Source organism: Camellia sinensis, chromosome 3 (assembly GCF_055761805.1).
Source record: "Camellia sinensis isolate YWXY chromosome 3, ASM5576180v1, whole genome shotgun sequence".
Taxonomy (NCBI): Eukaryota; Viridiplantae; Streptophyta; class Magnoliopsida; order Ericales; family Theaceae; genus Camellia; species Camellia sinensis.
Window position 1 is genome coordinate 125463345 of NC_138963.1, and position 72089 is coordinate 125535433.

Consider the following 72089-nt stretch of genomic DNA (forward strand, 5'->3'; position numbering starts at 1 on the left):
ATTGCTAAAAAGCTTTGGTCATATTTATCAATAAACCTAACATATCTCGTAAAGATATCTATTAGCTCAAGCTCATTCACACATAGCATTATTGGTGCATCATATTGCACCTCATTACACAAATATGTGACCCTCTCATTGCTAGCTTTGGTCATATCCATTAACGAAATCTATCTTATCTCGTAAAGATATCTACTAGTTCATGCTCCTTCACATATAGCACGATAAATGCATCATACTACATTTTCACCTCTAAACAAGGACTACATAGCCTTACATGATAGGTTAACTAGTTTACATCCAGAATATGTATGAAAATCTTAAAATTCTCGTATGTAATTTACCATCTGTAGACGCGCCCTTGGGCTTCATGCTACAGTTCGGACTCAAATGTCACGGTTCTTAATCTGATCTCATAATGTGCGATGTGAGATTGATAAATCACCAAAGAGTCCAAATCTGGCAAATCGTTTTGGAAAATTGATTTTTAAGAAAGAAGTGCCAAACATGGACTGCTTTGCCAGATACAGAGTCGTCACCTAAATATTTTATTTTGGGGGGAATTTAGGAAATCCGGACTCGTGCCTAAGGCCATGTGTCCGTCATCACCAAAGTTGCCTCGGCTCGGGAACTTGGGTACGATTGGGGAAGGTCATCTATGAGCGCCCCCGCTTGCCCGATTAAAGATCGGCCTGTACTAAGCATGATATCTTGTTTTTGAAAACACATGCGTTCTTATTCCGGTTATTAGCTAGAATTTACTATGTGATGCGCACAAAACACAAGTATAGACTAGATCGCCTAATTTGGAAGAAAGCATTGTATATCTATTTGTTTGGAAAATGATTTGAAGTTTGCTACTCGCAAGTAGGCTAAAATGCGGATTTGATGAATTGTTCCCAAACAACATAACTGACTTGAGAAATGAAGGTCCCAAACAACATATCTGACCCAACCAAGGGTGTGGGAGGTTCATCGACCACAAAGGGAGTCCATCGGCCACAAAATGAGCTCATCGGCCAAACATTTAGCCGATTGGCTAACAATTTGGCCGATCGACCAAAAATGGCAGTTTCGGGGGCAGTTCTGTCTTTTAGCCACGGGTCTTTAAATATAAGGTTCCAAACCTTATATCCTCACTTCTCCAAGCTCGAAAATCCTCCCTTTTTCTCTCTAGGTGATTTTTTTCGCTTCGATTCGTGTTTTCTCTTGTTTTTGAGCCTTTTTCGTCATTCGATTCGCAAAACCCTTTCCGTTTTGCATACTTTGAACCGATCGAAATTTATTTTCGGTGTCCCTTTCTTGGTTTCCACCACTTGGGGTTTGTTTTCCCTGAGTTATACCTCGACCTTCGTGCCTTTTCCGCACTCTGACCTCTTCTCTTATTTTTCACCCCTCGGGGTGGACTTTTGGGTTAACTTTTCGCATTCTCACCTATTTTTCACACTTTCGGCCATTTTCGCACTCTTCTTGAGATGGAAGATGACATTCTACGGGTGGGGCTCCCCCAGAGATGGACGTGGACCCTGAGGTCGAGCTCCTACCTCTTCGCATTCGACCATTCGATCCGGCGACCTACAGGCCGGTGATACACGTGTTGCCTCCCGACGGCATTCGCCACTTCAGGAGCTATGCAAGGGGCACACCACTAGAGCTTTTGCTGCGCGAGCCACAGTCACATTTATCCTACGGCACTTCTGAGGTATACTCTTCCCCTCTGTCTCATTTTCCGCAATATAGAATAATAACTGCGATAGTCAATCCTGTTCTTTAACTGCTTAACCCAGATACACTAATACATCATATGCTGTAGTTCACTGCGAGCACACCCGCACCCGATATCTGTGTAATCTTGGACACATGCTCACACACTGCATTCTCAACTAAATAACCCAAACACACTGATACATCATATGCTGTAGTTTATCTGTGAGCACACCCACACCCGTTATCTGTATAATCTTGAACACATGCACACACGCTGCATTTTCATCAATTCTGAATGCTTTTCAACACTATATTTCTAACATTGCTTCGCAACTGTTTGTTTTGAAAAAAAGGAGATTCCCATGCCTTCTGGGGGTATGGGAACATCATCGCCCGCGGTTGGTACATGGAGCTGCCCGATGCCGTCCGTGACATCGTTGATCATGCTGGCTTCGGCGTTTTCTGCAGGGGACTCTCGCGCCTCACTGCGAGTAGGCCTCTTCTGGGCGCACTGGTGGAGAGGTGGTGGGACACCACTGACTCCTTCCACCTTTCTGTTACCGGGGAGATGACGGTGACTCCCTTTGACTTCTCCATGCTTATAGGCATCGGAGTAGGGGGTGATTTGATCCCTTTTGACACCGATATGGACCAGTGGGACGCCGCACAGATTTACTTGCTTGGTGCTCAGCCTCCTCTCTCCCATGCGGGATTTGTGAGGTACTCTTGGTTTGAGGACCACTTCAGGATTCAGGCGCCCACAACTTGGGAGGGATGGAGCAGTATGCTCGCGGCTTCATCATGTTCCTGCTGGGGACCACACTCTTCGCTGACCGGGCGAACACTATCGCCCTCTACTTGCTGAGCGTACTGGTGGACGTGACTCGGATCCAGCGCTATGATTGGGGTGGTGCAGGCTTGGCCATTCTCTATGGATATATGAGCTCATCTTCCCGCCGCAGCAGACAGTTGCTTGGGGGCTATTGGCAAGCCTCGGAGGTATACTTTCCCTTTCTGTCTTTTCAATTCTACTTTTCATTATCTGTACACTGCACACACTGCAAACATGCAATCTTCTTTACATTGATTGTACACTGCACACACTGCACAACACACTACACACATTCTCTGATTTCTCCTTTATCTGCATTCTGCTTTATCTGATAAGCATACTGATATTTTCCCTGTTACACTCTACAATTGTGGGTGTATGCCTACTTTCCTAGGCTTGCCCTAGTGCCAGATGAGGAGATGCCCCCCATGGTTCCCTTTTCTCACCGATTCGACGTGAGGTGCGAGCGGAGGCCACGGGAGTCCTTCTTGTTCTTCCGTCGATACTTTGACACCATCACCACCGCAGAGGTATTTCGAACCTTTCAGTTCATTTAAGCTTCACTTTACGTTATAATTTCAATAACATATTAACAAACTGTATGTTTTGTCATTTGCAGATCACCTGGCAGCCCTAGGCGGTGTTGCCCGATAGAGTGAGAGATGGGTACGGGGGTGCTCGGGAGACTGCCCGTTTCAGGATTCTGCTGGAGGGCCCGGTCTATCGGGCATGGTATTTTGGGGAGTGTTTCTTGCGGCCGACCTTGGGCTTGCCAGAGCAGACAGTTCCAACATCTCCTCCTACTCACACGAGACACACCAAGAGGTATACCTTAGAGGAGATGATAGACTACACGCTTGGTTGGGACTTTGAGCCCTTTAGAGATGAGGGCGACTACACCGAGTTCATCTAGGCCTATCTGATGCGGCCTTTGATCGGTGCTCGCTGAGCTGAGAGAGAGAGGCCTGAGGTGCCAGCGGCAGGAACAGGAACAGGAGCATCGAGGGAGACTCAGGCCCGTGAAAGGAGTGGGTCCCGGAGAGGACAGGGAGCTGGATGGCCAGAGCTGCCTACGACGATGACATGCCGAGGACAGGGTGGGGAGACGTACCAGATACCCATCGCTCCTCCTCCAGCTGATCATGAGCTTATCGGAGTCTACGGCTCGACCCCGGTATGTACTACTATACTTTGCATTCTGTATAGTTATTTCATTTCATTTGATATTCCGCAGAATACTAATGACTTCAACATTTTTGCAGGCTTCTGTCGAGTACACTTGCTAGTCTCTGGAGCTGACTGCCTCCATGATAGGGATGCTGCAGCGGAGCATCAACCTGTTGACCATCTACGGCATCCCGGTAAGTTCCTTCAACCGCAGTTTCGAACTTTGCATAATCTGTTTCATACTGATATGATATACCATATTGTCGATACGGCACTTGATACACAACACTCACAGCACTAATACACTTGAAGTCACATACTGCTCACAGCATTCATACACTGTACTCACACACTGCTTACAGCATTCATACACTATACTCACACACTGTATTTGGTATTTATACCCTGCTTTGCATAGCATAACTGATGCATTTGCCATTTGTTCCTTTCAGGCCCCATTCCAGATTCCGGTCGTGGGAGGTGCTCCAGCTGGACCATCAGTACCTGCCCGAGGAGGAGGGGGAGTCAGGCGGAGGATGATTATCCATAGCTGAGGCAGACACAGGCGCACCTGTGCTAAGAGCAGTTCACGAGAGCCTTCCCCCGATGATTCTGATAAGGAGGTGGCGTCGTCCCAGGGTGAGGCCGGAGACAGCTTAGACTCTAATTACGGACCCGGTAGTGGTGATCCTGGACCCTCGTCCAGGAAGAGGACCAGGACGGATTCCCGTGCCTGAGACAACTGATATTGATCCAGACTATGCTGCTTTTCTTCTTTTTGCTTTGTTCAGACATTTTGTTGCTTTTCCTTTTTTGTTTTATTTTTGTTTTTACTGGTAGTTTGAGCACATTGTACTGTCTCAGACAGGTTTTACTTTCTCAAAACTATGTACTTTTTACAAAAGAGACATATGATGAAATGAAACAGCTATTTTGTTCAAAAAGTATTACATTTGTACATTCTACGCATCGTATCGCATTGCATTACATCACAATGTAAATGAGATTGAACTTTTGTTTTGAAAACCAAATACTCGAATTGCAATTAATCAGGTAGTGAACCAACTAACGACAAAACAACTCGATAAACAAAACAAAGACCTTGACAAGCTAACCAAGTGTAAATACAACTCGATAAGCAAAACAAAGACTTAAAGAATGCAAATTACAACTCAATAAACAAATGTACGACAACTCGATAAGCAAATAGGCGCGACTTCGCAAAATCAACACCGAAAGGAATTGGAAGTGGAACCAATCACAAGTTCCCAACATGTTCAACACATAGACTGCTCATAGAACAAGGGGAGAGGCCATTGGCCATAGGGAGAGGCCATCGGCCAAAAGAAATGGCCATCGGCCAAAAGGGATGGTCGCTCGGCACTATATTTGGTCGATCGGCCAAATATGGCAAGAACCTCCAGAATGTTGACACCTGTCTTCCACTCAACACCTTATCTTCTACAAAAACCTCAGCTTCGTAGTTTTTCTAATTTCAACACTGATTTGCACCAAATGGAAGAGTTCCTTGTCCAAAATCTCACAAATTGGATTGCCAATTTGGAGGGCTTTGGCATAAATGCACTATTCACGCTGGGTCACACCCCGTTACGTTTTTCGTTCCTCTACGCCACGGCAAGGTTTTGGAATCCGGTGACACACGTCTTTAGCTTTGGTGGTCAAGAGATGTGTCCCACTTATGAGGATTTCCAAGCTTTAATGGAATCCGAGCGTAATGAAGAAATCTTGCCTCAACTCCGGTTCGGCCACATCCAAGCTTTAGGAAGGATGTGCGGCCATACTTTGCACGACGCTCGGTCATTGATTCATGATGGAGAGCTGGACATTTCAAGCTTGGTTTGTCGGTTTTCTGATGCTGGTGACCGCGGCGACCATCATTGGCAGGGTTATCGACGACATGCGCTTTGCTTGTGCATGTTGTCTCATTTCTTGCTCGCCCCAGGCTCCAGTGGGTTTAGTACTTGTTTGATTGAAGTCGCCGAGGGCTTAGGAGAGGGCAAGAGTTGCATCACCATGACATTGGCTGAGACATTGATAGGTTTAGACGCTTTTCATCGTCGGGAGATGGCTAGGTTTGCGGGGAGTCCACTACTATTGCAGGTAATGTTTCCCACCCCATCTCACATATATATATATTGCTCACATCACTTGGCCCTTAGGCTCGATTTTTCTCTAAAAACCATTTTCTTACTTTTCTCTCAACGTGCACCTCTCTATTCTTTAATCTCTTATTTTTCATCCCTCCTCAAGTATGGTTGATAGACAAGTTGAGAGTGGTGGACTCGTGTCCGGCATATTCAGCTCGCAGTTATTTATTCCGACGACGTCTAGTCGATGCTTCGGATGAGGGATGGTGGTACAATTGGATGTGCAGTTTGTCCGCGGACCACATTGCTTGGCATTGCCCTTGGCTCAATCTGCCGGCAATGAGTTATAGCATGACCCGACAGCCCGGGATTTAGTTGATTAGCATGACACACTGTGTCTTCTATTTTCCGTTCTGGTTCCGGCGCCAGTTCAGCCATGATCAGACTTGCTTGGAAGAAGGGATTGAGTACCCTGCCACATTTTCGGTTCGAGGCGCGCAGCTAGCTCGGTATGCCACGACATAGAGGACGAGAGAGCTTCTGGCCCCCACTTCTACTTTCAGCTACACCCTCTCTGATGAGCGCATAGATTGGCTCAATGAAGAGGCACAGATTGGGCCCAGCTTGGCATCAGAGGCTTCGACCAGCTCTGAGAGGGGACGCAGGAACAATTGACTATGCCCCGGATTTATTTGCTTTTAGAACTTTCAAGATTTCTCTATGAATGTAATGAAAAGCAACTTCAATTTTGTATTCAAGAGCAAGAGAACTCTGTATTGAAATCAGTGAAATTGAAGGTTATGGGTACTTAAAATTTTCCGTTTTGGTTCAAAAATGGTCTAAGTTGTAAAAAGATTAATTTGAACAAAATCAACTTTTATTAAAACTTTTCAAAACCATTTTCGGTATGGATCAGAACTGGACACACCTGAGATCTGTCACTGAGATGCACAACCCCGGATTCCAGCAACTGGAAAGTTGCCCCTAGTTTAAGTAGCACTGCACCGGAGATCACAACCGCGCTCTTGAATGCTGAATAGACAAAGATGACCAAGGCGATCAAATGGACAAAGTTGATTGGAGAAGTGTTTATGGCTGGACTTCAGGATGAAGTTGCCTACGTATCCCAAAGATGAGAATCAAGCCTTACGTAGTTCGGCTCAGGTTCACTCGTGTATTAACCCTCACATTTTACCCTTTAACTTTTGCCAAGGCCGCCCTTTGTGGGTTTTCAACCTTGCGAGCTCAGTTTTTATAATTTCAAATTTTTTGTGCTCTAACTTTTGTCTAGGTCACCCTTTCGGGTTTTCGGCCTAGCGAGCCTCTCAGGGAAAATATTTCTTCAACTTGTTCATGTTGATCGATTGGGAGAACTCTAGGCCATCTAGATCCATCAGAACGGCAGCTCCACCCGACCAGATAGACTTGATGATGTAAGGGCTAGTCCAATTGGGTCTGAACTTGCCCCTAGGGTCATGGATGGGAGCTCGGTTGTCTTTGAGCACCAAATCTCCTTCTTTCAAATTCCCGACTTAACCTTCTTGTTAAAAGCCCTGGCAATTCGTCGTTGATAACCCTAAACATGGTACAGTGCTTTCAGTCTTCTTTCATCAAAGAGCATAAGTTCTTCGAACCTGCTTTGCTGCCAATCTGCCCCAGCTATCTGACACTCAGCCAATACTCGCAATGAAGGAACCTCAACTTCGATAGGAAAACGACCTCCATCCCATAGACTAATGAATACGGAGTCGTCCCAGTAGAAGTTCTACTTGAAGTCTGGTAGCCCCACAGAGCAAATGGAAATTTATCTGGCTAGTCCCGATAGGTTTCCACAATTTTCTGCAAAATGTGTTTGATGTTCTTGTTGGCGGCCTCAACTGCTCCATTGGTCTGCGGCCGATATGTGAATGACTTATGAAAAGCCACGTTGTATTTGTCCAACAAGTCGATCACTTCTTTCTTGAAGTGGGAACCATTATCTGAAATGATCTCATTCGGGACCCCATAGAGACAGATGATGTTGTTCTAGATGAATTTGGCAACATGCGACGCCTTCAACACTGCATAAGATTGGGCCTCAACCCACTTTGTGAAATAGTCTATCGCGACCAGAATGAACTCATGCCCATTGGATCCCTTCGGAGTAACAGCCCCGATCACAACGATCCCCCAAACTAAAAATGGCCATGGCGAAGTCATGTTGTACAGCTTCGACGGCGGAATGTTCATGTGGTTTGCATGGATCTGGCATTTGTGGCATCGCCGGACAAAGCCAATACAATCCTCCTCCATGGTGGACCAATAGTAACCCTGTCTAAGGATCTTCCGGGATAGCATCACCTCGTTCATATGCGCTCTGCACTCTCCTCCATGGATGGCCTCCATTAGGCGCTTCGACTCTTCAGCATCAACACACAGCTTATGCATTTCCAGATGACCTCTCTTGTACAGTTTACCCCTACAGATGATGAACTGAGCAGCCATTCTTCGAATTGCCCTTTTATCCTTGGCATTTGCCCCTAGTGGATACGCCTCTTTTTCCAAGAAGTTCCAAACATCATAATACCAGGGGTTCTCATCTTGAACCTCATCTATGGTAGCAATCAGCTCGTAGGCCGACACAAATTTCTGGTCAATGATGATCGGACGCATCCGGACTCCAAAAGGGATGTCTATCATAGAAGATAGAGTTGCTAGTGAATCTGCGAACCTGTTGTTCTCTCTTAACAGATGAGCGAAGTTCAGCTTCTCAAACCGAGGAATCAGCATGTCCAAGGTCTGGTGGTATATTCTCATCTTTTCTTCTTTGACTTTCCAATCTCCTTTAGTTTGAGATACAACAAGGTTCAAGTCCTCGATGACGTCTAACCGTTTTGCCCCTAGTTCTAGGGCAGTTTCTAAACTGGCAATACATGCCTCATATTCTGCTTCATTGTTCGAGACTCTAAACCGGATTTGAATGCCAAAGGTGTACGGGAATTGTCAGGCGCTATCAGCAACACCCCTATCTCGTACCCGTATTGGTTTGACGCTCCGTTAAAGTACATCGTCCAGGTTTCGTCTTCGACATGCAAAATGGCCTCGTTTGGGAATAGGTACTCAACTGCTTCATCCCCTTCCACAGGGTAATCGGCTAGGAACTCCGCTACCGCTCTTCACTTTACTGACTTGCGAGTCACATACTTCAGATCAAATTCGGAAAGCAGAAGCAACCAACGAGCTAGCCTACCCGTAAGTGCCGGTTTCTCGAAGAGATATTTGATGGGATCTAATCTCGAAACTAGTATTACAGAGTGAGCTAACAGGTAGTGCCGCAGCTTCCTAGTAGCCCATACCAAGGCCAAACAAGCCTTCTCCAGAGGAGTGTAACGGGTTTCGTACTCCAGCATTTTCTTGCTCAGATAGTAGATAGCCCTCCCCACTTTGTCCTCAGACTCTTGCGCGAGTATGCAACCCATCGTAGTTTCAGTCACTAAAAGATACAACATCAACGGTTTCCTCGGCTCAGGTGGTGACAACACGGGTGGGTTCTGTAAGTATTGCTTGATCTGTTCAAAAGCAGCTTGGCATCGGCCGTCCCATTGGAATTTCTTTCCTTTCTTCAGGAGGCCAAAGAGTGGTTCACAAGTCAAGGTTAATTTAGAAATAAACCGTCTTATGAATTGCACTTTAACCAGAAAGCCTCGCACCTTCTTTTCAGTCCTTGGTGGTGGCATTTCTAAGATGGCCTTGATTTTGGAAGGGTCGACTTCGATACCTCTCTGTGTAATCAAGAACCTCAGCATTTTCTCTGCTGTAACACCAAACATACATTTCTGAGGATTCAGCCGCAACCAAAATTCCCTGATCCTTTGGAAAAACTTTTGCAGGACTTAACAATCATGTCGTCCACGTACACACCTCAACCTCTTTGTGAATCATGTCATGCAATATCGTGGTCGCGGCCCTTTGATATGTAGCTCCAGCATTCTTCAGCCCAAACAGCATCACCCTATATCAATAGGTCCTCCACGGGGTGGTAAAAGCAGTCTTCTCCCGGTCTTTGGGTGCCTTACAATCTGGTTGTAGCCTGAAAAGCCATCCATAAATGAGAGCAATGCATGACCTGCTGTAAAATCCACTAATTCGTCGATATGCGATAGAGGAAAGTCGTCCTTCAGACTGGCTTTGTTCAAATCCCTAAAATCCACACATACCTGAATTCTACCGTCTTTTTTCGGCACTGGAACTATGTTAGCCAACCAAGTTGGGTATTCAGATACCAGCAGGAACCCTGCGTCAATTTGCTTGGTAACCTCTTCTTTGATTTTGAGAGCCCAATCTGGGCAGATCCTTCTGAGCTTTTGCTTAACAGGTCGGGCCTCTGGGTCAAGAAGGATCCGATGCTGTACAATCTCAGGATCGATTCCAGGCATGTCTTCATAGGACCACGTGAAAACATCTTTGAAATCTTTTAATAAAGCGACTAAGCGCTCGCGCTCCTCCGAAGACAACGTGGACCCGATCTGGACCAGCTGCGGGTCCTTCTCAGTACCAACATTAATTTGGGTGATTTCATCAACCAGCAGTTTTACAAACCTCTCCTGCTTTTGTTCTAGCAAATATTTCAAAATCGGAGGAATTTCTTCCTCGTCGTTTTCATCGAAATTTTGAAAGTTTGAATTAATGCAATAAGTCAAAGGCACAGAAAAATAATTGAAGGCCACAGCCGCACAATTCTTATTAAACACATCATCTAGTCCATCTGATTCTTCTGTTACAACAGACTCAAAAGAGAAAGAAAAAGACGACCTGGACAAGACTGTGGCATCTGGGTTGTCACCCCCAGGAATACCGGACTCAGACTGAGCTGGAATCTAATTCCGACTCTACAGACTCGGTGGAATCAGATTCTAGCTCACTACCTGACCCGGTGCTGCTCGATAAGAATCCCTCCTCGTACTGCCAGACGAGGGAGGGTGTGATGGATGTATCCAGAATGCTCACAGATGGGCTCGCAGCCATTTCATTCCCAATCATAGACACTGAGAGATCATCCCCTCAGCACTCATGTACGATCGGAGGATCTCATAGTAGACAAGCTAGTGCTACCCCCATTTTAATCTCGGTGCTCTCGGAATCCACTTCCTTACACTGCTCAACCTCAGCTGATGGGTCTGTCTGCCTCCTCGGCGATATCATCCCCAGACAACTGCAAGTCGAAGAAGATCTCAAATCCCGGCAAGCGCCTCTTCTCTGCATTCAACCATGGCTCTGGGAAGCCACAGAATGGGAAGTCTTCCCCCTTCTCAACGAAGCGTCCGTTCAGGGTGCCCTGAATAGGCCGATGCATTAAATCAAAATGCCTTCTAGTCTGCTTGGCTTTGGCTCTTCCAGCCATTTCTTTGCCTTTTCTCACTCAGTCCTCTTTGGCGAGCAAATAACCTAGACCAAAAGTATACGGGTTATGCGGCACTTCGACCGATACTGCAATGCCATTCCGGCCACGTTTTCCAAGTCCCATCCCAGGGACATGCTGGAGCTTGTTCATGAGGTACACTGACTGTGCGTTGACATACAACCCCTTATCAACAGCTAAGATATTCTAATCAACTTGGGCCTCGGCTAGGGTGAATCCTGATAGGAACACATCCTCCGTACCATGCTCGATTTCCAAAACCGGTGTAGACACCTCTGGCAGCGGATGGATTGATGAATTCTCAAAAACTATAGCCACTCCCTTCTCGTGGGGGTATTTCAACATCTGATGCAGGGTGGAAGAAACCGCCTTTACCTGGTGCAGCCACGGCCGCCCCAAGAGTAGATTAAAGGTTGCGGGAACGTCCAAGACATGAAAGTCAATCTTGTGTTGTCCTGGACCAACCTGAGTGTGAATCTTCACGGTCCCCATCACTTCTCTGCTAGTATTGTCATAGGCCCTTATCACCTGGGCAGTTGGTTCAAAGTCCACGGGCTTCAACCCGATTGCATATGCTGTCCTTGACGGGCATACATTAATAGCGGATCCTGTATCGACAAGAACCACTGGCATCCATTTGTCTCTACATTCCATAGAGATGTAGAGAGGTTTGTTGTGATTTGCGCCCTCAGGCGGCAGTTCCTTGTCAGAAAAGGTCAACGTCGGGAAAGCTCCTCCCGAAAAAACTAATCCTACCAGCTGCTTAGGCGTGGTATCTATTGAAAGTTTAGCCTTGTCCATTGCAGAGAGGACGGCTTGTCTATGTACTCTTGAAGCCGTAAGCAGTCCCCAGATGGAGATGTCTGCTTGTATCTTCTTCAACTATTTCAGTACAGCCTCCTTTTCGAGCAGCTTATCCGTTTGCTTCTCTGCCTCCTTGTCCTTTTCGGACGCCTCTGGTTGATCTAAGTGTGGGGGCTTGAAATACCGTCCACTCCTAGTCATGTGGTCAACTTCACCAATATACCAGGTATCTCTGGTTGGCTTTGTCCCCAGTCTTCATCAGCGTGGGCAAGACATAGATCATCATCTTCCCACCACATGCCATCGGCAGCCGACAAACACCTGTCCGGCTTCGTTACAACTAATCTTGTGCCCACAGCACCTTCCGTTTCTGTGCCCGTAGCACGTTCTGTCGCCACAGGGGTTTTGGCTTTTCTGGTCCTCTCAGAATCTTCGATCCTTTCTCGCTCAAACTGCTTCAGTGCAACCTGCTGCTCAGTTTCTTCCATACCCCAACTGCCTGTACTCTGAGCAAAATTCTTAACACCGATGCTCTCAAGTGGTGTATTCTGATTCTCGACCCTTCCGGCCACAGTTGATGTCCCCGTCCCTGATGGATCCTGTTCTAGCTGAGGTTATTCAACAACATCCGGTTGGTCGTCAAGCCACTCAGTAGATTCCGCTGACTCATCAAACCAATTGACTGCCACGTCCCCTGAGTCCTGCTTGTCGAAAAACTGAAGGTTAGCAATGTCCTCTTCCAGTTTTGCCAGGTCATCCAGTCCCTGATTAAGTCCATCTTCCCGTACTACACAAATCTCTGCCCCCACTGGTAATTCCGCATTCAGCTCAACCTGGCCTGCTGATGTAATGTAACCACTCGGGTCATTCATGACGTTCTCAGACCCCTCAGGCTCTGTATCATCAATCTGATCTGCCCTCATGATCGACCCACTTCCATCTTCGATGGACACCACCACTGTATCAGGCTGGGTTTGGGAGATATCCAACGTGCACAAGTCAATGCTGTCAGGAATGAACACCTCTGGCTTGGGTAGGTGATAAGAGGTGATATTTACGCTAGGGTCGTATGACACAACCCGAGTTTGAATAAGATTGATGCGTTTGGCAGATAGAGCTTGGTTGGGTGGTGGGAGAGGGTTGGTTGTGCCATTCGGTTTCTCTGGAGGCACGATCACCCTGTTGTCAATGAGATCCTGAATCTCATGACGCAATCGAAAGCACTGGTCGGTGTCATGACCATGCTATTGGTGAAAGGCGCAGTACTTGGCCGGGTTATGAGAAACGGGAAGTTTATCTTGTAGTGGCCGCGGCTCTAGGGGCTTCAAGTGCCTTTTTTTGATCAAAACCCCCAGAGCTTTGGATAGAGGCATGTATAATGGAGTGAAGGTTCTTTGGCCTCGAGGTGAACACTTGGTTGTTTGTGAGCTACTTCCAGACGCACCGGTGAATGGCGTAGCTGCAAGGGTTCTCGGAGTGGTGGTGGTGGTGACCATTCCCACATTTGAAGATCTAGTAGTTGCAGCACTGCTTGTGCCTGCATTTGTACTACGGTTGAATGCCCTCTTGGGCTGCTCTCTAACCCTGTTTCATAGCATCCTCGATTTGTACCCCTATCTCATGTAGATCTGTAAAGGTGGGGAGGGGAAGAATGATCATCTTCTGCATAAGCTTGGGCTGGAGGTTGCGTACAACCATCCGAATCTGATCTTTGTTAACGGGCCTGATGGTCATCATCGAGGCTTTGGCCCTCCACTAGGTCACAAAGTTGGAGAAACTCTCCTTCGACTCCTACCTAGTTGTCTCAAGATCACGGGTTGTGACCTGGATCTGTGTATTATAGGAGTATTGAGCTATGAAGGCCTCAGCCATCTCCTCCCAACTCCTCTTAACAGAGTCTTCCAGTTTTCCATACCAAATAGCCGCTACACCCGATAGGGTCCGACCAAACAAGGAAAGCTTCTGCAATCTGGAGAGGCCCATCAGCCTCAGTATATCCGAAAACAGCTGCAAATGCACCATAGGATCTCCAGACCCATCGAAACGATCTATGTGCGGCATTTTAAATCGGTCTGGCAGTGTCACGGTCAAGTCGATATACCCGTCCTTAATATCCGGAATGGACTTCACACTTTGAGATTTCTTGAATAGCTTTTCAAGCTTGCTCACTTTTAACACTGTGGGGTCCACCTCGAACTCAAAGGGAGAATCCGATAGGTTAGTCTGTACTTTGGATTGCTGGGGTAGAATCGGGGGCGGAGTCGGCCCTATTGGAATGCCCATATCATCCTGGATGGGTGCCGTCTCCCCGAGTATGGGAACTCTTGGTGGGGGAGGAACTTGGTGCGAAGCAGACACTCCAGTTTGCTGCTGTAGCCTGGTGATTAACTCTGCATGTTGGGCCATGACCTCGGCTTGGCTTGCGGCAAATGCTGCTTGACGGGCAGTGTTCTGCTGCATGGTTTTCATACTTTCCTGAAGCTGACGCATCATCTCCTCTAAACCTGCCATGTTATCCTGATCTAACTGAACTGTGGGTAAATCTGTCCCTGCAGTAGAAACTGAGACCTCAGCCTGACTGTTCACTGGTGGGGTAGACCACTGATCTGGCGACTGCTGTACCGATACACTGCGCGTTTTTGACCCTTGTCTGGTAACCGGGGGTAAAGAAAGGAACACTACTTGTCCGTCTATCAGATCCCTGGATCGATTAAGTCTACGGCCTTTGACCCAGAGTGCTCGGGGGATATTTAACTAGTTGGATGCAATAGTGCTATACCTTGCAAAAAGATAAATAAAGCATAATAAGGAAAATAAAATGACCAGAAAAACGGGCAGCATAATAGTTTAAATAAAGAAAACACATAGTTGGCAAACACAAGCTAAACAAACTGTTCTCAACCACTGATCAATGTTCCCAAAATCACTGCCCCAAATCTGAATCTGCTACCCGTAGATATAACTCATTCTCAAAATACTGATGCCCGCAGGCCTGATACTCAGACTTGCAAACTGATATGTGAATTCCCTGTAGAGGCACACTCTAAAAGCACAAAATCAAGTAAATGAGAACCAAAACACTCCTATGTTGGTGTAGGGTTTCCCTGTCCTATTTTGTTAGGAGCTAGGGTTTCACTACGCACGCAGCGGTTTCAAACAACCTACAATCGAGTAAGCAACCTGTCCTAGCTTGGAATAGTCACTATGGATTCCGAATATGCACTAGGTCGAATGGTCAAAAAGGGTGCCTCGGTGAAAACCGAGGTTTATGTTCCCGTCGTGGCAGAGCCCGCAACCGGTCAGCCTTATGGCACGCTTCTCAAAGCATGCCTTTCGCAAACCGTCAAGAATAGCATATGGCAAACACGGTGTCCTAGGCGCACCAATGCAAATGCAATGCAAAGAGACACATAAGTGTAAACAAAACAAAATATCATGAGTTCGAGTCAAGTTCTCTAACTCCCCAGTAGAGTCGCCAGAAACTGTAGACGTGCCCTTGGGCTTCATGCTACAGTTCGGACTCAAATGTCACGGTTCTTAATCTGATCTCACAATGTGCGATGTGAGATTGATAAATCACCAAAGAGTCCAAATCTGGCAAATCATTTTGGAAAACTGATTTTTAAGAAAGAAGTGCCAAACATGGACTGCTTTGCCAAATACAGAGTCGCCACCTAAATATTTTATTTTGGGGGGAATTTAGGAAACCCTGACTCGTGCCTAAGGCCACGTGTCCATCATCACCAAAGTTGCCTCGGCTCGGGAACTTGGGTACGATTAGGGAAGGTCATCTATGAGCACCCCCACTCGCCCGATCAAAGATCGGCCTATACTAAGCATGATATCTTGTTTTTGAAAACACACGCATTCTTATTCTGGTTATTAGCTAGAATTTACTATGTGATGTGCACAACACAGAAGTATAGACTAGATCACCAAATTTGGAACAAAGCGTTACATATCCGTTTGTTTGGAAAATGATTTGAAGTTTGCTACTCGCAAGTAGGCTAAAATACGGATTTGATGAATTGTTCCAATTCAAGTAATCCAACTTTCACCCACAGGCATTCAGACAGTTATATCATATAAGCAATTAGCCTCATGGCAAGCATGCTTTCATGGCAATCGATAACACACATGCAGTATGCTAAAGCGTAAACACTCACAGTGTACTCCGAGCCAAAATGGAGAACTAGTTAGAAATCAATGCATGGCCCTAGTTCATGTTAAGATGGCTAATGCAACACATGCAAAATGCAACTAGAAATAGGCTCGGCTATTCTAAGATGGCATATGAGATGCGACAACTCGATACATGTATTCAAGTAGGAATTCAAATACAATGCAGTTAGTATGATGCGCCGAGCCTGGTGCATGCAATACAGATGAATGATGCAAAGATGCATAGCATAAGGATGCTAATTGAAATATGCCCTAAAACTAACCATTCTAAGCGGTTAAGTAAAAGGGAGAAAGAAATGGGGGTTGGAAGACATGCATCACACACACGCACGCTTATTACAAAATTGCGCCCTCTCGACAGAGGGACCAAAAGAATAACAAATTAACTAATTAACAAGCTAATTAATTATTACACAACACTTAACTAATTTAAACAAATTAATCAAGCTATGAAAATAGTAAAACAGCCTCGGGAAGAGGAATGAATGCATGCTCGGTCGGCTTTGCTCGGAAATCCGTTGCCATGCTTCATGTTACCTCTGTTTTCACTGCTCTGTACCTCTGGAAACTGTGCCAACTTTTGTGACACTTCTGAACTACCTTGTGGACATTCTGGGAGGCCATCGGCTAGAAGATAGGGCCATCGGCCATGGGAAATTGGTCATCGACCCAATATAAGGCTCTCGGCCAAATGTTTGTTGCTGATCGGCACTGAGTGTGGTCGATCGACCATCTCTTCCTGTGAAAAGCTCCTGTTGCTGTAGCAGAGGACAAGCAGAGCATGGCAATACATTTACAAGACAATGTCTGCATAACTACACCCCTTATCATGTTTAAGACTCAAAGGTGTGTAGTTTTCGACCCTCGGACCACCAATCACGCATTCCAATGCATGATGGCCAAAGGAGCCAAGTGTGCAATTTAATATCAAATGAAATGCACAAAAACACATAAGGGGCCCCAACCTCTATCATGCTTGAGGAATGCACACATGATGCAATGCAACCTAAGCATGCAAGCAAGCATGCAAACAACTCAAGCATGATACAAATCTAATGCAACATGAGCATGCAAGCATACAATATGCAATAGGCATACAACCTAAATATGCAAACATGCCAACAACATACAAAATGAAACAAGCATGCAACAACATGGTAAGATGGACTTAAACCAAAATGGGCTATTCTCAAATATGCCCAAATCAGTGGCCAATAGTCAAGAATTGGAAGCATGAAAATGCAAAGCAAATATGCACATGTAAATGGCCCAACACCTAGGCATAGAAGGGACACTTTCAAGAACACTTAAAAGAGGACAAACATGGACATATGACAAACATGGTAAGCTCTGAAATCATGCAGGAAAGGTGCCAAACTAACCAAACAAAACAAGCAAATCATGCAAGAAGGCTCAAGGCTTAAGGCTAGCCAAGGGGTTCAAACCAAGGCTATGTGAAACATGATGCAAATGGCCAAAGTGAACCAAAACAGTCCTAAAGCATGCCAAAGTAAGCTTAAAACATGCAAGGAATGAGGCCAAAACATGGTAGAACAAAGGGCTGAAAGCATGAGGCATGCAAGGCTACAAAAGAGGTGTTACACTACACCTATCAAAACCAATCATGGCATGACTTAAACCAATAAAAATAGAGTTATGGCATATCAAAATAAGCCCCAAAACCCACTTAAATGGCATCCCAAAGACCTAAGCATGGAGGCATACACAATGGTCCATTCATGAGGCATAAAACATCAACTCTTTAAAGCATTAAAGGAGTGATAAGTGCAAGTATATGAGCATACTATATGGAATGAAATAACATAACAAGTGATGCCAAATCATTGAAATGGTCCAATTAAAGCATGCTAGTGACTTGGATACTCAAAGTTAACAAGCTAGATTGCATGGTATCTATACAAAACAATGCAAACATAACCAAGATAACATAAATCAGACCTTAAACATGGTAAAACATGAACAAAGTCTTCCCAGAGCTAAGCTAAAAGCATGCAAAAAAGATATGTTACAACATGATGCATATTAAGGCAAATGAGGGGATTGCAAGACAAGTATATGGAGCATGTAAGAGGCCATTAAACCAACTTGAAACAGAGGTATATCATGGAAAAATAACACCAAATACTTGTTGAAATGGAGCTAAAACAAGCTAAGCCAACATGCTACCAACATAAGCCATTTATGCAAGCATACAAGACAACAAGGAGAGGGGATGACCCTCTCCTATTTAGGACTCCAAAACAACCTTTCCACCACTAAAAATCTTCTGGATTTCAGTGGTAGCAAGGTCATGCAAAGCTAAGAACAAGGGCCAAAAGGGATGGCCTAAAATAAGGCCAAACAAGGCCTTGGAGGGGGGGAAACAACCCCAAACCCAAAAGAGACCTTAACCAAAGATCTAGAGCATAAAAAATCAGAACTTATTGTAGTTTAGAGTTAAGCTTAAAACAATAAGCAAGAAGGTCTAAAAGCTTAAGCAAGAAAGGGGTATTAAAAGGAAGTTTGCTTACCCTTGAAGAACACTTTCAAGAACAAAGCTCCAGCAGGTTTTCCAAGCTCAAACCAACCCAAGAACTCTGAAATCAACCTCAAGGGACCTCAGCTCCAAGAGGATGGTGTTCTAGTGTGTGTTTGTGTACAATAGTAAGACAATACTACACTTTAGAGCACAAAACAAGATCAAACAAGAGAATATAGATACAAAACTATATGTATCACTCAAGACTCCATTTTTCTGAACCCTTGAGGAGGGAGGAGATGGTTCTCTCTTATAGAGAACCAAATTCAAAGCTTCTAAGAGAAGCTAAGCCAACGGGCAAATCCCTCCATACACGTGTATGGAGGGGGTGAATTGTGCATGCCAGCTGTCACAGCTTGCATAAAATATCTGCATAAAGCAGATGAATAGGGTTTGGCCAGAAAATATGGCTGATCGACCAACATAAGGGCCGATCGACAAAAAAGAATGCCGATCGGCCAACACTTTTGGCCGATGGCAAGAAAATAGGGCCGATGGCTTCATGCCTTGGCCGATAGGTTGAGGGAATGGCCAACAAGCCACCCTCTTCCCTCAGAAGCAAAAACACAAGTGCTTGGTCCACAACCAAGCACAAAACAGTCAAGTTGAGAGATCTTGAGGCAAGGCGCGCGGCTGAGACCTTTGGGAACTCAAAACGAACACGAACATAGATGATCATCGAGTGTTCAAACGATGACATCCAAGTCTTGAGGACAGTCAAGAATGGGGTATCTACACCATCAAATTCAATCAACACCTTCCCGTATGTTTGGTATTGCACATATGGCATGTCATCTCATATGCATGATATGACTTGCTCCTATACACGGCAAAATTTAAATAAACATTCCATACATCATTTAATTCAATGAACTGCATAAAATTCTTGGGTAAATAATTTGCTTTATTTCAGATTCATACATTCTGATCAATGATCCAAACTTAGTTTCCTCAGCCGAAACACATGTAGCGTATCTACACTATGTGCCGTTACTTTTCTCTTTTAAGTTTACCAAGGACCTGTCGTGATGTTCATAGACAACGTGTCTACAACGTGTATCGAAATTTTTTTGTAAAGATTACAAGATATTGTTGCTCCGCCTCCACCTTTACAATCAATCTTCCAAAAGAAATACATTAAAAAAAAAAAAAAATCAACCTTCAAAAATCAATGATCAGACCTCGCAGCTGTCTCCCTTTTGGCCATCAATAACTAAAGATTTTCCATAAATGTAGCAGATCCTCTTGCCCTAGGGCATATCATCTTCATAGGGAGGAAATTGAATGGGACAAAATAAAGCAAGAACAAGAAAGAAGAGACCAAGAAAGCAATAGTGAAGAGTACTTGCCGGAGTAAAAAATAGAAAAATCAAGCCTACAATGAAAAGGAAAAGAACCGAATGACTCCCGTAGGGCATGCCGAGCCAATTGGTCATGTAGATGTAAAGGAGGCAGAAGAAGAAGAAGTAGATGAGATAGGAAACGATGCTCAGCTCTACAATACTCTTAATCAATCCACCGGAAGCCATTCTCAAACAAATTTTTGGCTAATGTTGCTTTGATTTCCAGTTCTTCACCCCAACCCATTTTGTATACTATTTCTATAGGTGAAGTAAAAAAAAAAAGTACTCCCTCTGTCCCAAAATAATGGTCATTTTTGGGGAATCTAACTTTTTTTGATAGTACAATTATTGCACTTTAAAAAAGTTAATTTTTGAAAATTACCCTTTTGATAGTACATTTTTTGGGAATATCAATGTCATAATTGTACTTTTTACATTGTTTATTAATTTAAAACAATGGCAAAATAGGAAATTTATATTATTTTTGTACTTGATTTTTGAAGAGGGACTAATATTTTAGGACTATGAAAAATGAAATAAGGGACTAATATTTTGGGACAAAGGGAGTAATAAAAATTAATAATAAAAAAATAAAAATTAAGAAAATATATGCATACACACATTTTGGGGATACCTTTTCCCCAACCTTAACCTCTAAGATAGAAACATCAACGACAGCAGCGACAAATCACTTATGGGAAGACTTTGAAGACTTGTTTTAGATTTTGCGAGGTTTTCAAAAGAAGTTTGTTCCCATTGGTTATCGAATGATGTAAACCAAGGAGATGGTTGTCCCTTCAACCTCCTGATTTCGTCCTTCAGCTGGCTAATTTCCCGCCTGGACTCTTGATACAATCGTTGAAAAAGGAAAAGTTGCTCATTCAATCACTGTACTTCATCTGTCCTACTCTACAAATGACATGACAAGTCTGATACAATAGTCATAGTCTGCATACACAAATTTAACGTATCGTTATTGGTATATCTAATTTGGTTGCCAATAAATGGTCAACTGGAATTTTTGTACCAACGATAACAAGCTGGGTATTTTACGGATTGATTAAAGAACCATCATTTTTGTACACCTTCGAGAGCTTCATTGAGATCAGGAAAGAGAGTGAGAGAATGAAAGAATGCCGTAACAAAAAGAGAAATTTGAATTGCGACAAACTGATCTTCGTAGTTTTTACTTTATTATTCCTTTTGATAAGAAAAAAAAAGGTAAATAAGGGTCTAGGCCTGACAATACAACGATCGAGGCTAGTTATTAATTAGTCTCTATCGATGTGGAAAAAAAAAAATATAAACCAAAAAAGAAAAACCCAATACTTATGAGGCAAAATGTGTTTCAATTTTAGTCTTTGTATAATTTTGATCAAACACAATTATATAAAGAGGGGCAGCTGTTGATACTCCAGTTTACATCAACTCCAATAAATTTGCAGGAATGAAGCTTGTCGTTGAATTTGGAAAGCCCAAAAACCCTCGGATCCAAATTCATGTTAAAATTGAACATTTGCAAAATGAGATTTTAACAAATCAAGGAGGACCATGAAGCTATTGTGTACTGTGTCACACCAAGTTTTTAGATTCCATATAACAAGGAAATTGATCAGAATGCACCACGTGGCTCCATCACAAAAGAATACTCATTGACTTTGATTGACCTGATTATTTCTCTTTTCATCAAGCAAATCTCAACCACTCATTTGAGTTGTCATGTTCTCGCATGGCACCGGATTATTGTTAGGTTCCCAAACCAAGCAATTTATTCCATGTGGCTAAGAATTCATCCAATTTAAATCCAGCCAATGAAGAATCGCCATATGGCACTCATCAAAGAATCAAATCAAGATCATCGTCATCAAGTCTATCTCAGCCGGTCAAATCAAGCAACTCATATGCCTCAACTACAAATAAAATTTCAAAGAATTATTGCAAGCCATGCCTCTGCAAAGTGCATTCCTCGCACACTTCCGGCGGACAATTCGCATTTCAATGTAGACTAAGCTGCGGATTTGATAACTTTTTATTTTTTATTTTTTATTTTCATTTATTTATTTGTAAATTTCAGCCTATAAACACGAGCTCCTTCAACCTGAAAGAGGAAGGAAAATATAGAAAAGAGAGAAAGAAAAAGGAGAAGAAAAAAAAAAAGAGAGAGATTGAAGCCTCGCTTGGAAACATATTTTTATAATAATTTTTGACTTTTTTATTAAAATATAATGTAAAAAAAATAGTATGTTTAGATTGATTTTTTAATTTTTTATAAAAAAATATACAAAAAGTATAAAAAAAAATTTTAATTTTTTAATATAAATTATTAATTTTTTTAATTTTTTTATGATTTTTTAATTTTTACATTAAAAAAATTACTTCACAAACGAAACCTGAGAAAATAGAAATTTGGAGAGAGACGATTGGTGAGAAAAGTCAGTATGGAATTTCAACGCACATTTACAAACTTTTTGTACTTGTTCAGAGAAAAAAATCTATTTTTATTGAAAGTCAAATCGGCCAGTGGTATATTTCTTGACTCTTTACTAATGTGGTATTTTCTTAATTCTAGTTGCGGTTTCTATATGGTTTCATGACGTGCCTAGACTATTTTGCTAGTTACAAATCGAATAAAAAAAAAAAAAAATTGCAAAATAATAAATCAAATATGTTGGTTGACCAATTGTTTTTTTTTTTTTAATAACATAATAAAATAATATTTTCTGATTAGTTTCTTAGAAGTGCAGTAAAATTTATTTTTAGAAACGTGTTGGAACCCTAGTTTTTCTCACTTTCACTGCCCCCCACATGTACGTAGAGATTGGTTATTGGGAGAAGAAAAAAAAAAAAAAATTTTCTGGCCAATCAGACCTCACTGGAGTCCTGGAATCATCCCCAGTGGGGGGTTGAAACATTATGCTTATTTTTATTTCATTTTATTTTATTATTTATTTTGTTAAACTGGTCTTGGGTAGTGCAATTTGTGTCTATAATCTAACAATTTTTTTTACAATTACATTTCAATCCTAAACTTTTTGGAAAATACATTTTGACCCCAAGTTTTTTAAAATTACATTTTGACCCCAAATTTTTCCAAAATTACATTTCGATCCCAGAACTTTTTTGAAATTATATTTTGAAGCCAAAGCTTTTTCAAAATTACACTCCACTCCATTTAAAAAAAAAATCTTCCTTGTTGACCTTTTCGTACAATTTTATCTTTTTTATTTGTAGATAATGACTATTTTTTTTTGTGTGTATAAAAATAATATATATATATATATATATTTATTTTTTATAATTTTTTTCTAAAAAAAGAAAACTAAGGATGACTAAATAAGATATAAGGTTGTGCAATAGGAAATTTGGTACCAAGTTTGGGTGATATAAGGTGCCTAACACCTTTATTACGCGTAACAATGAATTCCCGAACTCAATCTCAAGTTGTGTAGATCAAGATAGAATCAACTTAATGGGCCCTTTTAGGAACCACTTTTTATGTTATCAAAATATTTGGTAAATATTTTTACAAATGGATTTTCTTATAAATATTCATTTATGGGTGACCTAACACACCCAAATCTCATGTTTGGTGGGGACATCCAAATTCTTTTTTAATTTCAAGCCCAATTTCAAAATAAAAAGATCATTTTCTTTTGATCGCGTGAAGCTTGAAAATGAGATTTGACCCGATTTTCTTAAATCCCTTTAAACGGTCAAATCAAATATCTTCATTAACTGGATATAAAAATTAAAAAAATGACTAAATTATTTAAAATGTTCACAAATCATAATAATAATAAGACTTACAAATCATAATAATATTTGGCTTTAGCAATCACCCCATATGTAACATCTGTGTTCTTTAAACCTTCGAAAATTGTATTTAATTTCCATTTCTTTTGCCATTTGGATCTTTAGGTTGTTGTATCTTTGTTTTGGTGGAGTAAAAATTCAATCTGAACTTGTTAGGATTGTTCATTCGTGCTTGGCTTTGTCAAAAGTTCATTGAGAACCTAAAAATATAGCTCTTGGTGTCAACTCTAAGCTCATAGGGTCGACGTCTACTTCCTTTTCTTTTTCTCTCTTGTTGTTCTGCTTGTCAATGTTGACACCACATGGCCTGAGTGTCGAGTGTGACATTACTGCTTTTTGGTGTCGACATATGGGCTAGCTGGTGTTGACACCTTGTCTATTTCTTCTTTCTTGTTTCACTTCTGCAGCAAGATGTTAGCACTCCACTTGGAGGTGCCCGACCCTTGACAACAACATACATATTTTTTAGTTGCGTTTTTTCGATTTTTTCTTTTTGGGTTTTTGACTTATTCTTTGGTTGACTTTAGGGAAAATAATTTATTATTGACCTAGTACTGTAAATAGAACCTTCCACATACTCTTTTTTTCACCTTTTCTTTTTTCTCTCTCTCCCCCTCACACATACACACACACACACACACACACACACACACACACACTTTTCTTCTCTACTTCGTGGATCACCATCTCTCTCTCTCTAAACTCTTTTTCATACAAAATATTCAGATCTATTCAAGAGTCATCTTCTCACCTTGCTCATTTGAGATAAAGTGTAGAGCTTGTTGAGGGCTTCATTCTAATTGGAAAAAATCACCGTTTTTCTATTGTCGACTTTTGGGATTTTCTTCATTCTCCCTCTTTGCTTTGAGGTAGGGATTTCTCAATGATTTGTATGCTATTTAGCTTTGTTATGTATTATTTTGATAGCTTGAGTTTTGAGAAAGCTAAAGTTTGATTAATCTATGTATTATTGCATTAAAAAGGGGATCTCCCATTAGCCTTGCTTATTATTTAATTAAAGATCATGGAGTTATTTTGTGACTTGATTTTTGAAAGAAAATTGGGTTTTAAGAATGAACCCCCGAATTTTTCATAAAACCTACGGGGTGTAAAAGCTATGGAAAAGAGGATTTGTTTGAGAATATTTATGAAACCCTTGGAAATGTTGAGTATTAATTATTCTTTTTCAAATGTAGAGATTGTTGGAAAAATTTTGTTGATTTTGAAAATTTGATTTGAAATGTTGAGATTCATGAGACTCTTAAGAAGTGTTGAATATTGATTATTGGGAATTGTTGAGATTTTGGAAAAATCATACAGATTTTGGATTTTTGATATCATGTTTGATTATATCATTGTCATTATGCTTTAATTTTGAATTAGAGATAACTATTTGGCTATCGGTGGAGGATAGCATTGCCGTGTTATAGAAATTCCATGTCACTTAAGCAACTTAACTGTTTACAAATCACGCATCTCATTGATCATATCATGGATTGGTGAACTCCTTAATTTGTATTTTTGGAAATGAGTTCATTTTGAGAAAAATGGATAAATACTATGGTGAATCCGGTTATGTGGTATGGTTATGGATAATTAATTTGGCTTTAGGTCCATGGTGAAAGCCCGAAAACTCACGCGGTAGGTACCAAGTTCCTTTTGATTAAGAGTTGGTAAAGTGGCTATTGGGTAGTGCCCTAAGAGCCTACATCTAGACACTAGTGCTGGGGATTTACAGAGTTATATTTACTGCCCTATTTTCTAATTTAAAAGAAAGTGTTGGAGTGTGGTTTGAAAGTCTTGTATGGCATTATTTCAAAAGGATAAAACTCATGTTTTTAGGCATGATATTTCATATGCATGTGCCATTGTTAAACATCATACATGTCATTAAGATTATTTCTACTGGGCTTTATGCTCACCTTACACGGAAAACAAATTTCAAGTATGGACGGCAAGCCTTCGCCAAGATGAGGACTTTGAAGGATTTTGGAGCTTAAGGCTTATTTTATTTATTTCTTTTTTGTAGCCTAGGGCTTTGATGTATTTGGCTTATGTCCCACATTTGTTGTAACCAGGAAAGGCCTTGGAACTTATAACTTTAAAGGCATTAACTTGTATTAGTTTAGATATTGTTTGTTTTTGCTAACATGCTTTAGATTCATGTTTTAGAATCCATGAATGCATTACATGTGATGTTGTTTTGTAAACTGTACGAGGCATCTGTAAAAGGGAATATGGTTTGTTAATGCTTTTGAATACAAAATGTTTGGATTGAATCATAAGCTTCTGCATGTTTAAAGAGTATTGGTTGGTTAGAATATCTATATTTTTGGAGCATTACACCATTAAAGAAAATTGAAAAAAATAAAAATAAATAAAGAATCAATAATGGAAAATTTTCTTAAATGTCATGAGGGACATAAGAGAAATGTTAAAAATAAAAATTAGAAAAAAAAAGGTTATGGAAGTGTTTTTGTCACGAACCCATCTCGTCCCTATAGGATAGTGAGGTGACTGGCCAGCAATCTTTGATTACTGAAGGCCTAACACGTCAAAACACAGAATGGACTAAAATATAATTGGGATTTAAAGTGGAAATGTTTCATTATTAATCCACTAAGTTCATTAGAACATTGCATAGTCAAATGAAACGAACATACAAACCCACTTCTATTGCCTTTCTGAATATTTACAACATGTATAGAGTCTATAGAATGCAAGAAGTACAAACATTAGTATATGTATCTTGTAAACTATTATAAGTCAAAACAGATTCTCTCTCAAAAGTACAAAATGTCTCAAACATGAGACTAGCCAAAGCCTGCCAAAAACAGGCTCCTCAAAAGTGAGTCCTTACTACTGCTTCTCGTACTGATATACATATAAGAGTGAAGGGTGAGCCAAAGCCCAGTAACTAATATCAAAGTAAAACGGTAAATGAATGAATCCCAAACTCATTTGCAAAGTGAAACATCTTATTACAGTTAAAAGCATTCAAGTATTTCATAAGAATATCTCATAATCAAAATATGATAGCATGGTACATCCATTAAAACATCTTAATAGAATAATTGACCCAGGTATCGATCGGACAATCCACACTTCAGTGGTGATAGAGCTCAAATATGGCCATGGTGCATTTAGACTATCCCTCAATGGCTAGGACTATCTAAGGATGCCATTGATAGATTAAAACAAAATACAAGATATTCATTCATTGCAAATCAAAATAGGAATTTCATAAATCATATTATACCATGGAGCTTCCAAAACTAGTTTTCAAACATAACTTTACAATAATATTACTCACAAATGGCTCGTGCTCAGAGTTACTCATTACAGTCTCAACCTACACAATAAGAATACATGTATCGATGAACCGAAAGTAAAACCATTATACTATCTTAACTTTGGTTTTTTCTTCTCTAATTATACATGATTTAAGTCAGTTTATAACTAAGTTTAATTTATTTATTTTTTTAGCTTCAAAACACACATAAGGGTGTCTGGTAGGTCAAAACAAATGAAAAGAACTCAAAATAGACAAATGCCTTATTTGGTCACAAGTGTGTTGGAATCTAGCCATACGTGCAGAGGAAAAGCTATAACAACCCCAACTTGTGATTAGCCTATAATCTATGATTAAGAATGCCTAATAAGTAATTAAGACAAAATTCTACGTTAATTGCATGGGTTATGTGGTATTTATATTATATCTATCTGTTATAGAAATATCTATTTAGAATTCTGTTTGTTTCTGCGAATTGAAGGCCTTATCGGCCACAAAATTCGAAATTGACTGAGAATACATGCTAATTAGCATTTTTAGAATTTTACGGTAGGTTGAATTAAAATTTGATTCGGAACGAAATAATTAGATTATATTCAATTAGACTTAAGCTTAATTATCTATCTTTATTTATATTTGATTAAACTAGCCTATGTTAAGGATAATTGGACTCCAGTAGGTCATTTTAGACTTCTTTATTCTCTCATCTTTGAGCCTACAACCATTGGAGGGAGAGAGAGAAGTAAGAAATCAAGCTCAACTATAGAGATTGCTAGGGAATTTGAAGGAATTGGCTTGAACTTAGTTAGAATTTGAGAAATTGGGAAGAATTACTCAAGAATTCGAGGAATTGAGATTTGTAGGTAAGAAATCCAACCCTTGATTATGTAGTTGACTCACTCAATTTGTGGATTCAAAAGATAATGAAAGATTAATGCATGAAATGAACTAATGAAGTAAGAAAAAACAAGATTAGAGCATGCATGTGCATTTCATAGTATTTTTAAGTTGATTTCAAGTAATTCTTCCATGCATGTCATGTTTTCAACTTAGTTTTGAGACTTCATCATGTTTCCTATAAATTTACCTTGTTTGAGCATGATTTCAAGGGTTTAAGTTAAAAGAAATTACATGCATGTTTGTATTATGAGTTTTGAGTTTGAATTTACCATAATTCACTTGCTTTTGGGGCATGATTTTGCGAAATGATTCATAATTCAAGATAAATTATGAGTTTACACACGTTTTCTTAAGCTTTTGGCCCAAAAGAACATGTTTTGTAGCTTTGAATTTGGATTTTGAACTTAAAACTGCAATCTAGAAATTTCAGAATTTGTACCCTCTGTTCAAGCAGTGGAGTCTACTATTGGGCAGAGAATGTGAGCTCCTAGTACTTTTGCAGAGTTTGGGGATTAGCTTGAGTGGCAGAACCTGCGCTCGATCGTCCACTTTTATTTCTGACCCTTTGCTCGAGCGACCAAAGTTGAGCTCGAGTGTAACTTGAGAGCTCCCACAAGTTTTATGAACTTTTAAAGACCGCTCGAGCGTAGGAAGTTGCGATCGAGTGGTGACCCTATTTACCTAGTCTTGCAGCCGATTGACGATAGAGCGTCCATCGAGCAGAAAAATCATGCAACCAGTACTTTTACAGACTTTGCAAACCGCTCGAGAGACCAATGTTGCGCTCGAGCGGGCTGTCATATTTTTTAAAGTTTGACTAAGTGTTTCAAGTTACATTTGACATCCTCATTGCATCTTAGGCATTCCTAAGCCCTAATGAAGACATGATAATGAGGATAAAGATTAGAAAACACACCCAAGCAAGAGAAAATAAATTAAATGGATTTCGAGAGTATGTTTCAATGTGTATCCGTTCTGTGTTTGTGTAGGTCACGCGCCTTAGGCTATCTAGTTATCTGCTCTGTTTGTCTGCTATTGGAGCCAACTATGAGTAATACCTTGTAAAGTTATGTTCAATTATAAGTGATTTTTGACTGATATAAGATAATCTGTTTTCTGAATTATTATCTTCTATATGAATGAATAGTTGTCCAATATTTCTAAAATGTGTTCGTGGCATCATTAGCTTCAGATGACATATGTTATTTGTTCTGTATATGTCCCAATTATGGGCCAACTGAATGTCTCATGAGCCAACTGTTATGGATCCTTCTGTATATGTCCCAATTATAGGCCAACTGTATGTCTTATGAGCCAATTGTACTGTCTCCGTGCATGTGGGTCAACTGTATACCTTTATGGTTGTCCCTTTATGGGTCAACTATTTCTGTTAGTGCTAATAGATGTACCACGTAAAATTGACTGTAAATTTTGATTATGAATATGATTCTTATTCCATTCCTGTTATGAATACTGATTTCTGAACAAGAATGTGAATCCAATTCTGATATAAGCTGAATTCTGTTTTCTATATCTGTTTTGAACCACATTCATTAAATCCTTTACTCTGTTATTATTCACTAGGCTCCAGCATACTGTATTATTGATGTATGTAGGTGACCAGGCGCATGACCAAGCTCAAAGTTGATTGCTTGGAGTTTCGTTTTGTCGGCCAACCTTTGTACCTCCCGTGGAGGTTCCGAAAAAAGTCAAGTGGTCTAGTATTGTGAACTAACTACAACAAAAGTAACCTATGGTGACGAAAACTAGTGAAGAAAATAAAATTCGTCACTAAATGAAAATAATTCGTGAGGAATTTTTAAATTTTGTCACATATGATAAAAAAATAAAAATGATAGGTGACAAAATATATTTTTGTCAATAAATACTTCATTTTAAGTGAGGAAAACTTAAGTTTCGTCACCAAAAATTTTCCCGCTATTTTTTTTCGGTGGCGCCAAAATTTGGGACTTTTGGTGACAAAAAAATTTGTCACTAATTATAAAATTATTTGTGATGAATATATTTTCGTCACCAAAACGTTTTAATATTTCTGATATCTTTTGGTGAGGAAATAATATTGTCACCAATTTTGGTGGAAAATTTTTGATATATTGAGCGACAATAAAAAAAAAAAAGGTATTAATTTTTTTTATCATTTTTTTTCTGTTTATCATCTCTCTCTCTCAAAATAGGGTATTAATTTGTCTTACCTCTTGCTCCTCTACCACGCCGATCGCCCATCGTCGCCTCTATTAGTCTTGTCGATCGTCATTGCCAGTAGCAGCCTTGCCGGTAACCGCCACATCTTCTTCGCTTGATGATTTGGTACATGATTTCTCTTTGCTCTTTTTTTGGTGTCTCTTTCTCTTATTCTCTGTTTTGGTATGGTGACAAAAATTAGTGAAGAAAACAAATTTCGTCACTAAATAAGAATAATCAATGAGGAATTATAAATTTTGTCACGTATAATAAAAAAAATAAAATAATAGGTGACGAAATTTATTTCTGTCAATAAATATTTACTTTTAGGTGAGAAAAAAAAAAGTTTCGTCACCTAAATTTTTTCCACTAACTTTTTTTTATGATGTCAAAATTGTCAAAATTTTGAAAGTTTTGGTGAGAATTTTGTATAAATTTATTATGCCTGACTAGTTATAAACTCAAATTTTGTATAAACTCAAATTTTGTATAAGTTTATTATGCCTGATTAGTTATAAACTCAAATTTTGTATAAACTCAAATTTTGGGGCTTTTCACCAATAATCTCCAACTCCTTGGGTATCGAGAACTCCAAACGCCAGATCGACGACGGTCTCCCTGCCCTTTACTCCTCTTCCATGGCCGCCACCGTCTTCACCCTCACATCCACCGCACACCACCACCACCACCACCACCGTCTTCACCATCTTCGTGCCATTCTCGGACGACGACGATATGAGATATGAAGGCTTCAAATCTGTTGGATTTATGGTAGATCTGAGATGTGAGGGCTCTTCCTCCGCTGCTACAACCACCGAGATGAACGATGGGGGCCAAATCTGTGTTCGATTTTTGTTGGTTCATAATCTATGTTCAAAGTTATATATATATATATATATAAAGCTTCAGTGATTTCTATATGTGTGTGTGTGTGTGTAATTAGGTATCTGATTGTTCGATTTCCAAACCCTAATGGCGGAAATTGAAATTCGAAGTCTGTATATGTGTGTAATTGGGTATCTGATTGTTGATTGATTTGGTTGTATCAGCCACATTGTGCACCAAACCTGTTCGACGAAAGTCCTCTCTGAAAATTCTTTACTATCTATCTAGTTTGGGAGCTTTTTAAAGATGTATGTTGTGAAAGGAGCTGGGCGTCAAGAGACTCTACATTTCGACAAGATCATTGCTCGTTTCAAGAAGCTTAACGTTGTCACCACCAGTTGCTGCATTCTCTGCATGTGATGCATTTGATCTAGTAGTCGTCTAAATGATAGTAGGAAGTAAGTTATTTCAGATATTCCTTCTACCCATACAAAATTTGAGTTTATTATGCCTGATTAGTTATTTCCTTTTACAATGTTAGTTTTAGATTATTTTGTATAAGTTTGACTTGTTAAAATACATATTGTTTGTATTACATGCTTTTGTAATTTTAATGGCCTCCTTGGTTGCTATATTTGTTATGTGGTAGTCCACTGACTGTATACATGTCGTTATTGGTCCCCCTGTGTTCTAAAATTTTGATTTGACATTTGAGATATTTGAACCATATGTGCTTGGCTTTGAACAGTTATGGATTTACTTATAAAAATTGACACTTTTTGGGTTCAAATGGTAGATAGTTACTGTGTTCTTGTTCTCTTCTATAACATTTCAGTATGCATCTTCTTTTTGTTCTTTATTGATTTTTTCTTGTGGTTTATGAGTATTGTTCAACAACATTACTACTTCAGGAGCTTGCAGGGATTATTAAATTGTCGGCATATTCTAGCTTCAGTCTGTTTGAGTGTCGGAAGGTTGTTGCTGGTTCTAAATCACCTGAAATTGGAAATGGTATTTGTTTTACCTGAGTTCCTAAAATATATATATATATATATATATATTTGCTTTTGTTTTCATAATAATATGCATTTTGATGTCATATAGAGGAGTATATTGGGTTGGATGATAACAAATACATTGGGGATCTGCTAGCTGAATTTAAGGCAGCAAAGGACCGAAGTAAAGGAGAAATCTTGCACTACAAATTGACATTTAAAAAAAAGTTATTTCGGGAGTCGGATGAAGCTATAGGAGAACCAATGTTTTTAGGTGGGAAGGTGTTGGTGAAGATGGTTTGATGGTTTCACTGGAAATTATTTCAACATAAAAAACATCCATATTCACCAATTTTGCTGACAGAGCTATCAAATTTCTTTTTATAAATAATTTTTCTAGGCAGAAACAAACTTGCTCCAAAAAAAACCCAACCCTTCAAAACCTTTGCCTGAAATGCTAATCTTTATTTGTTTTTAAAGATGAAATGCTCATCAATAAAGATTTTTAAAGATAAAATGTCATCTATAAGCAAGTTTTTATCTTAGGCATTAATTAGTTTTTACTTTTAATTAGTACATGGGCGAAATTATAATTCTATTAGATGGAGTACACAGCACTAGTCATTATCGTTTATTTATTTATTCATTTTCAACAGCAAAGAGTAAACACAAGTATTGTAGATGGCTGTGATACTCTGTTTCTGGGTGTGGCTGCTGATAGCCGTTGTTTGTTTTTATTTGTGGTGTTTGGCTTGGGTTTGATCTTGTTGTAATATGCACCTCTATATTTTATTTCTTAATCTATTTGATCTTTTGATTCTTGAATGGTGCAAATTTCTATTATACTTTTTATGTCATAAATTCCTCAAAACTCTAGTCAAAATACACTCTTGACATAACTAGAGTATCTTGTGAAATTCATATTTTATTTGTTCCTCAATATTTACTCCCTAGACACATCCCATTTTATTGGTACTTCACTTCAGAACTTTCCCGCTCGTTGCTTGCTTCATATCCTCTCTTTTTGGTGAGTCTAGAAATTGATTTAAAAAGCTGTTTCTTGCCTTGCTAGGCATCTCATTCTTGTGTATGTGCTAGTTGTTCAGTCACAGTGTGATGAGATATGCTTGCTTCTTAGATTGGATGTCTACATTTTTCAGATTCTTCTCTATTGTCGTGGTTAACAACTCTGGAGTGCAGTGTAGTGGGTATTATATCTTACTAGAAAAGTGGCCCCGAGAAATGTTTTTTCTTTCGAGCTCAGTAAAGTATTGATGGTCATTTCGCCTGCTAATCATATTACATGTTTTATAAGCATAAGAACTTATTTAAAAATCTTTAATGTTAAATGCTTCTCTGAGTTGGTTTTTGTTTGCATAAATAGCTAGCGAGGCTTTTCTTTTTCTTAAACTATTCATGTTTTAGTGTAATAATAATTTGCAGATCTTTTGATGTAGTGACATCTGGTTAAAACTCTATACAGCATACATGTTGCTTAGAATTTGGATCTCTTTGAAATTGTCCAACTTGAGTTAAAGTACATTTCCTCCTTTCTAACTTGATGTAACATATTTGTTGCAGATTGGGGTTTTTCTTGATAGGAGGGTTTTTTTTCTACATTCTTTCAATTTTCTCATTTGTTTTACTTTACTCCAATCTTCCACATAAGGTACTGCTTATGAAACTTGAAATTCAATTTACTTAAGGTCAACTTTTTGCACAAATTCTACCATAGTTGTCAGTGCTGCAGGAGCTCCGCTTTGTTATTAGTTTTGTTCCAATGTTTATCAGCGGCAATCGCAGCTAGCAGAATGTACATCTCTTTTCTTTTATTTAATTAATACCTCAATTAATTTATACGAATACAGAGTTATTTTTATCTTCTTGTAGTTGTTTTAAATGATATACTGAAGAGTAGTTTTATATTTGACCAACAGAGGACGATTGAAAGAACAACTGCAAAATGTGCCAGATTCCTCTCTGCTTTCTAAAAGCATGTTAGACTTTCAATTTACTATTTGGGAGCATAGCACAAAGTGTTGCTTTCTTAAAACTAGGCTCTTAAAACTATTTTCTGTGGTTATAATTACTTATTTTTTATACTTAGATATGATAATGGGCTTTTAATGAAGCAAAGAGACATATTTCACTGGTAACTATGTTACCTTCCTAGGTGTTGTATGATGCTCTTAATTATGCAATGTGTGAGGCTTTATCAGTTGGATGCTACAATAATATGGTAACCCAGGTTAATATATTTTTCAAGCTAAAGATACTACTATTGCCCCAACAAAATTGCAAGCTTACTAGTCATCCTCTTCTTAAGCTATGTAGTTAGTGTCTTCAACCCTAAGCAACTGTTTCGGGTCAGTGTTCTCCTGGATCAATTGACATTATGTTTTATGTAGAACATTCATTTACCATGAATGATGGAAGTATAATTGCTGCAAATTTCACTTTTGAAAATAAATAAAGGACAAGATATGAGAGTGTGCGGCCAATTTCCCTTGTTGGTTTAACACATTTTCTTGGTCTGTGGTCTTGTTGTTGCCTTACAGTTTGAACTATATTATGTTGCTGTCATCTCATATCATTTCTGTTACATAAATTTGACCTTATGATTTCCAGGTATAGTTGTAGAATTTAAGAACTTGTGTTCTTTCGTTTTAGGTGGTTAGCTGCATGGAACAACATCTTTGACATATGGTGTTGACATTGAAGGAATACGTTGGATGGGCATTTTGCAGGTCTTTTTCATGCTTTCAGCTTTTTCTTTTTATTGTTTGTCTTGAAAATTCTTTTTACACATGCACTTTTTTTTTTAGTGCCAAGGATAACTCTTGTCAAAAAAGTAAAATCCCTAACTCCACCTCTATTTTTTTTATGTGCATTCGACAAATGACTACCCAGTTGTATAATAGATCAGCATTAGCATTGCTTGCTTTGGAAATAATAGATATCTAACACTAGATTGAGTTGCAACAGAGTATTAGCTTGTGCTAGTAATAAGAAAGATTGTTCTATGATTTTGAAATGTGCTTGTGGATGGTTTAACACTTAAACACGTTCATATTTCTGTTCATCCCCCATTTTGGAGTTGCTTGCATAATCAGTTGTGGAACTTCTGGGAGGTTAGTAGCTTAAAACTAGAATTAATTACTGACAATTCTTGCTATCATCCTACCAGTTTATGTTTAAAATAATTTTATTTTGTTTTGAAAATCTATACATATCTGTGCCAATTGCATGTCTTATTGGCATTTATTGTAGTGCTGATAAGACATCCTATCATTATCTGAATTGCAATATCTGTAGGTTTTCTAATTTTTCTTTTGCTTTTAATCCATTTAGATGTAATATAAATGGCATATTCACTTTTCGTTTCCATCATCTTTGTAGACTATAGTGCTTGGAATTGGATATCCTTGGCATTTTCAATAGCTTGATTCATCATAGACATAATTGTTGAATTATTATTTTGGATATCTTAAATAACATTACTTCCAATCCTTAAATGAGCAATGTTAAATTGTTCACCTTTCACTTCAATTTATTTGTTGGCCTCATTCCTCTGATAGCCTATGATGTATAAGGCTGAATGTACATCTATATGGCTTCTCTCAAGCACTTTGTTATGCTTACAGTGATGGCTTTGCAGTTCTTTTCCATGTACTTAAATCCACGAGAAAAGAATGCTCAACTAGATTATTGTTCCACAGATGTGGTTTGTCATTTTAGTGCCATGACCTTGTTGCTTCTGTCTATATCATTGCTTTGATGCTGCATGTCGTTAGTACCTGTTTGTTTCATAGCTTGTGACGTTGGATAATTGCCTTCTTGTCATATAGCACTCAGTCGATATGTTTTGCACATTCTGTTCTTGTCAGAAATGAGCTCATTCAGATTTTTAATGAATAATCTAAATTTGAATGTACTTTTACCCCATTGGTGATTGCAGTTCTCCACTTAAAATGGAAACACTTCCGCAAAGAAATGATGTTCAAAATGTGAAATGAATTTTCATTTCTCTGAGATGTCCAACATCCTATTGATTGATGCCCTTTTTTTTTTGATAATCCAGGGTATTGCAGCCCAATTGGGCCTGAGTTACCTCATATAAATTGATATCCTTTAATACATGATGATGCATCCTAGTTTCCTTTGCTTCAAAGCAAATTATCTTGGTAGATAACTGCATATCCTGTTTTTGTTTTATCAGATTAAGGTAACATATTTGCTATGGCTCATGATACTTCTGCTGAATCAAATAAGCTAAAGGCAGGCCTCTTGAAAGATCAAGTACGGGTGGTTAAGAGAAAAGATTTCGATCGTTATGAGATTGCCGCTTTCCAAGATCATCTGTCATTTGAGAAGGGTTTCTTTGTTGTTATCCGTGCATGCCAATTGTTAACCCAAAAGAATGATGGACTTATATTAGTAGGGTTAGTTGGTCCTTCCGGAGCTGGGAAGACAGTATTTACTGAAAAGGTACTCAACTTTATGCCCAGCGTTGCTGTCATATCAATGGACAACCACAATGATTCTAGTCGAATTATTGATGGCAACTTTGATGGTAAACTCTTCTTTCTATGGTTCTGCTTTTGGATTCTTTTGGTAGGACTCCCTGATTGGATTCCTTATGGTGTTCACTGTTCAGTAATAATGAGTTTCTTAATTTAAGTTTTTCCTGGCTTGGAGAAATATGCTTTTGTTTTCCCTTGGAGGTTTGTATTTCTTTTTTATTCCCTCTCTCTTATGTGCCCATCTATCGATTGGTTTTTACTATGCTTTTAGATTGCCAATTGGAAGGTGTAATCTGAAATACCAGTATGTGTCCAAATTATTTAAATAGGATGGTTTTGTGAAATAATTATTTGATCTGAATGAAACTTAAATTCTGTAAGGAGCCCATAGGCTAGGGATAATACTTGACAATGTGGTTGAGTTTAATTGTGACGTTTATGCTAAAATAGACATGCATTTTAGAGTTAGAAATTTTTTTATATTAAGAAAATGCTAAATATTAACACTACTTTTGCTTTTCACTGCAAATCAAAGGTGGTCACTGGACAGTTACATGAAGCATCAAAACAACTGCCAACAAAACTACGATTTAATGGATGAATAGTCGTGGTTTTTCTTTCCTTTTCTTTTGAGAAATATCACATGTTTAGCCAAGGCTTGCATAATTTCATGAATATCTTTGTTACATGTTCATTGGTAAATTCTAGATTGCACTGACCAGTGTTTTACTAAACTGACATGGCCCAATTTTTATTTTTCCCAGATTTTATGTACTGCAAAAAAATTCTCAAATTTGCTTTCATTGCTGAAGTAAAGTTGAAACATTGAACATGTGACTTTTGACTAGTGTAATATCTTTTTGGGACAGACCCACGGTTGACAGACTATGATACATTGCTCAAGAATATCCATGACCTAAAGGCAGGGAAGCAGGTTGAAATTCCAATATATGATTTCAAGTCTAGTTCCCGCACAGGATACAGGTTGAGTTCTTTATTTAATATTATGAGCATCTCATATATATTTACACAAGATGCAATATTTATTTAAACAAACTGATCTTTAATATGATTATATTTAAATATGATTTTAGATGTAATTAATAATATATTAATGTCTTCCTTATTTATTTTCTTTGCAGATTGGTTTTTGATGACGTTTGGAAGCATATTTGCAAATCAAGATCAAGTGTTGAGTTATTTATTTATTTCCTGAACTGATACTTAGTTGTAGTTGCAAATCAAGATTGAGTGTTGATTTTTTTTGTGGACTCCACATTAGTTCATTTTGGGATTTGCTTTGATGATTTTTTTGTTATACATAATGGATTATTATTAAAGTTGTTTGATGGATACATTTTGATTTATAATATAATGGTTTAGTGAATTTTTGTGTGGAGTGGTGTATAATAGCTAGTGGATTTCTTAGTACAATTAAAAGGCTACTGGGATCTGAGCAGGGATATTTGTGAAATAATAACTTAAATTGAATATAAAATATGGAACAACTTTAGTGACTAATTTTTTCGTCATTTGTACTTCTTATTATGACAAAGTGATTATTAGTCACTAATAAACTTTTTTTGTGACAAAATTTACTGCAGTTTATATATGAAAGTTTTTATTTATTTTGTTGTTTGGTGACTAAAAATTTTGTCACGTGTATATATATTTATGACGAAATATATTTCGTCACCCATGTATGACTTTTGAAGACAAAAAATTTCGTCACCTTTACATCTTATTGTGACAATTATTTCCTCATCAATGATCAACATGCGTGACAAATTTATTCGTCAACTAAAGTTATAAATATGGTACTGAACAATTAATTGGTGACGAAAATGAGAATTTTTTGCGACAAAATTTTGTTTTATTGGTGACAAAAAATTATGACTTTTGAAGACGAAAAATTTCGTCATCTTTACATCTTATTGTGGCAAAATTATTTCCTCATCAATGATCAATATGCGTGACAAATTTATTCGTCAACTAAAGTCATAAATATGGTACTGAATAACTATTTGGTGACGAAAATGTGAATTTTTGGTGACAAAATGTTGTTTTATTGGTGACAAAAAATTTCGTCACTGAAGTAATTTCATTGGTGACGAAATTATTTTTCGTCACATTGGTTTTTAGTGACAAACATTCAATGACGAAACCGGTGACGAAAATATTTCCTCACAAATATCTATAGTGACGAAATTAGCTCTTTAGAGACAAAAAAATTTCGTCATTACGTCTTCATGTGTGAGTGTGTGACATTGTGTGAACATATTTGAACCAATATATATTGACACTGAAATGAAATGAACTGGAATTGAATGCTGTATAGGATTACTTGCCTGTGTTTTATTAGTATTCTGTTTACCTATAGTAAATGGAGAATACAAGAAGTAATGATGCAACTGAATCCTCTGAGACTTGCATGAGCTGATGGAACAAATGCTTGAAGCCTTAACAAAATCATTGAGACAGCAACAAAGACAACAATCTCTGCCTCATCTGCCCCCTTCGGTCCAAGTAGAATCGGAGAACACTGACATTATCTCATTGACTAAAAAATTTACTAAAATGAAGCCGCCAACCTATCTGGGTAGTGTTGAGCCATTATAAGCCGAGACATGGATGCTAGAAATGGAGAAACTATTTGAAGTGTTTCCGTGTTCAAAAATTCAAAAAGTTCTACTGGCCACCTATACTTTAAAAGAGGAAGCCCGACGTTGGTGGATATTGATCAGAAACGACAATAGGACCATGACATGGAGTCAATTTAGAGAAATCTTCTATGAAAAATGCTTCCCTTAGTGCTTCAAAGACCACAAGGTTTCTGAATTTAAACAGTTAAAGCAAGGCAACACGTCTGTGGCTAGTATGAGGCTAAATTCACCAAGTTATCCCAATTTGCTCCTCATATGGTAGATTCAGACTACAAAAAGGCTCAGAAATTTGAAGGAGGCTTGACTTTGGAAGTGTTTGACAAGGTTAGTGTATTAAAACTGCTAAAATATGTGGATGTTCTTGATAGAGCCTTAATGGCTGAAGCCAACTTAGCTGCATTGAAAAGGACTAAAGCTCCAACAACTAAATGGAGAGGTAACAGATCTAGATTTAGTTTCAAAAAGGGCCATTCATTTGCTATAAAAAAGAAGAAAAATACGGGATCTACTAGCAGTTCAAGTCAAAGCAGTGGATCTGCACCTATTTGTGCTGAATATGGAAGAAGACACAAAGGGGTTTGTCATCGTGTATCTGGTGCTTGCTTCTATGTGGCAAGACAGGCCACATGATAACAGATTGTCCGGTTGGATCTGAAAATGCCAACCGTTCTACAACAAGTTCAACCGTATTTGCTCCTGCATCGAGATCAAATGTGAGAACCAACATCGGGAGGAAAACCTTAAGGCAAGGTAGAGTTTTGTACTTGTGCCTGGTGATGTGTAGAACACTGAATCAGTGGTGTCAAGTATCATCTCTATCTGTGCTCAGAATGCCTATGTGTTGATAGATTCTGGTTCTACGCATTCCTTTGTATCGCATGTTTTTTCTCAAAAATTAACTAGATCTTTAGCACCTATGAATTATCTACTATCTATATCTACACCATCTGGAGGTTCTACAGTATGTGCTTATGTTTGTCCAGCATATGATATAATGATTGGTGATATGACATTGTACGTTGATTTGTTGCCTTTGAGTATTGATCGTTTTGATTGTATATTGGGCATGGATTGGTTGACCAAGTATTATGCTACTATTGATTGTGTGAATAAATCTGTTGTATTCCGACCTCCGGGGTTACCTGAATTTGTATTTGTTGGGAAAGGGGTAGTTCCTTCCCCGTACTTGATCTCTTTTATGAAAGCCAGTAAATTGTTACTAAAAGGTTGTCGAGGTTATTTATGTTATGTTCTAAATATGATTGCTGATAATGGTAATGTCGAGAACATCGCTGTAGTTACTAAGTTTCCAAATGTGTTTCCCAAGTATTATGCTACTATTGATTGTGTGAATAGGGTTGTTTCATCTTTTTGAATTCTTTTGTTAAAGCTATTCTTCAGTCATTTACTTGATGATCTTGTATCGGAGGTGGTACAAACATTAGTGGTAGAGGTGGCGGTTGTTGTTGTTGCTATTGCCTTAAGGTCTCAGTCATATCTTATATCATTCTTTCCATTCTGTCAAGTCGTGAGGAGGAAGACTCCTCCAATTCATCTGCTCTCGTTCTTACCATGATCTATATAAACTTTGTGTTATAATATATACAAATGTATGTTCACATGTTCACATTTATGAAACAATTGCTAAATTCATATCATACTTGTGCTAGAATGCATCATGAATGCAAATCTTAAATCTTTTCTAGACACCTTATTGCTCAAAGGGACAAGAGCATGAGGTAATAATTCATGCTCTAATACCACTTTGTCTTGACCCGAACCCGCCCCTAGAGGTCTAGGTCATGACTGGCTAGTAATCATAGATTACCTAGGGCCTTAAGAACAAAATCAAGTTCTTTAATAATAAATGGAGCTTAGCAAAAACAATTAATAATAAATAAACAAGTCCATTGAGTCGTGTTTATATGATAAACTTCATCAGAAATTTTAAAAGTCATTCACCATACCATAGTAATATTTACGACAAAATTTAGACTGTAACTTCAAACACATAAACATGTTCTCCAAATAGCAAAAACAAAAAGACTACATAAAGGGTTGACAAAAACATGGCTCCGCTAGAGACCAAGCAACGCTCCATCACGGAGGCACTTCACGAATGGCTTCTCAAAAAGGTGGACTCCCCGAAGGCAACTCTAGGCTTCATGATCCACATGCTCACCTACATATATATAAGGGAGAAGAGTGAGCTAGAGCCTAGTGAGTAATACCAAAATAAAGAGGTTAATGAATGAAGTCCATATCAATACAAAACAAAGCATATCTTGCATTTTCAAATGAATCACATATCGAAATCTAACAAAGCATTTGTCATATCAAAATCCATTATCAAAACATCATATGTGGTACATCCATTAGCATAACAAAGGCACTGAAAAGCCTAAATCAAAGGGACCATCAAGGCCTAAACGAAGGGACCATCAAGGTTTGACGAAGGGATAACTCAGGTCTAAGATTAGAGATCTCTGTAATCCAATAATCAAAGGGTCATGGTATTGGATGCCATGAATACATTTCAAAAAAGACATTCGTTCATTCATATAAAATAATATTTCATAAAACCATTCATGTAACAATTTCCAAAACACATTTCAAACATATCTTTATAGAGATATCTTTCATAGTGGGCTTGAACAGACGTTAGGTTTCGGGTGACCAACCTACACAAAACAAATAGCAAATACACATTGAAACATGATGTCCAAACAATATTATTTCTTAATTCAATTTCTTAAATAGGTTTCTAGCTTATTCCTTCCTTAATGATGCCTAAACAATGCCCAAGAATGCCTAAAAGAATAAGAGAATGAAATTCTGCACATGAAGGTGTTTTTCAAAAGTTACTGAAACAGAGCAGTTTGTTCGAGCATTCCTTTGGTCGCTCGAGTAGTCTGCATGGTCTGTAAAACTATTGGATGCTTGAAATCTAGGCTTGATGGTCGCTCAAGCCAAGTGTTATGAAAACTGAGTTCACTTGAGCAGACTCTTGGTCACTCGAGCGATTGTGCAATAATCTGCAAAAATACTAGATGATCTCAAAGTGCGCTCGAGCGGTAACTTCACCACTCGAGTGATGCGATCGAATTCTAGGTTTTCAAAACATAAATTTCTAAGTTAAAAGCTTGCATGGTTGATACAAACTCTTGAAGACACTTAGAAAAACATAAATATAAAATCAATTTGAAACCATTAGCTCAAAAACACCATGAATTGCCAAAATTGAAATCAAAATCTCCATGCATGTGGTGTTCCAAACTCTTTTCTTCAAAATTCTCAAAATATGAACTCCAACCTTGAAACTTCTCAAAATGAAAGAGATGAATACAATTTAACTTCAAATCAAACAAAGATGTTAGAGTTCACGCTTAGGATAATGAATTATGATGAAATTATGCATGCATGTCCATTTTAAGCCAATTATCACCATCTTCAAGTTAATTCTACAAATTTCCTTTCAAAATCTTAATTCTCATTATGAATACACTTCTTGGTTGGATTAAATTCAAGGATTAGAGACTAAATACATACCTAGAGCATTAATTTACAGTTTTACTTCACAAATTCTTCAATTCCCCTACTTTTCTTCACAAATTGGGTTTGAACTCACTCTCTCTCTATAATTTCAGCTTAAATGTAAAATAGATGAGTCCTAATCCTCAATTAACTCATATATATACCTAAGATTAAATTAAACTAATAGTAAGATTAAGAATAATTAATCTAACTTAATTCTGATTAATTAATTCTAATTATTTTAGTCTACATCAAAATTTAATTAACTTTTCCAAAAAGTTCTAAATATTCAAATTAACTTATCAAGCTTATCAATTTCTATTTCTAAATTCATTTAGGCCTTCAATTTCAGATTTGAATTCAATATTCCAACAGATATTCCATAAGCAAACAGATATAAGCAAAAATTAAGCACATAAACATGCAATTTCACAGAATAATATAAATGCACTTATGATATGCACTCTAGGTCGTCACAAGCTGTCAAGAACAAGACTCTCTCAACTTCTCCACAACCTTCTCAGTTATTCCTTTTTGTTTTTCTTTTATTTGATGTAAAATGATTAAGCTTAAATGTTTCATTAATTGCTCCATTAGCTTAGTTAACCAAGCTCCTCAGAAGACTCACAACAAAATCCATTGTGACATGTTCCCACTTCCACTTGGCTATGGGTAAGGGTTGCAACAAACCTGCTAGTCGCTGATGCTCGACCTTTACTTGTTGACAAGTAAGGCACCTCGAAACAAACAAAGCCACATCTCTCTTCACCCTTCTCCACCAAAATTGGTCGCAAAGGTCGTGATACATCTTTGTGCCTCTCGGATGTACCGCAAGGCATGAATGGTGGAATTCTCAGAGTACCTTCTCTTTACAAGGCTCTAGCACAAAAAGACGGTCTAAATATCTCACATTCGAATCCGAATGAACATTCAAACCCTTATCTACCTTCCTACTGGAGATCTTCCCTTGGATAGTCTTTACTTCATGATCATATTACTGTGCCTCTATAAGCCGGTTAACTAAGATAGGTTGTGCAACTACGATAAACATAGTGACCAACTCAACAGACTCGCGAAGGTGCATGCCAACTCGCTGATAGTGCCCAACATCTCCCATTCTCGGATAAAAATACTCACTACTCTGCTCACGAATTACCTACTCAAAGCATCGGCTAATACATTGGCCTTTTCCGGATGATAATGCAACTCAAAATTGAAATCCTCCATAAACTCCATCCATCTCTTCTGCCTCAAATTCAAGTCCTTTTGGGAGAATAGATATTTTAAACTCTTCTGATTAGAAAACACCTCAAATCTCTCCTCGTATAGATAATGCCTCTAGATTTTTAAGGTGAAAATCATCGTCACTAGCTCTAAGTAGTGTGTGGGATAATTTCTCTCATGGGTTTTCAATTGTCATGAACTATAAGCTACAACATTCCTTTCCTACATCAATACACAATCCAAACCTACCTGAGATGCATTACAATGAACCAAATAACCCAAACCTCTCTCCAGAATAATCAAAATTGGAGTAGTGGTGAGTATAACCTTAAGCTTTTGAAACGTCTTTTTGCAAGCCTCACTCCACACAAATCTAACCCATTTACTTGTCAATCTAGTCAACGACAAAGCCAATCTAGAGAAAATCTTTCATAAAATTTTAGATCTCAAAGGCATTCTTAAGTTGCTCCCAATCTTGCATTGCGTCTATTTTACATAAGCCTACAGTTACCCCTTGTCTAGACACCACATGGCCTAGAAACTTAACTTCATTGAGCCAAAACTCACACTTCCTAAATTTAGCATACAGATGGCGTACCCTAAGCAACTTAAGTACAACCTGCAAGTGTTCCTCGTGTTCCTCCTTGGAGGGTGAGTAGACTAAGATCTCATCGACGAAGACGACCACAAACTGATCTAAGAACTCACAAAAACTCAATTCATCAAGTCCATAAATGAAGCTGGTGCATTGGTTAGCCTAAAAGGCATTACTAAGAACTCGTTATGGCCATATTGTGTATGGAATGTCGTTTTCTAAATATCCTCCTCCTTCACCCTCAATTGGTGATACCCCAATCTAAAATCAATCTTTGAAAAGCAACGCAACCCCTGTAACTGGACAAACAAACCATCTATTCATGGTAATGGGTACTTATTCTTAACAATTACCCAATTTAACTTTCAGTAATCAATGCACAGTCGCAACGTGCCATCTTTTTTCTTTGCAAAGAGAGTCATTGCTCCCCAAGGCGACGTACTAGGGGAAATGAAGCCCTTATCTAATAATTCTTGAAGCTACACCTTCAACTCACACAACTCAGTTGGCGCAAACCTATATGGTGCTATGGAAATTAGAACCGTGTCTTGCGCTAAATCGATACAGAACTCAATCTCTTTATGTAATGGTAACTCTGTAAGATCCTCCGAAAAAATATCTAAATACTCTTGAACTACTCTCGGAAAATCACCCCAAACTATACTACCCTCATCAGCTACCAAGATGGAAAAAAAAGGACTCAACTCTCCTCGACCCTTAAGGCCATATAACGGAGAAATAAGACTATCACTCCGGTCACAGATAAAGTAGAAACACTTTCCTGATGGTGTATACATCAACAACCTCCTACGATGGCAATCTATCAAAACCTGAAAATAAGTTAACCAATGTATACCCAAAATCTAATCAAAAGCATGCATGTCAAGAACAACAAAATCAAAGAAGAGTCAACAATCTGCAACTTTAATCTCATAGGTGAGGCATACTCGACCTAATGCCACTCTACTCCCAATAGGTGTCTCAACAAACATAGGAGACTCTAATTGATCAAACTCCAACCCCAAAGTAGATGCAAAAGAAGACGAAATGAAGGAATGAGACGTACCAATATCAATTAACACATTGGCTAAGGAATTGAATATCAAAAAGTTACCTCATACAACAGGAGGTACTAACAACTGCTCTGGTGTGGTCACAGCATACACACATACCGAAGGCCTCTAATCAACTTGCTCATCCATCAGAGCATAGGCCTAAAGAACTGACTAAGCTCAAGTGGCTCCCTAGTTGGCCCTCAAGGCCTGAACGGACTGAGCTGGTTGATGGGTTTGTGTCTGCCTCGAACCAGATGTGCCACCTGACTGAGGCTAGAACCCTTCTGCCTCTTATTATCCCTCACATCCCCTTGAGACCCATGCCCTCTCTGACTGGAGCCTCTCATCCGTTCATCCTCTACCTGAATCACCAAGGCGCCCATAGTCCTGAATCGTAGACCCGACCATCTTGAAAAAGAGCCCAGTCCACAATCTCTTCTAAAACTCGATACAATAGCGCTTCTCCGTTGCCATAAGTTTCGGCGCAAACCTCGAAAGGCTAGTCTCGGCCCTAGGTGTACTCAACTGCTTGAGCTTCAAAAATTGCTCTCTTAACTTCTCCCTCACTATGAATGGTAGAAATTTTTCTTGGAAGATAGTAACAAAAGCCTCTAAGTCACCGAGATACGACCCCTCGCAAACTTCCATCGTTGATCTGCGTCACCCTTCAGCTGAAAGGCTAGCAAGGTCACCCTCAAACCATCGTTTTTTATGCCAAGCATCTCAAACGTCTTCACTATCTGCTCAAGCCACTCATCAGGCTTCAGTGGCTCCTTCCTATCCCCAACAAACTTGCCGAAATTTGACTGGAAGAACTCCCTCTTCAGAAAAAGTGGCCTTGTCTCCACAATATGGACCTGGACTAGATTCTCAGCTCTAAGAATGTCCATGGATTCCCGTAATGATCTAACCATTTCACAGGCTAAGGCACCCATGATCTGTTGAGGAAACACAAAATTTAGCACATTCATAATGTGCCATAACTAATTCACACATGTCCTAAGATAGTAGACTACACAATAATTTCACTGCACATAAGCATCTAATCACGTATTCACAAACGAATTTATTTTCTACATAATGACCTTTCCATGACGTTGCTAGAGCTCTGTAGACACCCCATTTTTGGCTAACCTTAAGACTCAGACATCATCGATTGAGCGCTCGGTGATAGTGCATGTTGTGCTCGTTTCGAGTTTTCGGAGTTTTTGGCTGAGTGCCTTGCCTCCGGGCCTCTGAACTCTTTGTGTTTTGGCTCGGTTTGTGCCCCAAGCCTTGTTTTCCTTTCCCTAGAGGGAGGGAGAGGTCTCGTAGACCACTTTTTGTGGTCGTAGACCACTTTTCCCGCTTGGAGGCTGTGGGAAGGCTGCCGACCAGCTATTGGCCTTGGAGACCATCTGTTGGCCACTTTTGTGGTAAAAAACCAGAAAAAGTGGTCGGCCAGCCACTAAATCTGGTCGGCCGACCAGTTTCTGCCCCTGGTTTCTGGTTTTCTGCAACAGAAGGCAAGAGAGAGAGATAGCAAAGTATTCGCAACACGTGTGCACGACCACTCTCCCCATCATTGCATAAGCTCAAGGGAGTGTAGTCCTTGACCCTCGGGCCATCAATCACGCATCTCGATGCATGATGGCCAAGGATTCGAATTGCACGACTCAATTTGAAATGAATGCGCATACAAGCACCTAAAGCCAACAACTCCATCATGGGTAGTCAAGAGTGTCGGCGATCAGGAATCGAGGCACGTTTCATCATTTCAAGCATGAAACGTCCCTTATTCCCTGTGTTTGGACTAACCCCTATTCCAAACACAATGCAACAAACAAGGCATGCACTAATGCAACTCTAGCATGCAATCTTAATGCAATGCAACTAAGTCATGCAAACATGCAAGGGATAACATGCAAACATGCAACTAGCATACACAATGCTATGAACTAACAATGGCATACTCAATGCACATAGAAACTAACATACACAATGAGATGAACAAGGCATGCACAATGCAATGATCAATCATGCGACAACATGGCATACTCAATGCTATGAACTACAATGGCATACTCAATGCAAAATGGACTTAAACCAAAATGGATGGGCCTCAGCCACACCCAAATCAGTGGCCAAAACACCAAGACTAAGGCACCAAAAGGCAAGACACACATGCACACATATTGATCCACAAGCTAGGCAACAAGAACAAAACCCTTAGGGGTACTCACCAAAGTGGGAGCATTAAAAGTCTATATGCTCTGAAATTACATGCAAAGTGAAGCCATATCATGCAAATAGCTCAAATAAAGCATGCCAAGAGACTTGAAATACAAAGCTAGTCAAGGGCTTTACACTACAACCATACCAAGCAATGCTCAAATGACCTAAAGCACTCAAAACAGACCTAATGCAGGTCAATATGGTAGCAAAAACATGCTAGGCTCGCAACAAAGATGGCAAGAAAGATAGGCTCCTGAATTAGCCCACAAACAAGACATGAGGGCATAACTCTTAAACACAATGAAAGAATGATAAACATGAGAGCATGGCAAAAGTTTATGGTCTGAAATTACCTACCAAATGATGCCATGCCATGCAAGAGGCTCAAATATGACATGCTAGGGGTCCCATAGTGCAAGGCTAGCAAAGCCAAATGCACTATAGCTATGCAAAACCAAACATGCATGACCAAAACCAATTAAATTAGACCTTAAGCATGTTAAATCAAAGCCAAAAATGTGCTGGAGTGGAGTCAAAACATGCTAGAATGATGAGCCAAAACATCATGCACACAAGACTAGTAAGCAAGATTTGTTCTACAAGTACATGGAGCATGCAAAGGACTATCAAATCAGTCAAAAATAGAGTCATGACATGCCAAATGATGACCAAAAACCCACTGAAATATAGCCAATACATGCTAGAATGACATGCTACTTTGATGAGCCATAAATGGGAATGCACTACACATATGAGAAGCATGCCAAGGGTGACCAAACTAACCATGGACAGAGTCTAGGCAGGTCGTAAAAGTCACCAAAAAGTGCCTGAACCAAGCCTTGAATGTGATACCCCTGTTCCGTAGTATGTTAATTGGTCCTTAATATGAGTATGATTATGTGTTTAATATGATTCTGTGTGCCATTATGTGAAAATATGTAGTTTTGAATTTCTATCTATTCACCGTAGGAATATCTGTTTGATTATCTGCTTCGAAAATTAAATTGAAGGCCTTATCGGCCACAGAACCCGAAATTGATTACGCCTTTGTGATTGGCGTAATTTTTAGAGCCTACGGTGAAATTTAATTGGAAACTGATTTGGATCAAATTAATTAGATTAAATTAATGAATTACGTGCCCAATTGTTTTATAATAAAATAATGTGTTGAGTGGGGGCCTTAATACACTCAATTTCTCTCCTTAGCTTCATTTGGGCTAATCATAAACTCAAAGAAAAGAAGAGAGGGTCGGCTTAGGGAGAGAGAGTGTAGGAGATTGAGGTTTTGGTCTTGAGGCTTGGAGATTTTGGAAGATAGCTCAAGAATTTGCTATAGATTGGAAGAATTGAGCCTCTAAGTAAGTGAATCCATGAGTTTAATGTGTAATTTTGTGTATTCAAAGTGGATTAATGATCAAGAGTAAGAATTGAAGAGAAATTGAGTTACTTAAGTTGAATTGAAGGTAAATGTATGCATGCAAGTATATAATTGCTATGAAATTGCATAATCTAGCATGTAATGTGTGAATTGTGAAGAATTGAGCATTGAAGTATACATGCAAGCATGGTTTTATTGATTTTCATGTTTATAAGCATCATTGGTGCTATTTGAAATAGAAATGAGGTCAAAAATTGACATGCATGTTTGATTATGGAAGATATGAAGCTTGTGTAACGTTTGAATGTATGAGCCTTGAGTTTATTAAGAAATGTAGATTAATTTGGATGAATTGGACCATGATTTTGAGCAATTGACGTCACCTTTCTTATATGCTCATATTATATAATGTGTTTGCATGTTTTGGAACCAAATTTATGGGTTTTGAACCTTGGAAGGTCGGATTTGAGCTCAAGAACACATTCTGGAAAACCCAGAATTCATGGTGTCCGCTCGAGCGGGGAGTCCGCTGCTCGAGTGTAAAATACGAGCTCTCAGCATATTTTTGCAGACATGGCGTTCGCTCGAGCGGGAAAGTTCACGCTCGAGCGGGGAGCCATGTAGAGAGGCCTTCCGCTCGAGCGTCAAAATTTACGCTCAAGCGTAAATTTCACATAACCAGTACTTTTCCAGGCCTCAAGGGTCCGCTCGAGCGTGGAATCCCACACTCGAGCGAGGACCCTGTTTCTTAAAATTTTGTATGATCGTTCTGTGTTTCGTTTTCCGTTCTCTTTCACTTGCAAGCACTCTTAGGCATGCATTAAGCATTGTAATTGAGTTAAAGAGATAAGAATGAAGCCTAAAGAGGAATATGTGAATTAAAGAACGGATTGAATCGTTTGTGACCCATATGTGTTATATGATGTGTAGGGTCAAACTCCAGGGCAAATCCACAAGGCGATCACTGTAAGTAATATCGATAGTTGAAGTTTGTCAATTGTCCAATTGCTTATTTCTTTACAAGTTTACTAGTTTGAATTATGGACAACCGATTGACATGAATAATTGGGCCGAAGGCCGATTGACATAGATAATTGGGCCGAAGGCCGATTGACATGAATGGTCGGTCCAAAGGCCGATTGACTTGAATGGTTTGGCTGATGGCCAATTGACATGAATGGTTGGGCCGAAGGCCAATTGACATGAATGATTGGGCCGAAGGCCGTCTGCTGTAACTGTTTCAATGATTTCTTATGTATCTTTCTCATTTGATATTATTCACTGTGCATTCGCTCACGCTCATTCATGTACATGTAGGTGAGCCAAGGGACGTCCAAAACCAGCCCTGGTGAAATTGTGAGAAACAGTCGAAGTTTTGAAGAGTCAGCCCAAACGTCTCATGCATGAGACCCGTCTTCGCCCATTTGTTGTCTTGTTTATTTTGTCATGTTGGCGAGGACTTTATATATATCTGTATATAGTTTTGATGGGTTGACTTAGACTTATATGATCCTGTCTATACAAAACTCATGCTACTGTACTTCTGCTGTGAGTTATTAATTTATATATGTTTGGTTGTTTGGATGTGCCATGTAAGCACAACTCTATGGACAAAGGTTTGAATTGCTTCCGTTTGGCCCCTCTACTCTGATGAGTTTTGCTTTATTTGGTTTGAGGCCGTAGGTAATCTCGTGATTACTGGCCGGTTATGGCCTTAACCCATGGGGCGGGTTTGGGTCATGACAGAGTGGTATCAGAGCACGAGTTAATAACTCACAGACTTGTCAAAAGAGCAATAACCGTCTAGAAAAGATCTAGGATGCATACATGAGATAAGTATGAATCTGAAAGCATCAAGAATACGCTTAACGGGTAATGTGAACAACTATGTGTCATAAATTTGTCAATTGCTGCTTTGCAAATTATTTGAATATGTATGCTCTGTAATATATGCATACCTGTGAATCTTTTGTACAAAGTATAATTTAAGTTTAATCAGATGGTGAGAACAAGAGGTAATGAGACGGAGGAATCTTCTACTGCCAGAATGGATAGAATTGAAAGACTGATTCAGGAAATGACAGAGACATTGAGGCAACAACAGGAATGGCAACAACAGTGGCAGCAGTCACATCTTCCACTTTCTCCTCCGGCACCTCTTGTGCCAGATAATCAGAATGATAACCGAATCATAGCTCTCACCAAAGAGTTCAAGAAAATGAAACCACCACAGTTCCATGGTGGATTAGATTCTTTGAAAGCTGAAGCTTGGGTCCTCGGCATCGAAAAACTGTTTGAAGTGTTTCCGTGTTCGGATACACAGAAAGTGCTTCTAGCCACCTTTATGCTAGAAGACGAAGCAAGAAGATGGTGGATGTTAATGCGTGAGAATTACAAGGATGCTGATTGGGCAAAATTTTTGAAAATTTTCTATGACAAGTACTTCCCACAGTGTGTTCGGGATAGGAAAGTAGTAGAGTTCATGGAACTTAAGCAAGACAGTATGACTGTAGCTGAGTATGAGGCCAAATTTACTGAATTGGCCAGGTTTGCACCACACGTGATTGATACGGACTATAAGAAGGCGAGGCATTTTGAAGGTGGGCTTCGAAGCGACATTTTAGAAAGAGTGAATGTTTTGAAGCTAGAAACCTACATTGAGGTGCTAGACAGGGCCATCATATCAGAGGCTAACATAGCTAGACAGGCTAAGCCAACGACAGAATGGAAAGGCAACAAAAGGCAAGGCTTCTTTTCAAAGAAGCAAAATATGGGCTCCTTGAATACTTCTAATTCTTCCCGAGAAAAAACCCTGTTGTGTACTATTTGTAGTAACAGGCATCGTGGGGTTTGTTACCGTGTGTTAGGAGCTTGTTTTAATTGTGGTAAACAGGGGCATATGGCCAGAGATTGTAAACAGAATAGTGGAAAGCTTGCTGCTAGTTCGACAGCATCAGTCCCAAAACCAGGAAATGCTATGAGATCTACTCTCGCCGGAGATACCGTGAGACAAGGGAGAGTTTTTGCGCTTGTTCCGGGTGATACGCGGAATGCCAACGCAGTTGTCTCAGGTACCATTTCTATATGTAATCAGGATGCCCTTGTGTTAATTGACTCCGGATTAATGCACTCATTTGTAACTTGTGTATTTGCATCTAGACTAAATAGACCTTTAGAATTACTGCCATATCTGCTATGTGTGTCTGCTCCATCTAGGGAATCTGTATTGTGTGAATCTATATACCGGTTTTGTGATATGCGTGTTGAGGATGCTATCCTATATGTAGATTTGCTGCCCTTGAACTTTAGGCATTTTGATATAATTTTGGGCATGGATTGGTTGACCAAGTATTATGCCACCATTGATTGTGTGACAAAACAAGTTGTATTTAAACCACTGGAACATAAAGAGATTGTGTTTGTGGTTAATGAGGTAGTGCCTCCACCTTATTTGATATCTGCAATGAAAGCATGTAAACTGATCAGGAAGGGGTGCCAGGGTTATTTGTGCTATGTGTTGTCAGAACAATTTGTGAATGTTGAATTGAATGATATCCCTATTGCTAAAGAATTTACAGATGTGTTTCCAAATGAATTACCAGGGGAATTGGTAGACAGGGAGATAGAGTTCATTATTGAGACTGTGCCAGGTACGCAACCTATTTCTAAAACTTCCTACAGAATGGCTACTGTTGAAATGAAAGAACTGAAAGAACAGTTGCAAGACCTGCTTGACAAGGGGTTTATCCGACCTAGCACTTCACCTTGGGGTGCACCGGTACTGTCTGTGAAAAAGAAAGATGGAACCCTACGCCTGTGCATCGATTATCGGGAATTGAACAAGGTAACAATAAAGAACAAATATCCCCTACCCCGTATTGATGACTTATTTGACCAGTTGCAGGGATCACAGGTGTTTTCCAAGATTGATTTGAGATCTAGATATCATCAGCTGAAAGTTAAGGCAGAGGATGTTGAGAAAACCGCGTTCAGAACGAGGTATGGACATTTTGAGTTTCTTGTTATGCCATTTGGAGTGACTAATGCTCCGGCAGCATTTATGGACCTAATGAACCAAATTTTCAAAACCTACCTTGACGAATTTGTTGTGGTTTTTATAGATGATATTTTGATATATTCTAAAGATAGACTTGAACATGAACATCATTTGAGGACTGTCCTACAAATACTTCGGGAAAGGAAATTATTTGCTAAACTAAAGAAATGTGAGTTTTGGTTGGATGAAGTTGTTTTCTTGGGGCACGTGATCAACAAGGAAGGAGTTTTAGTGGACCCACAGAAAATAGAGGCAATTGTGAATTGGCCTACACCGACAAATGTGACAGAAGTTCGCAGTTTCATGGGCTTGGTTGGTTATTACAGAAGGCTTGTGAAAGACTTTTCGAAATTAGTTGTGCCTCTTCCACAATTGACACGAAAAGGGCAACCGTTTGAATGGAACGGCGAAAGAGAAGTTGCCTTTCATGAACTAAAAACAAGACTTACCATTGCACCAATTTTGACACTACCTACAGGTACGGAGAATTTTGTAATTTTCAGTGATGCGTCTTATAAAGGTTTGGGTTGTGTGTTAATGCAGAACGGAAAAGTTATTGCTTACGTCTCCCGACAGTTGAGGCCACACAAGAAGAATTATCCAACACACGACCTAGAATTGGACGCAGTTGTTTTTGCTTTGAAAATCTGGCGGCATTATCTGTATGGAGCAAAGTGTGTAGTCTACACGGATCACAAAAGTCTGAAATACTTCTTGACGCAGAAGGAGTTGAATGTGCGACAGAGGAGATGGCTGGAACTGATAAAGGATTACGATTTAGAGATTCAGTATCACCCCGGGAAAGCTAACACAGTTGCTGATGCCTTGAGCAGAAAATCAACGGGGAGTATGGCTTGTTTGCTTACTGAACAGAAAGAGATCTTGCAAGACTTTGAGAAGTTTGAAATTGAAGTGGTAATGTGTGAACAGGGCGGATTGATAGCCGCTATTACAGCCGAGCCGGCAATCATTGAAGAAATCAAGCAGAAACAGAAAGATGATGAATTCCTCAAGAAAGTGATTGATGAATTTGAGATAAGTCCGAAAGTGGAGTTCAGTATTGAAAATGAAGTGTTGAAGTTCTGAAACCGAATATGTGTCCCTGATATCTCGAAACTAAAGAAGAGGGTTTTAGATGAAGCCCACAAATCCGTATTTGCTATGCACCCGGCCAATAATAAAATGTATCGAGATTTGAAACAAACCTATTGGTGGCCCAAGATGAAGAAAGAGATTGCAGAATATGTGTCCAAATGTCTTCAGTGTTAGCAAGTTAAAGCTGAACATCAGAAACCAGGCGGTCTACTTCAACCTCTCCTTATTCCTGAATGGAAGTGGGAGCACGTGACTATGGATTTTGTTGTTGGCCTACCTCGGACTCCTTGAGGTATGGATTCTATTTGGGTTGTAGTTGATAGACTGACTAAATCTGCACATTTTCTGCTTGTTAGAACTACATTTAATGCTTATAGACTGGCTATCATTTATGTTGATGAGATTGTCCGTTTACATGGAGTTCCGGTATCTATTGTGTCGGATAGAGATTCAAAATTTGTATCTAGATTGTGGAAGAGTTTGCAGGAAGCTATGGGGACAGAACTAAGATTCAGTACTGCATTCCACCCATAGACGGATGGGCAATCAGAACGAACAATACAGACTTTGGAAGATATGCTTCGAATGTGTGCTTTAAATTTTCAGGGGAGTTGGGAAGACTGTTTGCCACTTGTAGAATTTGCATACAATAACAACTTCCACTACTGCATCGGTATGGCACCATACGAGGCTTTGTATGGTAGAAGGTGTAGATCACCTATTTGTTGGACAGAAGTTGGGGATAGAGCTTTACTTGGGCCTGAAATTGTGCAAGACACTTCTGAGAAAATCAAAACTATTCGGCAAAGGCTCAAAACAGCTCAGGACCGACAAAAGAATTATGCAGATGCTCAAAGAAGACCTCTTGAGTATGAGGTCGGTGACCATGTGTTTATTCGTGTGTCCCCAATGAAAGGCCAAGTCAGGTTTGGGAAGAAGGACAAGTTGTCGCCCCGTTACATCGGGCCGTTTCAGATTTTGGAAAGACTTGGTCCAGTTGCCTATAAAGTTGCTTTGCCACCGGGATTCGAACAGATCCATAATGTGTTTCATGTGTCGATGTTGTGGAGTTACCTCCGAGACCCGTTTCATGTGATTGACTATCACCGGGTAGCTATTGATGAAAATATGGAATACACCGAATGGCCGGAATGAATTGTTGATCGGCAAGTGAAACAATTGAGAAGCAAGTCCATCTCAATGGTGAAAGTGGAATGGAAAGAACACTATAGGACGGATGCTACATTGGAAAAAGAGGAGGAAATGTGACTACGCTGTTCACATTTGTTTCTCGACGAAGGTAAATTAAGTTTGGAGGACCAAACTTCCTAAAGGGGGGAAGACTGTGATACCCTTGTTCCGTAGTATGTTAATTTGTCCTTAATATGAGTATGATTGTGTGTTTAATATGATTTTGCATGCCATTATGTGAAAATATGTGGTTTTGAATTTCTATCTGTTCACCGTTGGAATATCTGTTTGATTTTTTGCTTCGGAAATTAAATTGAAGGCCTTATCAGCCACAGAACCCGAAATTGAATACGCCTTTGTGATTAGCGTAATTTTTAGAGCCTACGGTGAAATTTAATTGAAAACTGATTTGGATCAAATTAATTAGATTAAATTAATGAATTAGGTGCCCAATTGTTTTATAATAAAATAATGTGTTGAGTGGGGGCCTTAATACACTCAATTTCTCTCCTTAGCTTCATTTGGATTGATCATAAACTCAAAGAAAAGAAGAGAGGGTCGGCTTAGAGAGAGAGAGTGTAGGAGATTGAGGTTTTGGTCTTGAGGCTCGGAGATTTTGGAAGATTACTCAAGAATTTGCTATAGATTGGAAGAATTGAGCCTCTAGGTAAGTGAATCCATGAGTTTAATGTGTAATTTTGTGTATTCAAAGTGGATTAATGATCAAGAGTAAGAATTGAAGAGGAATTGAGTTGTTTATGTTGAATTGAAGGTCAATGTATGCATGCAAGTATATAATTTCTATGAAATTGCATAATCTAGCATGTAATGTGTGAATTGTGAAGAATTGAGCATTGAAGTATACATGCAAGCATGGTTTTATTGATTTTCATGTTGATGAGTATCATTGGTGCTATTTGAAATAGAAATGAGGTCAAAAATTGACATGCATGTTTGATTATGGAAGATATGAAGCTTGTGTAAAGTTTGAATGTATGAGCCTTGAGTTTATTAAGAAATGTAGATTAATTTGGATGAATTGGACCATGATTTTGAGCAATTGACCTCACCTTTCTTATATGCTCATATTATACAATGTGTTTGCATGTTTTGGAACCAAATTTATGGGTTTTGAACCTTGGAAGGTCGGATTTGAGCTCAAGAACACATTCTAGAAAACCCAAAACTCATGGTGTTCGCTCGAGCGGGGAGTCCGCCGCTCAAGCGTGAAATACGGGCTCCCAGCATATTTTTGCAGACATGGCGTCCGCTCGAGCAGGAAAGTTCACGCTCGAGCGGGGAGCCATGTAGAGAGGCCTTTTGTTCGAGCATCAAAATTCACGCTCGAGCGTAAATTTCATATAACCAGTACTTTTGCAGGCCTCAAGGGTCCGCTCAAGCGGGGAATCCCACGCTCGAGCGGGGACCCTGTTTCGTAAAATTTTGTATGATCGTTCTGTGTTTCGTTTTCCGTTCTCTTTCACTTGCAAGCACTCTTAGGCATACAATAAGCATTGTAATTGAGTTGAAGAGATAAGAATGAAGCCTAAAGAGGAATATGTGAATTAAAGAACGGATTGAATCGTTTGTGACCCATATGTGTTATATGATGTGTAGGGTCAAGCTCCAGGGCAAATCCACAAGCCGATCACTGTGAGTAATATCGATATTTGAAGTTTGTCAATTGTCCAATTGCTTATTTCTTTACAAGTTTGCTAGTTTGAATTATGGACAACCGATTGACATGAATAATTGGGCCGAAGGCCGATTGACATGGATAATTGGGCCAAAGGCCGATTGACATGAATGGTTGGGCCAAAGGCCGATTGACATGAATGGTTGGGCCAAAGGACGATTGACATGAATGACTGGGCCGAAGGCCAACTGACATAAATGATTAGGCCAAAGGCCGTCTGCTGTAACTGTTTCAATGATTGCTTATGTATCTTCCTCATTTGATATTATTCACTGGGCATTCGCTCACACTCATTCATTTATATGTAGGTGAGCCAAGGGACGTCCAAAACCAGCCCCAGTGAAATTGTGAGAAACAGTCGAAGTTTTGAAGAGTCAGCCCAAACGTCTCACGCATGAGACCCGTCTTCGCCCATTTGTTTTCTTGTTTATTTTGTCATGTTGGCGAGGACTTTATATATACCTGTATATAGTTTTGATGGGTTAACTTAGACTTATATGATCCTGTCTGTACAAAACTCATGCTATTGTACTTTTGTTGTGAGTTATTAATGTATATATGTTTGGTTGTTTGGATGTGCCATGTAAGCACAACTCTATGGATAAAGGTTTGAATTGCTTCCGTTTGGCCCCTTTACTCTGATGAGTTTTTCTTTATTTGGTTTTAGGCCGTAGGTAATCTCGTGATTACTGGCCGGTTATGGCCTTAACCCATAGGGGCAGGTTCGGGTCAAGACATTGAAAGTATGAAAATGTATGCTCCTTTGATAGGCCAAAAATGCAAGTAAATAAGAAAAGAGGAGGGGGGGACAACCCCCACCCATTTTGGCCTTCGAAATAAGTTTTCTTCCACTGAAATTCCTCTGGAATTCAGTGGTTTTAAGGCCAAAAGGAAATTGTTTTAAAAGTTTGAAAGTTGGTTCACAAGGCCTTACAAGCCAAGGAGCAAAAGGAAGGACAACCCCCTAGCCAACCAAGGCACAAACCAAGACTCTTAGGACTGAAAAACATAGGAAAATCAGTGGTTTTTGTAGCTCAACAGCACCCCCAAAACAACCCCAAAGTAGTGTGAAAAGATGGCTAAGCAAATGTGTAAAACAAGCTTAAAGGGAGAGAGATGTTACCCTTGATGCACAGCTGCAAAACCAGCCCAAAATCTGAGCCAAGACCAGCTTTTGAAGCTCAAAATGATCCTCAAATAACCTCAGCCCAATGATGGTTAACTTTGATGAAGGATGCCTAGGCAAACTAGAAGCATTTCTTTACTTTCAAGCACTTCTATCCACAAAATGGGCAAGGGAGTGGAGTATATAAAGAGAGGGGCAGAGATTCAGACCTAGAAGTTGTAAAGAGAGAGAGAAAATTTTTAGAGTGAGAAGCTCCCAAGCTTCTCCAAGAAGGTTGTCCCTTGAAAATGAGAGATATAGCCTCATATATAGCAAAAATGAGAGCTAGCTCGAAAATATCTGTCTATGGAACAGCTGGAGAGAAAATATCTTCAAAGAATCTGAGTTTGGGACCTGCCAGCCACTTTTCTGGTCGGCCGACCACTTTTCTGGTCAGCCAGCCAATTTTTCTGTTCGGCAAGAAAATTCTACTTTCCAGGTCCAAATTCAAATGGCCATAACTCCTTCATATGAACTCCTTTTCAGGTCATTCTTGTGTCCAAATTGAAGCCCCGGAAGTAATCTTTCCAATGGTGAAGCCTTGCATCAAAATTCCAACTGTTAAAAAAGTTATGACTGTTTTGGTGAAGCCACGCAGTTTTGGTCCTACCCGGATTCATGCTGAACTTCTCCCAAACTAGTTTTCTTCTCTCTTTTCCTCTTTTCTTCAACTTCAAACCCCTAAAAAAAGTGTTTTGAAATATTTTTCAAAGATTTCATCTCTCTTTCTTTCATTTCCACTTTGTCCTTGCTCGGTTTACCGAAAAGTGCAACATTTAATGAAATGCGAGCGTCGGAACATCGTAGGAACTTTATTTTCAAAACATTTTGAAAGGGAGGGTTTTAAGGTATAAAATCTTTTGATCAAGATTGTTTTCATCCAAAAGGGGCATGAAGTTGGGATTTGACTCTCTCCTTGCTGAAGAAACTGAACCTTTGCCCTGCACACCTTTCTCCACCAAGTAAAACATCACTAGTGCCCAAGTCTTAAGGGCGGTCAAAAATGGGGTGTCTACATTACCCCTTGTAGAGAAGAGGAAAAGCTAAGAGCAAAGATAGAGGCCGAAATCTACTTTTGACTGAGATTAGAATGATGTTCATGCCAAGCTCCACAATACCCAAGAAGGAGATGGAGATCAAATCCAAGCTTAAATGCTCAAAAATCAAGGTCGAAGCTCCTAAAACTAGGTCAAAATTGCCCAAAAGAGAGTGCAGAAAGTTGGAGAAAAAGTTATATTTTCAAGCATTGCTCTATTTTTTTATGGAGAATAGACTGTGGGCGTAATGGTCTAGGTCGGGGGCTTGAAAGACACAGTCGTAGGCGTGACTTAACTTCTCGCGAGCACAAAACTGCATACAAACAAAAGTACTGTGAGGGATTTTTGGTTATGAGCGCCATCATGGGTGTGACCGTGCTATTCGCAGCCTCCATCACGGCCTACTACAGGCCACGCAACTTCTCCAAGGACCTGAAGGTATGTTTTGGTTGCGTCTTGGTTGTGGGCGCAATGCAGAACATCATAGGTGCAACTATAATATCGTGGGCAGGATAAAGACTAAAACAAATTCTCACCTTGTTTTTCCTAGGACAGTTCTAAGTGTAAAATAACCATTTCCAATAACAAAAAAATTGAAAAAGAAAATTAGATAGAAAATAAGATAATAATAACATCATTATCCATTCATAAGCCCAAAAGTGTGTTGGGGCATCCATACAAGTAGGTCTCAAGTCAAGTTTTAGAGCCGGGACATTACAACCTCCCTCTTTTAGGAATTTTGTCCCTAAAATTAAAGCGATATAATCAAAATAAAGCGATAAATGGAAGAGAGCCAAGCAATAAACAAATATGGTTATTTGGAGCAGACTTCTGCCTCACGTTCCCAAGTCACGTCCTCGTCTCTATAATGCCACCAAAACCCACCCAAATCACTAACCCCTAATTTCAAATACTTATTTTCCAATTTAATAGCAATAACATCAAAATGTAGATTTTATATTAAAACTATCACAAGTACACCAATAAACTCATATAGAGCTAAAGAAAGAGAACCTTACCTCTTGTAGAGAAGAGGAAAAGCTAAGAGCAAAGATAGAGGCTCAAATCCACTTTTGACCGAGAGTATAACAATGTTCCTGCCAAGTTCCACAATACCCAAGAAGGAGATGGAGATCAAATCCACGCTTAAATGCCTAAAAATCAAGGGTGAAGCTCCTAAGGTTAAATACACAAAAAATGAAGAATGTAGAAAGTCGGACAAAAAGTGATATTTTTTAGCACTGCTCTATTTTTTTATAGAGAACAAACCACGAGCGCGATGGTCTAGGTCGCAGACACAAAAAGTACAGTCACGGACGTGACTTAACTCATTACAAATGCAGAACTACACACAAACAAAAGCACTGGAAGGGATTTTTGGTCACGAGCTCCATCGTGGGCACGACCATGCTATTCATGACCTTTATCGTGGCCTACCGTAGGGCACATAACTTCTCCAAGCCTATGGACCTGAAGGTATGTTTTGGTTGCGTCCTGGTCATAGGCGCAACGCACAACATTGTAGGCGTGACTATAATATTGCAGGCACGATAAAGACCAAAACAAATTCTCACCTTATTTTTACTTGGACAGTTATAAGTGTAAAATAAAAATTTCCAACAACAAACAAATTAACAAAAGATGTAAATAAGATAATAATAACATCATTATCCATTCACATGCCCAAAAGTGTGTTGGTGTCACGACCCAAGCCCCACTCCAAGGGATTAGGGAAGTGACCGGCCAGTAATCCATAAATTACCAAAGGCCTCTTAATAGTAATATAGTAATAGGGGCTGGCAGAAGCTTATAACGAATAAAGTATAACATCCAACGAGCTGTGAGACTTAAATAGGACAGAATGCACTTTTAGATAATCATACATACATTGATTCACATAAGTCCATATCAAGCCCGCGTACAAAACAAAAACATAGTTTAGGGAGTTAAACCCTAAAAGCAGAAAACAGTTAAACAGAAGTCTTATGACAAAACCGTAAACACTTTATCACAATTCTAAAAGGGTGAATTCTGAACCACCCAAAAGCGTTGACGCTTGTTAGTTTGGAATCTCACAGTAAGGCACAGTGGTTGGCTTGACAAAACAGAGTTTAGGTCGACGCTGCTAAGTCTGGTCTTGTACCTGATCACCTACATATATACAATAATGAGCTAGAGCCCAATGAATAACAACTGTGTAAAGAGATTAAGAATGATGTTCGTATAGTAATAAAAAATAGTCAATTTCATCAGCGAATCACTTTCTCAATCGGTATCTCATAACTTGTCATTCATATTGAAATCATAGCAATACCACGTATACATGGTACATCAAATAGCAAAACAGTACAGTAGGTCATAAGACCGATAGTCATAATTGATGGCTATCAATAGAGTAAACAATAGTTTCAAAGATTGGAACTGATAGAGATCTTTGTATCAGTAACAGTAAATAGTAGCAGTAGCAAATGCTATGGATGCCACGAATACAGTTCATAAAATGAGACAATCGTTCATTCAGTAAACAGTGTCGTTTAAAAAACATAGCTTAATATCATTCATAAAATAATCATAATTTGAACATAGCTTTACAACGTTGTTACTCATTGTTGGCTCTTGCATTAGCATTTCATTTCATGTTCATTGTTTTTCTTTTGAACTAGCATTGTTGAGATCACTTTTGAAATGAAAATGGTTTTTGTGGAACAAATGTAGTTAAAAAAAAAAAATAATAATAAAAAATTGGTTTTATGGAACAAATGTTGTTGATGAACCATTTTGAGGTAAATACGGTGGGAAGTCCTGTTAGAAGGTGTAGTTTGAGAATTAAGTTGGCGTGAGTGTTCTTGGTGCAAGACCAAAAACACGCGCCTACGGGTGACTAAGCCCTCCGATTAAAAGCGAGTAAGGTAGGATTTGGTAGTGCCTGATAAGCCTACTTGCAGACACTAGCCCTGAGAATTTTCCTAAATCGTATTTACCACTCTTTGTTGTTACATGGATATCATTGGATTAATTGTATTTTGGCGGGCATTGTACATAAGACTTTCAAAAGAGAAAAATTATCTTTGTGAGCATGGCATGGCATGTGCATCCTTCTCATGAGGCTATATAAAATGTATATGCTTTGTTAAGAATTCTCTACCGGGCTTTGTGCTCACCTCTAGTGGATTTTGTTACAGGAAAAGCTGTTGTGACCCCCGCTAAAGTAGAGGCGTGGAAAATAGTTTTGGGAGCACGGGGCTCTTATCTTTTGTTGTTTTGTTTTTGCTAAGCGAAGGGCTAGATTTGTGTGGGTTAGAAAACCATTTACTTGTAATTCAGGCAAGGCCTTTGAAATTTGTAGCCTCTAAGACTTTATCTTGGATAAAACTGAAAAATGATTTGATCTATTTATGTCAATTGGTTTCATGTCGTAAAATCAAAAATGTAACGAAACAAGTAGTTATATTATGTTTAAGTAAAAAGAATCGCATGTGTGCATGTCAGATAATTACAAGAGAAGTTATGATTCTGTATGTTAAAGGATATTGTGATGGAGTGGTATGTCTATTTTTTTTTATTTTTTTATTTTGTTTAAGGCATTACATTATCTGATTGAGTATATTTCGAAAATATTGAATTAGTCCTGCATATCTATATAAACATAGTGAAATCACTCAAATCTATTATTTAAATACACATCTAAATTAATATCATAGTATTTGGTTAATTTTAATATGTTTATTATTATTTATCACCTTTTGTTACTTACCCGTGCATGGCACAGGTGATATGCTAGTGAAATATCAAAGTAAAAATCAGTGTGAGAGAGTTCTTAATGTGAAATTTGATACAAATTAGTGTTATGTATATATAAAACATATTATATAAAGTTAGTATTATATATAAAAAAAATATTATACAAATTAATGTTATATATTATATAAATATTTGATAATTGTTTAAGGTAATACTTCAATCAACTAATAGGTTGAAACGCCCAAGCCGTCAAACCGCAGTTTGGTTATGGACAATAACTTTATCAATATATCATCCACAATTTGATTTTAATTTTCTTTTTAAACCGTATCAAATCGTACCACGTACCACCACTATTTGATATTACCACATTTGGAGTTTTTTTTTTTTTTTTAATTCACATCTTATTATTACAATATTTTAAAATTTTTAATACTCCACTGGTTATGATTATCTTGAGATAAGGAGGACAAAAAAAATTTGAGAACAGAGGATACATACATGTCCCTTGTCCAAACCTTCAAGTAAAATCTTCTTTGGGCTTCTCTGTTTCTATCCACACTTACCACAGAAAGAGAGACATAGAGAGAAGTCTGAGCATGGAAATAGACCTGAGACAGATGATAGCAGCTTTACTAACGGTTTCAATGTTCGTGATGCTAGGAAACATGGTTAAGAGAGACCATTTTGATTCATTTCTTTTTTTTTTTTTGATCAGCAAAATAAATCTTTATTGATGAAAACATACAAAGTATGATAAAGTACATCAATAAAGAGAAGCTCAAAGTTAGCTCTAGCTCCAAGCTCCAGTTGGTGAGAAACCAACAAGCAGAGGAAAATACAGCCACAACAAAACCAGTAAGCATAAACTACCAAATTACAGCCACAATTGAGCAAACCATTAGCAAACCAACCACTAGCAAACCAACCACTAGCAATCCAACCATTAGCAATCAGCAAAGCAGCAGATTTCAACCATTAGCAATTAGCTTAGCAATCACCAAGACTAGCAGAAGAGCAAATCAGTTAAACCAAGAGTAGCAGAAACAGATCACCAGGACTAACAGATCAGAGTTGTTCAACCAACACACAATTTTATTAGACACTAAATCACCAAAACAAGGCAACTTTTTCCAAAACTGAGCAGCAGTCTAACAGATTACCAAAGCAAAGCATGACCAAAACCTATTAACCTAACACTTGCTTTACACCATTTGATTCAACATCTGATTTGATTCCACTTGAACATATAGTTATCGGCTGAGAAAGGAAAGTCCTTTGTAGATGCTTTATGCTAGAGAAAAGTTCTGGTTTTGATGAGTTCATATAGACCTGAGGAATTGGGTTGTGACATAAAGAAGACACACCCATTCTTATGTTTCTAGAGAGACCATAGAACAACTAAGGGTATCGCTTTCCAGATTTTCTTTTCAAGTCTCTTAAATTTTCCACCTATCCACCAGTTGAAAAGACCTTCCATTGATCCTTGAATACACCAATTGAAACCCCAATCATGTATCACTAATGACTAGATAAACCAGGAGAGAGGGCAATGCAACAAGACATGAACAGCAGTTTCAACTTCTGTGCTACAGAATGGGCAGAGGGAGGATGCACTGCTGCTTAAAAAGCGGACTTTATTTTGTTTTTCCAAGCTAGCCAACCAAAAAAGAGAACTTTGGGGGGAAGAGCATTGTACTAGAAAAACTTACTAATTCTGAGTTGCGGGCCAAGCAGAGAGCTGCTGAAAGAATAAATGGCAGAGACAGAGAAAGAACCATTAGCCCAAACTTGACAATCCACACTGTCACGACATAGAGGAGGAGAAGAGGATAAGACATTAACAAGTCTGTTTTCTTCAAGTAATTCCCAAGCATAAAGCTCTATTCTATATGGAAAATTTCAATTATCTAAGCTAGATTTCCTGTGGTATAAATGATGAAGGGATCCTTCCTTGACAGTAGAAAGGTTGTAGAGAAGAGGGAATTCTAATTTGAAGCAGAGTCCTTCACACCACTTGTCATGCCAAAATGAGATTCTAGACCCATTCCCCATTTTAAGTAAACAATTATCCAAGTAGAAGTTGAAGATATTCCTACTATAGGCCCTAATGGAGGTAATGTCAGTCCACAATCTAGAATGTTTATAATGGGATCTCAATGGAGGATGCCAACAGTTTTCCTTGATTTTATGCTTGCTGCAGATAGCCCTTCTTCAGAGTGCATTGACTTGATTCCCAAATTTCCACCACCATTAGAGTAGTAAACAAGTATTCACATCTCTAATCCTTCTTATGCCCAGACCACCTTGATTGACACCCTTTGTTACCTCCACCCATTTCCTAGATGAACTTTCCTCTTTAGATCATTGCCACCTCACAGAAACACATCTTCAATCTTCTCTATTTCTCTGGCAACTCCTTCAGGTATCTTAAATAGAAAGAGGTAGTACACAAGGAGACTGGATAGAATAGATTTTTTCAAGGTTAGTTGTGGACTCGCCTTTTTCCGTGCCTTTCAGAAAGGGTTTGAAATGAAGGCTCACAGTTCAGACTCCCGCGATTCTGAATCTAATCTCACAAAGTGCAATGTGAAACTAATAACCACCAAAGAGTCCAAATCCGGCAAACCTTTTTAGAAAATCGATTTTAAATCAAATAATGCCAAAATTGGACTTCTTTGCCAAATACAGAATCGCCACCTAAATATTTTATTTTTGAAAAATTTTGGAAACCCTGACTCCTGCCAAAGGCCACGTGTCCGTCATCACCAAAGTTGCTTCGACTCGGGAACTTGGGTACGAGAGGGGAAGGTCCTAAAATGAGTACCCTCGCTCGCTCGATCAAAGATCGGCCTCTACTAATCATGATATGCTTTTTATAAACATTATGTGTTCTTATTCCGATTATTAAACTAGCTTTACTATATGACGCACACATGCAAGTATAGACTACATTGCAAGAATTAGAACATTTCAAGTCATGTTTGTTTGCGAAAATTGTTTGAATTTGCCACCCTCAAGTGGGCTTAAAGTTGCGGATTTGCCACCAAACATAGTGGGTTTAAAACATGATTTTGCCACAACAAAGTGGGCTTAAAATGCACAATCGTTGAATCGTTCCAATTTAAACAACAAGCCTTCATCCACAGGCATTCATGCAATTTAGCATTTAAGCACATAGCCTCATGGCAAAGCATGCTAATCATGGCAACATGGCAATCACACTCATGAAAGTATGCTAAAGCATAAAAACTCACCGAGTATTTCAAGCCAAAACATAAACTAGTTAGAAAGATACATGACCCTAACTATACAAGATGCCTAATGCAATGCATGCAATAATGCAATTAATAGGCTCGGCTACTAATATGTCATATGAATCAATTTAAACAACATGCGATTAAACACATATTCAAATAAGATATTGAAATTGCAATGTAGTTTGAATGACGTGCCGAGCCTCCGTGCATGCAGTACAAATGAATGGATGCAATCATGCAAGAATAAGGTATGCTAATTGAAACATGTCCCTAATCTAACCATCAAAAGCGATTAAATAAAAGTGAGAAAGACGTGGGTTTGGAAGACATACACACACGCACGTACATTTATTACAACATTATGCCCTCGCAAAGGAGGGTTCGAATGAATAAGCTAACTAGCTACGCTAATTAAGCTAATTATTACAACAATAGAAACGAATTAACTAACTTATTCTAAGCTAATTAAATATTACAAATCGAAGTAATTAGCTAAATACTAAGCTAATTAAGTACAAAGCAATTAAACTAATTAATTAGCTACCACTAATTAACTAAAAAAATCAATTAAATGGCCTCGAGAAGTGAGGGATGCATGCATGCTCGGTTCCTCCACCTGAAAAGCCATCGCCTTGCCACTGAACGCCTCTGTTTGAACATATTTGAACACCAACAGTGCTGCTAATTCCTAGAATGCCACTGCACCAATTTACCAACACACTGTGCAATTTTCATTGGTGGCTGACAGGGGGTATGTCGGCTACCACTGGTGGCCGGTCGGCCACTAATGACATGAACTCCTCTTTTTGCTGCAACAGAGAGCAGACCGAGCAAATTAGTGTATTCTCACAGGTTTGTGTGTACTTGTAGACAGCCCGAACGTCCGCTCTGCGTGCGAAGGCGCGAATCATTGTTCTTAGCTACTACAGTTAGAACTCGTGTCACGGTTTTGAATCTAATCTCACAAAGTGCAATGCAAGATTGATAAATCACCAAAGAGTCTAAATCCAGAAAATTGTTTTTGGAAAACTGATTTTTAATAAAGAAGTGCCAAACATAGACTGCTTTGCCAGATACAGAGTCGCCACCTAAATATTTTATTTTGGGAAAATTTAGGAAACCCTGACTCGTGCCTAAGGCCACGTGTCCGTCATCACCAAAGTTGCCTCGGCTCGGGAACTTGGGTACGAGAGGGGAAGGTCATACAATGAGAACCCCCGCTCTCCCGATCAAAGATCGGCCTTTACTAACATGATATTTTGTTTTTGAAAACACATGTGTTCTTATTCCGGTTATTAACCTAGAATTACTATGTGATGCGCACAGCATACAAGTATAGACTAGATCGCCTAATTTGGAACAAAACATCTCATGTTTGTTTATTTGAAAATGGTTTGAAAGTGCTACTCGCAAGTAGGCTAAGACGTGGATTTTGCCACCCTCAAGTGGGCTTAGAAAACTTGATTTTGCCACTCTCAAGGGGGCTTAAAACTCGCATTTCAATGAATTGTTCCAATTCAAGCAATGAAGCCTTCATCCACGGCATTCATGTAGTTTAGCATTTAACCACATAGCCTCATGGCAAGCATGTGTAGACGTGCTCTAACGTCCCGGGCTCCGCGCGTGAGATGGCGAACATATCCGTTTTGTTCTTAAGCTACTACAGTTCGGACTCAATGTCACGGTTCTGAATCTAATCTCGTAAAGTGCAATGCAAGATTGATAAATCACCAAAGTGTCCAAATCCGACAAATCGTTTTTGGAAAACTGATTTTTATAAAGAAGTGTCAAACATGGACTGCTTTTCTAGATACAGAGTCGCCACCTAAATATTTTATTTTGGAGGAATTTAGGAAACCCTGACTCGTGCCTAAGGCCACGTGTCCGTCATCACCAAAGTTACCTCGGCTCAGGAACTTGGGTATGAGAGGGGAAGGTCATGCAATGAGCACCCCCGCTCGTTCGATCAAAGATCGGCCTTTACTAACATGATATTTTGTTTTTGAAAACACATGTGTTCTTATTCCGATTATTAGCCTAGAATTACTATGTGATGCGCACAACATACAAGTATAGACTAGATCGCCTAAGTTGGAACAAAACATCTCATGTTTTTTTGTTTGAAAATGGTTTGAAGGTGCTACTCACAAGTAGGCTAGGACGTGGATTTGCCACCCTCAAGTGGGCTTAGAAAACATGATTTTGCCACTCTCAAGTGGGCTTAAAACTCGCATTTCGATGAATTGTTCCAATTCAAGTAATTTAACCTTCACCCATAGGCATTCAGGTAGTTATATCAATTAAGCAAATAGCCTCATGGCAAGCATGCTATCATGGCAATCACTCACACTCATGCAAGATGCTAAAGCATAAACACTTACCTCGTACTCTGAACCAAAACAATAGCTAGTTTGTAATCAATGCATGATCCTAGCTATGTTAAGATGCCTAATGCAACACATGCAAAAATACAGCTAAGATAGGCTCGAGTACCTAGAATGGCATGTCAAAATGCAATTTGATAACCATGTATTCAAGTAAGAATTGAAATACGATGTTGTTAGTATGATGCGCCGAGCCCGGTGCATGCAATACAGATGAATGAATGCAAACATGCTATCATAAGGATGCTAATCAAAACATGACCTAAAACTAACCATCGTAAGTGGTTAAGTAAAAGGGAGAAAGACGTGGGGTTGGAAGACATGCATCACACTCACGCACGCTTATTACAAAATTCACCCTCTCGACGGAGGGTCCAAATGAATAATACAAGCTAGCTACGCTAAGCTATTCTAACTAATCTAATAATCTAATTAGACTAATTATTACATAATCAAAACTAATTAACTAACAAGCTAATTAATTACTACAATCCAAATTGAAACAAATAGCTACACTAAGCTAAATGAATATTACAAATCCAATTAAATGATTAAATTACATGAATTAATCATGAATACTGAAATGGCCTCGCGGGCGATGAAGAGATGAATGCTCAGTCGGCTTCGCTAGGAAATTCATTGCCATGCCTCATGTTGCCTCTGTTTGCACTGCTTTGCACATCTGAAAACTGTACAAATCTTTGTGATGCTTCTGAACCACCTCATGGACATCCTAAGAGGCCATCGGCCAAATGGTATGGTCATCAGCCAAGGTATAAGGGTCATCGACCACCTTTGAGTCCATCGGCCAAATATTGTAAGTCGATCGGCACACTGGATAGCTGATCGGCCATCTATTCCTGCAAACTGTTCTTTTTGCTGCAACAGAGTACAAACAGAGGCATGACTATGTATTTACAAGAAAATGTTGTACAACTACAACCCTTATCATGTTTGAAGCTCAAAGGAGTATAGTGTTTGGCTCTTAAGCCATCAATCACGCATTTCGATGCATGATGGCCAAAGAGACCGAGTTGCATAAATCAATATCACATGAATGCACAAAAAACATACAAATGCCTTAAACTCTATCATGTTTGATCAAGAGTGTCGGCGACCGAGGATTGAGGCACGTTTCATCGCTTCAAGTATGAAACATCCCTCGTTCCTCGTGTTTGGCTTGACACCCAAACCAAACACAATGCAATGCAAGGTATGCCAAACACAATGCAAATAACAAGCATCCAAACAACATGGCATGTAACAAGTATGCAACAATGTCATGCAATGCAACTAGCATGCAACAACATGCAAAATGGACTTAAACTAAAATGGACAGACCTCAATCATGCCCAAATCAGTGGCCAAAATGTTGAAATAAAGGCATGAAATTGCAAGACAAGCATGCATGCCAATTGGCTCAAGAATTAAGGCATAAGAGGACAACTCTCAAGAGCATTTAAAGAGTGACAAGCATGGACATGTGACAATACCTATAAGCTCTGAAATGATGTACAGAAAGGAGCCAAACCACTCAAACAATACAAGTATGGCATGAAAGAGGGCTCAAAGCTTGAAACTAGCACATGCCTTTGCACTATAGCTATATGAAACATAAAGCATATGGCAAGTACAACCCAAACAGTCCTAGATCATGCCAAAATGAGTCTATAACATGCATGGAGCAAAGCCAAAACAAGCTAGCATGAAGGGTCAAAACATGGAGTATGAAAGGCCAATAAGGAGGTTTACACTACACCTACCAAAGCCAAGCATGAGGTGACTTAACCAATAAAAATTAGAGTTATGGCATGTCAAACTAACACAAAAAATGGGCAAATACCAAGTCAACACATGCTAGAATAACAAGCTCACTCATTAGGCATGCAAGACTAGTAAAGAGGACTTACACTACAAGTGTAAGAAGAAAATGAGGGATGCTCTAACCAAGTAAAAACAGAGCTATCTCATGGCAAGATAGACCAAATACACACTGAAATAGTGACCCAAAAGCCTAGGCAAGATGGCATACACATATGCTCATTCTTAAGGCATAAAGAACCAACCCTTCAAAGCATTGGAAGAGTGACAAATGTGAGGGCATGGCAATGAAACATGCTCTGAAATATCATTCTAAATGATACTAAATCATGAAAATAGGCCAAGCAATGCATGCTACTTTGTAAGGCTAACAAGGCTAGTAAAGAGGATTTACACTACAAATGCAATAAGCATGCAAGAGATGACCAAGAAAGCCAAAAACAGAGTTATGGCAGGTCTGATAAGTCACAAAAATGAGCCTAAACAAAGCCATAAAGAAGTAAAGACACATGCTCATTTGGTTGGCCATCAACACTAGCAAGCAAGACAAGAGGAGAGGGTGCCTATTTAAAACCTCAAAACCACCTTTCCACCACTAAAATTCCTCTAGAATTCAGTGGTTAAAGGGCCAAAACAAGATGGTTTCAAAAGGTTAAGAGATGGCTCAAAAGGCTTTACAAGCCAAGGAGCAAAAAGGGGGAAACACCCCCTAGCCAAACAAGGCTCAAACTACCATTTTAGAACCTCAAAATCTGAGTTTTTTATGGTTCAAAACCAGCCCCAAAATAGTACAAAACAATGGGAAAATGATGGCAAAGCAAGTGTTCAAAGCAAGCTAAAAGAAAGTAAGTATTATACCTTTGAAGCAAGGAGCACTCTAGGCACAAAGGAGGCACCAAACGAAGTTCAATCCACCTTTTGCAGCTCAAACAAAGTCCCAAGAAATCTCAGCCCAAAGACAAGCAATTTTGGTTAAGGATGCCTTGGCAAACTAGTTGTATATCTCTATTTCTATGCACTTCTATGCACCAAAGAGCAATAGAGAGAGGAAACTAGAGAGAGAGGCAGAGATTTAGGTCTAAAAATTCTATAGAGAGAGAGAGAGTTTTTGTGAGAGAATCTCTCAAACTTGCTTAAGAAGTTCTATCCTTGAATATGAGATATTTGGCTTTATTATATAGCAATTCAAAGCTTTTGGTCGAAAATATCTAAGTATGGGACAGATGGAGGTTGTGTGGAAAAGCTGGAGATGAAATATCTTCAAAAAATCTGAGTTTGGGTCCTTCTTGGCCGATCGACTATCTTTTGTGCCGATCTGCCACTTATCTGCTACTTTTTTGGTTGATTAG

General features: G+C 39.1%; 2 protein-coding genes and 1 long non-coding RNA gene across 3 annotated transcripts; 2 read left to right on the plus strand and 1 right to left on the minus strand.

Moving 5' to 3' along the window:
• Positions 1–3158: 3158 nt before the first annotated feature.
• On the plus strand, positions 3159–4650 carry LOC145821121 (uncharacterized). Its single transcript, XR_014363161.1, has 3 exons — positions 3159–3713; positions 3802–3900; positions 4159–4650. It is a non-coding gene; the product is annotated as an uncharacterized LOC145821121 (long non-coding RNA).
• A 28527-nt stretch (positions 4651–33177) lies between these two features.
• On the plus strand, positions 33178–38035 carry LOC145821122 (inorganic pyrophosphatase TTM2-like). The gene is made up of 6 exons (XM_082917694.1): positions 33178–33776; positions 33858–33920; positions 34778–34854; positions 36327–36680; positions 37500–37614; positions 37773–38035. The coding sequence occupies exons 4-6, from the start codon at positions 36347–36349 to the stop codon at positions 37849–37851; spliced, it is 528 nt and encodes a 175-aa protein (XP_082773820.1). The 5' UTR covers positions 33178–33776; positions 33858–33920; positions 34778–34854; positions 36327–36346; the 3' UTR covers positions 37852–38035.
• Positions 38036–45125: 7090 nt separating this feature from the next.
• LOC145821826 (uncharacterized) lies at positions 45126–46084 on the minus strand. The gene is made up of 3 exons (XM_082918397.1): positions 45982–46084; positions 45594–45733; positions 45126–45476 (listed from the first exon to the last, which is right to left on the minus strand). Exons 1-3 carry the CDS (start codon positions 46082–46084, stop codon positions 45126–45128), a joined length of 594 nt encoding a protein of 197 aa, XP_082774523.1.
• Positions 46085–72089: the final 26005 nt, after the last annotated feature.

What these genes read in the sequence shown, in the direction of transcription:
- LOC145821122 (XM_082917694.1), top strand. Translation starts at nt 36,347, where the DNA reads ATGGCTCATGATACTTCTGCTGAATCAAATAAGCTAAAGGCAGGCCTC. An exon ending in TATTGATGGCAACTTTGATG is followed by an intron (nt 36,681 to 37,499) that starts GTAAACTCTTCT and finishes TTTTTGGGACAG; the next exon opens with ACCCACGGTTGACAGACTAT. An exon ending in AGTTCCCGCACAGGATACAG is followed by an intron (nt 37,615 to 37,772) that starts GTTGAGTTCTTT and finishes TTTTCTTTGCAG; the next exon opens with ATTGGTTTTTGATGACGTTT.
- LOC145821826 (XM_082918397.1), bottom strand. Translation starts at nt 46,084, where the DNA reads ATGGGCGCCTTGGTGATTCAGGTAGAGGATGAACGGATGAGAGGCTCC. An exon ending in GGATAATAAGAGGCAGAAGG is followed by an intron (nt 45,734 to 45,981) that starts GTTCTAGCCTCA and finishes TCAATTCCTTAG; the next exon opens with CCAATGTGTTAATTGATATT. An exon ending in GTAGAGTGGCATTAGGTCGA is followed by an intron (nt 45,477 to 45,593) that starts GTATGCCTCACC and finishes ACTTATTTTCAG; the next exon opens with GTTTTGATAGATTGCCATCG.